This window comes from Musa acuminata, unplaced genomic scaffold (genome assembly GCF_036884655.1).
Source record: "Musa acuminata AAA Group cultivar baxijiao unplaced genomic scaffold, Cavendish_Baxijiao_AAA HiC_scaffold_117, whole genome shotgun sequence".
Lineage (NCBI taxonomy): Eukaryota > Viridiplantae > Streptophyta > Magnoliopsida > Zingiberales > Musaceae > Musa > Musa acuminata.
In genome coordinates, this window is record NW_027020396.1 from 1 (window position 1) to 65,000 (window position 65,000).

Sequence of the window (65,000 nt, forward strand, 5' to 3'; positions counted from 1 at the left end):
ATCAATTTATTTAACAACGTAAAAATATTTTGTGTTGCAGGTTTTTCTTTGATTTTAGCCTGACATATATTGGAGCTGGCATGATTTGTTCCCATATTGTGAATCTTTCTCTCCTTCTTGGAGCAGTGGTTTCATGGGGAATAATGTGGCCACTAATAAGTGAACTTAGAGGAGAGTGGTACTCTAGTAGCTTACCCGAAAGTAGTATGAGTGGTTTGCAAGGTTACAAGGTACATCACTAGAAAAAATTTTAATCATTGTGAATAAAAATAGAAGAAATCATTTGCTCATATATCTGCTCTTATGACAGGTCTTCCTTTCAATTGCACTAATTGTTGGAGATGGACTCTACAATTTCCTAAAAATTTTAGCTTTTACTGCCAGAAACATGCATGCTAGAGCAACACGCAGAATGATAAAAAATGGTAAATTTAATCAAATTTATTGTAGCAAAGATTTCTTTTTCCACCTCCTATCTTGCAATGTCAATTATTTTGCATTTTGTACAGAGGCAGATCAGGATAATCCAATCCTTAATGATCTCCAACGTAACGAGGTATATATAGAAGAGAGCATACCAGTGTGGTTAGCCTACTCTGGGTATGTACTGTTCACTGTGGTTTCCATTGTTGTTATTCCTTTCATGTTCCCTGAGGTGAAGTGGTACTATGTGGTCATAGCTTACATGCTTGCTCCAGCTCTTGGTTTCTGCAATGCTTATGGTGCTGGCCTAACAGACATGAATATGGCTTACAACTACGGAAAAGTGTCTCTCTTTATATTGGCAGCTTGGGCTGGGAAAGACTCCGGTGTAGTTGCTGGACTTGTGGGCTGTGGCCTAATTAAGTCCGTCGTTTCCATTTCTGCTGATCTGATGCACGACTTTAAGACGGGTCATCTCACTGTGACATCCCCAAGATCGATGCTTCTTAGTCAGGCCATTGGAACTGCCATGGGCTGCATTATTGCCCCTTTAACCTTCTTTCTCTTCTACAATATCTTCGATGTGGGGAATCCAAATGGAAATTGGAAGGCTCCATATGCTCTGATATATAGAAACATGGCAATTCTCAGTGTTGAGGGCTTCTCAGCACTCCCTCATCATTGTTTGCAGCTTTGTTATGGTTTCTTTGGGTTTGCAGTGGTCGCCAACATGATGAGGGATACTTTGCCAGCTAAGTACAGTGGTTGGGTTCCCCTACCAGTGGCCATGGCAGTGCCATTTCTAGTTGGAGCTAGCTTCACAATCGACATGTGTGTTGGGAGCTTGATAGTGTTTACCTGGCACAAGTTAAACAGAAAAAAAGCTGCTCTAATGGTGCCTGCTGTTGCCTCTGGTTTTATCTGTGGGGACGGGTTGTGGATGTTGCCTTCATCGTTGTTAGCCTTGGCTAAGGTCGATCCTCCTATCTGCGTGAAATTTGTGGCCATAGAATAGATATGCAAAAGAAAGATCATCTGATGGAGTTGAAAGATATTTCATGAGAGGATCTTTTAGTTTGATGTATCACGAACTTCAACAAGTAAATTATACAGGAAGAGAAACAAATACCAGCTTAGTTGCAGAGAGTCTGAGGATACTCCATTGATTTGGTTTTTGGAGGGTGGAAATCAGCAACACTCTTTGTAATAGATGAGATATTGCTCTTTACCCTTTCTCCCAGACAAAGGTACAGAAGAATGCATTGGTAAAGATCTTTCTATGTTGAAATTAGAGTTTCGATTCTCAAGTTATTCAAACAGTAAACAGGCTTACAGTACACATCTTTCCATTCCTTCACATTGTCATACTGATGCAAGCTGTTTATACTTGGCGCCCGGCAGCTCCGCAACCTTCTTATCGGAAGTTTCACTTGTGTCTTGGATCAGACTAGATAATGTGGCAAGTCTCAGCAGTACTAAACATGTACAGCTACACTGTGGATCTACTAATTTGAATCAGGAGACATCTTGAGTTACTATCTGCCTGTGCATTTCCCTTTCGCCAAAGCATGAGCTTGAGGTTGTAGAGAGCGATCGATACGGCAGAGAGGCTCCGAGAGCGTTATGATCGATCATACGATGGTTTCATGTTTTGGATGCTTTCGCCGAAAGGAATGAACACAGCCCGAAGTAATGCCATCTTGGGATGCTTTGTTATGTGTCCATTATTTGGTAAGCTTCTCTCACATGGTGAGGCCAACTCAGGAGGGGACAGCGAGGGAGAAGAACAGTTCGATGCCAAACCTAATAAACTAGCCATCATGTGGCCGACGCATTTGTTCCATCTCCTCCCACTGGTGGCTGTGCCATTGCATTGAGCCCCAAAGCAAGATTTCTCTTTTCCTGTTCCTTCTTTCCCATTCATTATACAGCATGTATTATGATCTCAATGTCGAGACTCGAAATAATATGGCACCCTCTCTCTCTCTCACAAGTACAATGGATGAGTCTTATTATGCCTCTCATGCCGGGCTGTGAATTATGATTGCAACAGTGGGGGCCTCCACTATTACTTAGACCGGTCCTCGGGTCCCACCCTAATAACTCAGTAGTCATCCTCCCATTTATAGCAAGCAAACAGGTCACATCCGACCAACATCCCAAACGTAACACGTCACAGTTTCAGCAACTTAAGAAAAACACTTTAATAATCTTTTCTCAGATCCAATCATGCCTTTTAATCGACACAAGAGTTTGGGGGTCTTAAAACATGGGATGCTGTGGGTATATTTGGAGGGTGGGTTTCGCCTTTTTTTCCGTGTGGGATCCGCAATAATCGCCACGCACGTTGTGACCAGCTGTTGCAACGTATTCTTGTCTCCCCTTCCGCTTTTCGTTTGCCCCTTTCCACCTCCCCACTTTTACACCCTTCTCTCTGCTTCGGCTTCCATGGGGGCATATTCTCGATAATTCTTTTCCCTTCCCAAGCTGGACCACCACCGCCCGCCAACCAACCATATTGCTTCTTCTTTGTTTATTAGGATTCCGGTACTGCACTGTGAGATGGATATTCCAATCCGACGGTGCATGATCACTGATCATTCTTTCTCTCTCTTCCTTCCACCCCCCTCGAACTCACCGTGTTCATCTCTTTCTCTGCGGCTCCCCATCTTCTTCAGCCCTCTCACCTTCACCCTGTCCTGTTGCGGTTCATATCTCAGGGAAAAATTCTTGTCTTTCTCTCTCCTGGTTTGTTGGTGCTCCCATCATTTTCACCCTTTCCATGTGCTGATTTGATACTTCTCCGGTCCTCGGCCAATCGCCACTCCTTGCTCTCTTTCTCCCCAACGAGGTGAGAGGAGAAGGCAAAGAAAGACATGCAGCTGCAGCGAGGAGGGGCGCAGCACGGGGTGCAGCTGCCCGAAATTCCCGGTCGCGAGGCGGAGGCAGCATCGCCAATTAGCGGCCGGCCGCCAGCGGGCGCCTGGCGTGCGAATTTTGACGAACTCGGTCCCGCCGTAGCAGGCAACTCTCCGGACGACGAGGTTCTTGCCACAGGTGAGGAGGCCGAGAGGGGCAGTGGTGGCGTCACCGGGAACCGGTGGCCGCTGCAGGAGACGCTCACCCTGTTGAAGATCCGGTCCGAGATGGACACCGCCTTCCGGGACGCCACACTCAAGGCTCCTCTTTGGGAGGAGGTCTCCAGGTAAATAGACTCCTTCGCAATTCCCACTTCTCCTGCTCGCCAACACCTCAAAATGTGGAGCCTTTGATCTCTCTTTAACGGTTTCCTTGGGTATTGACCTCACCACCAGCATCATAAAGAGAGAGAGAGAGACAGCCAAGTAACTATCTGGCGTTAAGTTCGTACCACGGACTCCTTGCTGCAGCAATGGTTGCAGCAGCTGAGCTACTTTTCTGGGGAAAGAAACCAGTCCTCTCCTCTCTCTCTCTCTCTCTCTCTCTCTCACTTCATTCCCTGCGTCAGTGTTGCATCAATCCCAATCAATTTGTATTCATCAGATTATATCTTTAGGTCGCGGTTGAAGACTACCCAATGCAAAAGCATGAAACGGGTGGGTGTTTAGGTTAATGTAGTGGGGTGATAATTGCTGTATAATGAAGATTAGATGCTGTGGGTGGGTGTTGCGTGGGATGTAATGGAATCATAGACCATCTCATCTTCCTTGCCTTCACCTGCGTTTTTGTTGTGCTCATTGTTTCCTCTTCGGCTCCTAATTGTTTTGAGCTCGTCTGCTGGGCTATTGCTCCCTTGCTGACAGAAAGCTAGCAGAGCTCGGTTACAAGAGGACCGCCAAGAAGTGCAAGGAGAAGTTCGAGAACGTGCACAAGTACTACAAGCGCACCAAAGAAGGCCGCGCCGGCCGCCAGGACGGCAAGGGCTACCGCTTCTTCAGCCAGCTCGAAGCCCTCCGTAGTGGCAGCAGCGCCGCCGTTACACCCGCCGCTCCTGTCCCTTCCACCCTCGTCGCCACCTCGTCCGCCTTCAGCGCCAGCTTGGTGGGCCCACCGCCCAGCAGAGCCCAGCCTCTCTCCGTCTTGGCCCCACCGACTCTTGCGATGCCAACTAGGGTCGTCGTTCCCGAGCTGACCCATCCCGGTGGCGCGCAGAGAATCTCCAGTTCCGCTGCCGTCGCCGTCTCCGCCGCTGCCGCCGGCATCGGCTTCTCGTCGAATTCTTCATCTTCTGAATGGTTCGAGTCCGATGACGAAGAGACTGACGGCGAGAGCCAGGAAGGGAGGAAGCGGAAGAGCAACGGCGGGTGCTCGGGACCTAGCAGGAAGATGATGCCTTTCTTCCATCGGCTGATGAAGCAGGTGATGGAGCGGCAGGAGGCCATGCAGCAGAGGTTCTTGGATGCCATGGAGAAGAGGGAGCAGGACAGGATGATCCGGGACGAGGCTTGGCGGCAGCAGGAGATGACGCGGCTCAACCGTGAGCAGGAGCTCTTAGAGCAGGAGTGGGCGATGGCCTCGTCCAGAGACACCGCCATTATCTCCTATCTTCAGAAGTTAACCGGCCGGACCATCCCCATGCCCACAATGTCTGCTATTCCTCTCTCCATCTCGCCATTCCCGCAGCAGCAGTCGCATACTCCGCCGCCACAACCAGCCGCTCCTCAGCTGCCGCTGCCACAGCAGCAGCAAAGACCACCTTCGCTGGTACAATCACCCTCGCAGCAGCACGTTGTTCAGCATCACCACCATAGAACCGAGATGGCACGGTATCAGCCGTCGTCGGCTATGGAGCTCGTCCCCAGCTCGGAGCCCATGTCGTCATCCTCGCGATGGCCAAAGGCGGAGGTGCATGCGTTGATCAAGCTCCGCAGCGAGCTTGAGTCGAAGTACCAGGAGACCGGGCCGAAGGGGCCACTGTGGGAGGAGATTTCAGCCGGAATGCAGCGGCTTGGCTACAAACGTAGCGCCAAGCGGTGCAAGGAGAAGTGGGAGAACATTAACAAGTACTTCAAGAAGGTAAAGGAGAGCAACAAGAAGCGGCCCGAGGACTCCAAGACCTGCTCTTACTTCCACCAATTGGACGCCCTCTACCGCAACAAGCTCCTCGGCACCTGCAACACCATGGGAAGTCCCGCTTCCAATCAACGGCAGAGTGACACACCAAGGAACATGTCGCAACAGCAAGCACCACCACCACCGCCACCGCCGCCTCAACCTGCCGCAGAGCCCGAAAGCAAGAATGCTACACGAACACAAACTACCAATGGATCACTTCATATGATCTTTTCTGACCAAGGATTGGAAAAGGGAAGCACTGTGATCAACGACTACGACAAGTTGGACCAAACTGACAGCGACAACATGAACCAAGACAACGACGACGACGAAGGGAAACTGCACTACAAGATACAGTTCCAGAGGCAGAGCATGAGCGCCGGCGGCGGAGGGAATCCATCGACGGCGGCCTCAGCAACCGCGAGTTCCTTCTTGGCTATAGCCCGATAGATTCAGTATACATCCCCGAAAGCTCTACTTAATTCCCTTCCCATATATGTAGCTACCATTACACATTACACCACTGCAGCACACACATTCGTGTTCCCTTCATCCCTTTCCTCTTCTCCTCATGCATGCATTCCCACCATCGATCGACATTATCCCAAGCATCATCGGTACTTCTTTAGTGTGGTGATCGCTTCAATCCACCCTTTGCTCTTTATTGATTTGTTTGTGGAATAAGAATCGTCTCCCACGTCAACGGCCAGAGAAGCTAATAAGCAGCACTATAACACAGCATTCACTAATGGAACGAGTCCAAAAGAGACAACAGAGAGATAGAAATGAGCAGAATTTTCTACAACCAATCGGAGAAGGTAAATTAAGTGGACAACAGCTCTAAAGAAGCTCACATTCTCTACATCTCAATATGTTTTTTCTTTGGTCATCATTACACAGTTTAGTTAAAACAAGAAGACAAAGAAAGGAAAATTTGTAAGATCATATCACAGGCCATATGGTGCAGGAATTTTCTTTTTCTTTTCATTTTTGTTTTCTTTTCTCCCTATCTTTAATTGCAATGAAACATTGTGAAGGTTTCCAGTGTCACAGTGCAAGTTCTCTATTCTTCTTGTCATCATTTGTCAGTGCTGATGGTTCTGTCACCATTTCCACCCTGTCATTTCTGCTGTTGCCGAAAAGTACTTCGTCATGTTAAGGATTTTACTTCAGGGGGATGAGGAGGAGATGCATGAGGGGAAGATGGAGCGAAGGAATGACACCAGCTTGTCCTGACCAAAACATTTAGAAACAGGTCAGTATCTGTGTGATGGACAGCCAGCTGATGCATCTCTCTCATCTCCTCTCTCTAGATCTACACCACAAATACAGATGTTGCCACCCCAAAATCTCCTTTTTCATTTCATTCTATTAAATATCATCCTTATTGAGACATTGTAGATTGATCAGTGTATTATTTCATAAGTGATTGATATCAGATTCGAGTGTCTCATACATTTTTTTTTCCACATAATAAAATTTTCTTCTGAATTGCCCATATTAGCTATAATTCCTTTAGTATAAGAATCTAAGTTATTTACTTTTTAAGGGTCAAAATGGATCCCTTATAGTAGTAGTTTATGTGCAAAAATCTTGAGGGTGTATCTAATTAATTTATCTCAAATTAAGGAATTCAAATTAATATTTAATTTTAAAATATATCAGAATAAATAGTTTACTCGTAGTGTAATTGATTAAGTTATTTGAAAAAAAAAATCAAACTTACATAATATAGACTTTGATTATTAATAACAAGTTTTCGATCAAATCTCGCGTTAATCATTAACTATTTTATATTTTTTTTATGAGTAGGCATTCATATTATTTGGTTATAATTTTTTTATTTTTCAAGCTTACTTTTTCTGAGCTAAGTGGAAGTATGAGATGAGCATGCAAAGATACAACAAAAGATGAGAAAATATTTTTTATTCACGTGCAATTATGTGTCAAAAAAAAATATTTAATATGATATAAATATGTGTGAAGGAGATTACAAATATAGTAGTTAGAAGATATAAAATGATTACTATTAATTATATATAGAAAGAATAAAAAATATATGAATTATAAATATATTTAAGTTAATTAAGGGCATCCGTTTAAGTTTATGGTAGATAGAGGAGTAATAGTCAATCCAAATATATTTCTATAAAATATTAATTATATTATTTTGCTGATTTGATTGCTATTTCAATAAATTGATCCAAGCAACCACTTATCTTCACCAATTAACACATTTATCTTCACATTCAAACTTATAATCAATGGATCAATATGGACACTAATCAGCAACACATGCCCATGAAGAAAACAACTCCTACTTTGTCACAAACACCAAATCTTAGTACCTTCCTCATGTGAGTAGCTGACAATTTAGCTAATGGCACTAAGCTTTACACCCTTGTGAGATATCTTTCCAAGTCAGAGACAATGGACTGGACACCATGCAAGTCTTGGTGATTCCCTAATGGATAAGATAAATCTCTCTACCTTTCTCACTCAGCAACATGGAACTAAGAAACCCACAACTGTCTTTAAAGCCATCTTCTCCTTTAGTAAAAGCAAAGGTGAGTCTAAAAGGTTGAGGAGAGTTAGCTAAAGGTGGAGAGGATACTACCTCATGTTCCCCACCTGCTCCCCTTGCACATGGCTTCCATCTCTCCTCTCCATCACCTACCTTGGCCCCTTCCTAACCCAACCCTATCTTCATCTTTACTGCTTATACTTTACTCCCATTCTCTTCCATATCCAGAACTGCAGTCCATTTCCCTCCTTCGGTATTTGCAAAAGGCAAAAAAGCTTAACAAGGTCATGGCTTGGCTTGCCTTGTGAGTTTCTTCTGTTTGTCTGATGCTTTTCAATCGCTGTTTAGGTGGAGGAGATGTCATCTCTGGAGCTCCAGGAGGGCTGCCTTTACCTATCACAACAGTTGTGACCACAGAGACATGCTTATCCCAAAAGAAGGTTTACCTCAGACATAGTATGCACATCTGATGAGAGCTCATAGTGTCAAATTTCTTTTCTTTCTGTAGGTGAGAGGGACACTTGAAGAAGAGAAAGTGTCACATAAGTTCGTTTCGAGCTTTCATGCCGGACTTAACATACAGGTACTGAAGTGACAGAAGCATAATGGCCTCACTGGCCATCCTTACTTTCATCAGGGGGGAGTCTTGCAGCCATTCTTTCCCAAATTTAGGCAGACAGATCATTCAATTTGCCTGAGATGAAACTAAGCATTCGATAAAAAAGATTTATGATCGAAGAGTACCAATCTAAAGTGACTTTGCTTTCAGCTAGTTTTGACCTTATTTGGTTCGAGTCAGAATCAAGTATGAGTCGAATCGAAACTGAAGCGGTCCGACGATTCATTGATTTTAAACCTAAGTGGTTCGGTTACAATCTATCTCTAGTTTTCGATAATCGAAACCGATAATTCTTGAACCATAATCGACGATATATAATTTTGTATATTAAATTTATTTTTAGTTTAAAAAATAAAAAATCGACGATTCGAACCGCAACCGAAACAGCTGATTCTGGTCTACTTTCGACTGCACCTTAGTGATGCCATTAACAGGAAGACTGTGACAAAGCCACTTTTTCTGATGAATTTTAGTTCAAGTTTGAGAGTACAACATTAAAAATTTTGCAGGTGATCATATCATTCATATCAATATCAAAATTCATGTATTAGTAGGAAAGTTTGATCTGAATTATACGTGAGTAATGTGAAACTATTCTTTTAATCCATCTGTACATGGATATTTCTGACAAATTTCCATGATGCATTAGCATGTTATAACATTTATGCACACACTTCACAGGGAAAACCAGGAATCCACCATCTTAGATGCCCAAGAACACACCTCCATGTTGCACAGAAAGCCTGAGCAAGCCACTGGATCAGTTGCTGTTCATTCCTTGTAGGTCTAACTTCAGCAAGGTGGGTGGGAGAAAGAAAGAATCAGAGGTACCAGCAATGGCAGAAACAACAGATCTTTAAGTACCTCTTAAAACTGTGGAAGAAGGACGGCCATCTTCCAAGCAATAACACAGTCTTCGATCCTTAAGCTTGTTTATGTAATTAGCATCAGCTTAACCTTGTTTACAAGGATTTCAAAGATGGTTTTTGACAATGCCTGAATCAAATTTGATGACCTTCTTAGGAATAAGAGAAATAAATATGAAGGTCAACCTGAGCCACCTTTGGTCTATGATCATTCGGGAGCAGCAGGGACTAGTCATAAAACCTTATCTGGTTCGATTAGATGAGTGTTGGAAAAGCCCAGTCTTCCACACCTGGAAGCTTGCAGTGAAGATAATACTAGATTGAACAGAGTAGAACAGGTCCTTTCTTCTTCGAATCATATATATACACCGCTGTCTCGGTGAGAGTTTGCATGATAAGTTCATGACAATTCTATATTAAGAAGCATGATATGTGATGTCATGGAAACGATTGTTATTGATGATTCCCTTCGAGCGTTTTCATGGGCAATTGATTTCATCATTATCCATGGCTCTGTTCTCTTCCAAATTCTGTGGTCACATTTCAGGAGTGGGGTTGGGTGCGTTTCCATTCATCCCGCTGTGTAAAGCGAGGTTGCTGTGGTGCTCGTGGTAGTGTGCCGCAACCTGAAGAATCCCCATCACGGGTGTCTCTATTCCCAGCCCACCGAGATCATTCGAGCTATGCCCGGCACACCTAAACACACAAACCAGAGTCAATGGAGCACTGAGATGGTGAAGGAAGCAACAGGGCAGGAGAAGAGCGTGAGATGGTAGGCACCAGCATCGAGTCTTTAGCTTCAATCATTGCCCTTTGTGAAGGTGAAGGCATGCCTTCCTACAACTCCACTCTTCTCTCGGCTGACGATTACTACCATGGAGGGTGCGGAGTCATCGGTAAAGGGTCATGTCATCTCTTTCTTTCAAGATGTTCGCATGATTACGATCCAAGATATGATTTTGCTTGCCATGATTTTTATAGTATTCTTTTTGACAATAGTAATTGGCGAGATCCATATCTTACTTGCCCATACTAACTTTTGGATCAAATCAAGTCCGTAACGTACAAGGAGTTGGAGATTTCCTTGGCACTCCATCTCCACGGATTTCTGCAAACAAGCAACACAGAAAAGATGGCGTTGGGAGGGGAAGGTCATGGAGTTGGCATGAGGGGGTTGGAGTGCGCAGACAAGGAGGTGGAAGGAGACCCCCTCTTTTTCTCGCCTCGCCATGGCGTTTGGTCCGGGTTGGTGAGGGTTGGAAGGACCGCGGTGTCATCGAGCGACGACATCCACGGGATATAACAGTAGACAACGAGACATGAGTTCTATCTGACCACAGAGTGAGCACCGCACATGTCGCATTTTCTTGTGTGCATTCATGAGGAGGAGGTATCAGCCAAAGATACACAGTGAAAACAACAAATGTAGCAGAGACTGCCACTGCATCCAAACAAGACGAAACCAGCAAGAAGCGGAGCAGAAACCAAGGGGAATATGCAACACGCTCGCTGCTGAACCCAATTCCACTTCCAGCATCCGCCCGAGTGTTGATGTATTTCTAGACTAACAAAGGCACTCAATGCCACAGCTTTATCTTCGTCTTCTTCCTACACTCTCTACAAATAATATGAAAGATTGCAACACCGCTATAGCCTAAGGGAAAGCAAGCTAAGGAGGGGAACAAGAAAAGCCGGTACAGAGAGGGAGACTAAATACTAAATGAACGGGGAGAGACAGAGACCAAAATGTACACCCGGACCGGGCTTGGACCGGCCGGGTTAGAAGGAGGCGACCGGCGCCGAGGCGGGGGAGAGGGGGAGCTGCGCCTCCTTCTTGCGGCGCATCTCGAGGACCTTGCGGTGGCTGTTGGAATGGATGTGGCTGACGAAGGTGGGGCTGCAGGCGGGGCGGTACTCGGGGAGGAGGCGACCGGACTTGAACCGGACGCCGCAGGCGTTGCAGAGCGTCTTGGCGCCGAGCGGGCCGGCCCGCCACTGCGGCGTCTTCTGGGCCCCGCAGTGGCTGCAGCGGCGATCGCCGGAGCCGGATGCGGTGGGGGACAGTTTGGGCTTGCGGCCGCGTTTCTTCGGACCGGGCTTCGTGGCGGACGCCAGGGGCGGCGGCGGGACCTCGTGGAGCAGGAAGCTTTGGTCGTCGCCGGCAACGGGGTGGTGGTCATATATAAGGCATGAGGTGGAGCTTGAGGAAGACGCCGAGCTGGAGGTGTTGGTGGGTGAGGACAGGGAGTCGGCGAATAGGACCGGAACGGACATGTACCGCGCGGGGGAGTGGGCAGGGCGCGGGCGGTGGCGCTTGCTGCGCTTGGCCTTCACCGATGACATGCCTTCTGTGGAGAGTCCACATACGGCAGAGTCCAAAGAGGAGGCAACTTGTGGCGCTGCAGCTGGGGGTTCCTCTGTTTTCTTGTGGGACTGAGGCGGCGAAGGGAAGTGGTCGCCGCCGACGGCGGGGCAATGCGGAAACTCCGAAAGGGAGTCGTCTATGATGTAAGATACCCATTCCAGCTCTTCAACATCGTGTGCCTGCACAAAGCGAAGCCATAGCACCAAAGAGAAGAAGGCAAAGCCGTCAAAATCCCCTCTTCCTTTTTTCTCATAGTCGTCAGTTCTGACGCTTAGAAGAACGGAGGCTTACTGGAAGACTGATATCAGAAAGCGGAGGTGGAGGCGGCAGTGGCTGAAAGGAAAGAGCCGAAGTGGAGGAACAAGGAGAAGAGGAGTTGGAGTCGCTTATTCCCCTGTGCTCTGCATCAGCAACTTCGGCTTTGGCTTCCACTTCTTCCCTCACCTCCGTCACCTCTGCTTCCTTGTCGTTCTCAGCGTAGTCACCAAGGTTGAGGAGGTCGTCCACCGAGAACCCCTCGCCACAAAGGTTTCCTCTTTCCGCAGACCAGCCTCCCTCCTCGCTCAACGTCCCCTTGTTCTGCTGCCGCTGATGCTGATGTTGTTGCTGTTGACCAGAGGACAAACCGCTCTCCGGCCTCAAGCTACTCTTCAGCGCTTCCTCCATCCTCGCCTCGTTTTCTACCTGTAAAAGCGCAGCAAAAAGCTCTCTTGAATCCACCCGCTGACAAGACGACATAAAAGATGACAACTTTCTCATGCGTTCCCCTTCCATTTCACCTCACCTGTGTGCAGCTGGAGTAGACCAGAGGAGGAACAAGAGAAGGCGGCTGAAGAGGGCCAAGAAGGACAGGGAAAGAGGCAGAAGAAGGGTTGAAGAAGAGAGAGGACAGAGTGGAGGAAGGCGACGAAGAGACAGAGGAGGGGATGAGGGTTTGGTGGAACATTGAATGGCTGTCGAATTCCGTGGGCACGACAACTATCGAAATGCCCCTCCTCCTCCACCACCTTCATATACCACTCACCACTACATCGCCTCTCCTCTCGTCACTGTTACTCTCTCCCCTCTGTCCCATTTTACCTTCTCCTCTCTCCTTACTTCCGCCTATTTCACACAGTCCAAAATCTTATTTGAGACATTATATAGTGAGTTACCAAAACGAGTACAAATAATAAATGAAAATTAAAAAATATATATATATATATAATATGAGTTCTATTAATTTCCACAACCAAATCCAATGGTGGGATAAGACTTTGTTACACGTTTCGAAGAGCAACACTTCCGTTCTCCAGAGAACGACTCACTCGCAAACCTACAAGCCTTGCGAATGGATCTACTAGCGGGGCCAACGTGGGACCCACGTGTGAGGCCTCGAGAGGAGCCACGGGTAGGGGACGAACGGGGACGTAAATATTCCCCGCGAAACGGAGTTCGCTTAGTGGGTTGGACTCTCACGGGAGTCCAACGAAACGGAACGGCCACCAATTCGGCGTCCGTGATACGGGGGTGGGACGGCGTGACTTTTCCGAAGCTGGCCTCGTTTTATTCCACGAATTACGGGACTGCCATCGCGGCGTGTGATGTAAAGGGTGGAAAAGGACCGGAAAGAAGCGTCGAGCACAGTGAGAGAGAGAGAGAGAGAGGGAGAGGAAGAGAGAGAGAGAAAGAGAGAGAGAGAGGGAGGCAGCTTTTTGGCCGGAGGCAGTCACGACAACGTGTTATCATGTCGTCTGCCACAGCGATGGACTCCGTCCGTGGTACTGCAGCTTCCAATTCCCTCATCATCCAGCTTTACCCAATAAATGTTAATTTAAACAGCAGACGAGGTCATAAAGGTAACTTTATCATATATCGGATCGGGTCGGATCGGATTGCGCGCTTTTGTTTAGAATCCGAAACCTGGCAGGACGGGACCCCTTTTTTCGACGTTCTATTGGTCTCAACGCATTCATATCGTATCGACAGCTAATTCTATGATCTGTCAACCGTCTGTCATAATTATAGCTTTTACGCATTAAGCCAATATATATATATATATATATATATATATATATATACGTTTAATTTGATTAATATATCTATCTGATTAGATATTAAAATAATAAAAAAATTATGTAATTAAATAATAAATATGTTAAGTTTCGATATAGACTCTTATCTACTAAGACTAGTCAAATCCTCTAAATATATTACTTATATAAGATTCGAAGAAAATTTATCGAAAATAGCTCGACATCAACTCGAAGTAAAAGAAAAGATATTAATTGATTCATAATAAAAATATGATTTAATATACCAGTGATGATAGAAAGAGAATATATTGTGGTTTGGTGACGATGTCCCACACGCCATTGCTTGTTTTATCTCTTATTTGTATGATATATGGTGAGTGTCCAATGTCAATAGCTAGGAAGATCCGATCCAATTCATGTACTCCTTTGAATTTGAATTTGTATGCCAAGGTTGTCATGTCATGTTATCTCATAAGAACTAAGTTTATGTCGGACTCGAATCTTATTTTAATGTGTGCCTCTTAATTTGATGTGCCAAATGACTTGATCACACGATATAGAGGAAAGTTACATACCAAACGATGACTTCGATCGTACACCCATCAAGTGCTGTTGAATGTTTCTTCATTTGCTTTTGGGGATTGAAATCGATGCTATTCGAGTTGTACAAATCCTCAATCGTAAAGAAAGGCTAATATCCTTTACGAGTTACTAATTGTGTTCGGAAGCTTTTTATTTTTGTAAACAAGATACGATGGATAATAATTAATATATATTTAGATAAACTAATCGGAGTGTAAGGAGGAAGAGTTCCTATCCCATGTTCAAATCGGTTCGAACCAAATTATTATGGATTGAATCGAACTGAATCGTGTTTTAGTTCAGCTCGGTTAAAGTAAGATATCCCAAATCAAAATCGATTTGGATCTATCTAATCGAATTAATTTAAATTAATTAATTTGATTTGGTTAATCGATTAACATATTTATAATTTTATATAATTTAAAAAATATATTTTTTAAATGAACCAGTTTAATTCAATTAAATCGAATTGAAACCCTAATCCATCGGGCATATGCAACAAAAATTATGAAATTAAATCACGACATAAGTCTTCTCTTCATTTATTATGACAAGAAAGTCAATCATAAACTTCCTTAGTATCTACGGTAAATGTAATAATAATATTTTTTTTCTCATCTTTTATGACAAGGAAGATAATCATAAGTTTCTTCTCATCCATTATGATGAGAAAGATAAGTACAAACTCCCTTTTTATTCTCTTAGATATAAAAAAAATCTTAAAACTAATATAAAGGACTCCTTTATAATTCATGGAACCCATATTTTGGAATATTATATTACTAAATTAAGCATTAAAAGGATTAGATTAGGAAACCCCTTCCCAATGTCGATCTTTGTGTAGGTAGTACCTTGAGAGCACATTATTTCCACCTCAAAGATATCTCAGACATTCATATGCATATTGATCTGGACCACGTTATGCTAACGAAGATGTCAATAATATTTTCTTTTAATATTTTAACATTAGAATAAGGGTCATATGTTACAAGAATGTTCAGTTGACAATCCTCTTAATAAATGCTCAAGTGAGGAGACCCTACCCCCAACCCATAATACTTTTGCTAGGGGGTCTAATAACTACCCTTTTTGCATATATATATATATATATATATATATATATATATATATATATATATATAAACCTTAGTGCAAACATCGATATGATATGTGTATTTGTTCAATGACCTAATCATCTCGCCCTGGGGGGGGACGATCCTAAGCCACCTACTCCTCCTTATTAAGGTAATCTTGAACCTTACTCAACAGGTGCAAACTCTAATGGGCATGATGTAGGCTGTGTTAACTATAGGTGCTCTATAAGTCAATCACATATATTATTATTATGATATTTTCCACTTTATATTGCATGATGTATATATTATGATATCATTTAATCTGTGTAATAAGAATTGGATCATAATGAGATCATGATAATGAGACTAATTCATCTCTAAATATTGACCATAAATATTTTCGGTTATAATTTACTCGATAGAGACATTGAAACAACCAGATAAATTGGTGTACTTTTTACCCATCTACATGATGGAAATAGTTGGTCTCATAGTTGTTTGTGTGGAGACACTATGGATATAGTGTATGTGCTCATTGAAGTATAAGTTTACTTAATGATCCATTTATGGAATGCTAGATGATTAATAATATCTCATCATTAGATAGTGATTCTATAGTCTCAATTATGTATCCGATCCTTAGATTTAAGACATTAAAGATGTCTTTTTTTATTACTTCATTCTTTGATACTGGACTTATAGGTTTAGAAGTTCTAAATCTAGCACAAACAGTCATTGAGAATGATAGATAACCTTACGAAGGTAATTAGGTGCTAATAGAAGATTATTCATTCTCCGCATCATGAGAGGAATATCACATATGCTCTCACTCAAGTAAATCCCTAACCATGGTTGATCGAATTGTGATAAATTTGAAAAGCATAAGATTCAAATTAAGAGGAAAGAAGTTCTCTGGGAGAATCCAATTAGAGTAAGACTCGGATAGATTTCGTATGAGCCTGATAGTACCATACCCAATATACGATCTCTGAGATATTAGGTGAGTGAGAGACCATAGATATATGATAACTAAGGGCAAACATGTCTAATAAATTAGATCTCATTGTATCATTTGGGGACTATGGTATAGTGGGGACTGTGGTGTAGTGACTTGGTATGTCCATAGTCGATGAGTTGAATGAATTATTATGATAATAATAATTCACTGAGTCAGAAGGAGTTTTGACATATGCAACTCATAGTCAAATTGATATTAGGTCTCGAGGGTCACACATATATGGTGGACAATGCGACGAATAAGGATTAGATATGAGATATCTGATAAGCCAATATTTTAATGGATTATTAGGTGAGACCCAATAGGGTTTAGAGTTGTTATTGGATGTGGATTCAATATTCATTAAGCTAGGATAATTAGATAAAGATCTAGTACCCGTTAAGATAAGATCCATTAGAGTAAGTAAAGAGGGCTCTCTATATATAAGAATTATGGCTTAAAGGATCATAGGCTAAACTTCTATTAACCCCCACCTCCTTTATTTCGTCTTTGTCTCTTCCTCCAATTGATTGCCCCCTCTCTAGTATAAGAGGATAACAAGAGGGATTGATCCCTCCTCGGTTGTTGTAGTGTGGTGATATGCGAATGCGAGAAAAAAAAATGTTGTGCGAGAAGGTGTGTCATTATCGTATCCACTATGTGGATCACAACTAGAGAGGAGTTTGTGAGAGCTCCTTTATTCATGGATTGGATTTATAGATTATGGGATATACGATCTCCCCTAGGTGAGAACGTCTTAGCTACTTTATGCGGTTACTTGATTTTATCGCTTTCGAGCTTTTTACTCTCGATTTTCGCATAATGATTCGATGATATTGATTTGGGAAATCAGTTTTTTATTTTTATTTTTCGCTGCATATGTGATACTCTATGCAGTTTCCCAATAGGTCGTTATTCCACTCTTGCCCCAACTAGCCCAACAGGTAACAATGCCACTATCTCAACTATAGTCAATATCTCAACTGCCTATTGGCATCGGTGCCACTAGTGCCCACCAACACCAACGTCCAACATAAGACACCAACAAGATAAAATAGGATAATGATAGAGGTTGAGGACATCGATTATGATGACTTGCTTTGCCATCACAACCCCCAAGCTAATACCAACTAAGACTTTGGAGGTGGCAACGGTAGCAAGTCCATCACTATCAGCTAGCTTTTCATCCCACAGCCCCTGAGCTGATGCCAAGACAACTCTAGAGGCAATGGTGGTGACAAGTTTATCACCCTCAGCTAGCTCTTCAAGTGCGTCATCGATGCACACAGTGGTGACATCACCGAGAGCAATGGCTATGACTCCTAGAGCACCATGCTCTCGAGCTTGATCACCCTCGAAGGTGGTGTTGGTGACCACTTAGCCTCCTGCCCTATCCCTTTTATTTTCGCCATCGACTCCGCCACTGTAGGCGATCTCTAGAACCAAAATGCTATTGAATTACATCTCTAGCGAGGTAAGGGAAGGGGAGACTCGTGCTAGGGGCAAGTGGCTTCGATAAGTCTGCCCTGATGGATACCCTTGCAAACCGCATCACGTGGGAGAGCCTACGAGGTTTCATCACTCTCAATAGCAATAAGCTCAAGGGGCAGCTCCACAAGGTGATCTCTACTTATGTCATGAAGACAACCTCCTATATCCCATGCTTATCATGGAAGAGACCTTGATGTTTCCTATGGAGTTTCGATTATCGCAATCATTATTTGCCTCAAATAAGAGTCGGTACAAGCACTCATCAATTAGCTCGACCTCTGGTCCACCACCAAGACCATCATAGGCGATGAGATCCATTGCAATGTCTCCGATGGAGAGCGTTGTTGTGTATCGATCAGAATCAACATCATCCGCAGTATAGGGAGAACTTGAAACTTGCCACGACAAGTGGATCAGAAATATGCTATGGTAGAGGGGAGGACCTTAAATCCACCATAACGAAGAGAAAAATTAAAGCCCACCACGATTAAGGGAGGACCTAAAATCTGCTATGATGGATGAAGGATTTAAAGCCTATCACGACAAGAGGACCCGAAATCCACCATGACAAGAGAGGACCTAAAATCTATCATGATAGAAAAAAGACTTAAAGTTTGCCATGGTGGGAGGACCCAAAATTCACCATGTCGAAGAGAAGACCTAAAATCCATCATGATAGAGGAAGAAATTAAAGCTCGCCATAGTAGGAAGATTCAAAATCTGGTATGGCAGAGGGAGGGCTTAAAGCTCGCCGTGGTGGGAGGACCTAAAATCCACCATGGTAAAGGAAGGACCTAAAATCTGTCACGATGAAAATAAGACTTAAAGCCTACCATGGTGGGAGGATATGAAATCTACCATGTCAAAGGGAAGACTAGAAATTCACTAAGATAGAGGGAGGATTTGAAGCTCGCCATGGTGAGAGGATCCGAAATCTTTCACAAGGGGGGGAGAAATTAAAGTCTGTTATGGTAGAATGATCAGAAATCTGTCACGATGGAGGGAGGACCTGAAATCTACTATGAGGAGGACTTAAAGCCCACCTTGATGAGAGGACCCAAAATCCGCCACGGTGGAGGGAGGACCTAAAATCTGTCATAGTAGAAAAATTATTTGAAGCATGCCATGGTACAAAGATCTGAGATCCGCTACAATGAAGAAGTGACATGAAATTTACTATGACAGAAAGAAGATTTAAAACTCACTATGGCGAGAAGACTTTTGATTTGCTACGATAGAGAAGGGATATGAAATCTATCATTGCAAAAAGAAGATTTAAAGCGTTATAGTGGGAAGACCTGAGATTCACTACGACGGAGAATGGATATGAAATTCACCATGATAGAAAGAAGACTTGAAGCATGTTATAGCCGGAAGACTTGAGTTCCACTACAATAGAGAAAGGACATGAAAATTGCTATAGCAGAAAGAAGATTTGAAGCCCATCACAATGGAAAGATCCGAGATCTACTACGATAAAGAAGGGACATAAAATTCACCATGGTAGAAAGAAGATTTGAAACTTGTCATTATATGTAGACTCGAGAACCGCTACGATAGAGAAGGGACATGAACTTTGCCATAGCAGAAAGAAAATTTAAAGCCTGCCACGGTGAAAAGAAGATTTGAAGCCTGCTTTGATGGAAAGACCCAAGATTTTCTATGGTAGATAAGGAACTTAAAATCCACCATGACGAAAGCGCAATGACAAATATGCCTGAGACACATAAGTTAGGAAAACCCGACTATGCCAAGAAACATCTATTACGGTGGAGGTGCAAAGCCAAATATGTCCGAGATACATAAGTTGAGAAAATATGACTCGTGCTAAGATAAATTCACTATGACGGAGGCATAAGGCTAAATGTACCCGAGATATATAAGTCGAGAAATTCTAACTCCAACTAAGATAAATCTATTACGACGGAGGTGCAAAATCATATGCACCTGAGATGCGTGAGTCGTGAAAACTCATTCAATGCTAAGATAAATCCACTATGACAGAGGTATAAGTTTAAATATGCTCGAGATGCATGAGTCGAGAAAACTCAACTTACACCAAGATAAATTTGTTATGACGGAAGCACATGGCAAAATACGCTTGAGACGCATGAGTCAAGAAAACCCAACCTGCGCCAAGATAAATATGTTATAACGAAGGCTTAAAACTAAATATGTCAGAAATGCATGAGTCGGGAAAACCTGACCTATGTCAAGATAAATATGTTATGATAGAGGTACAAAACCAAATATACCCAAGATACATAAGTCGGAAAAAATTAACTCGTGCTAAGATAAATCGCTATGATGAAGGCACAAGGCTAAATACACCCAAGATATATGAGTCAAGAAAACTTGACTCATGTAAGATAAATCCACTATGATGAAAGTATAAGGCAAAATGCGTCGAAAACATATGAGTTAGGAAAACTCGACCTGCACCAAGATAAATCCACTACGATAGAGGTACAAGGCAAAATGCACATAAGACATATGAGTCAAAAAAATTCGACCTGCACCAATATAAATATACTATGACAAAGACAATGTCAAATACGCCTAAGACAAGTGAGTCTGGAAAACCCAACTTGCACCAAGATAAATATACTATAATGGTGAAGGTATATAAAATCTACCTTAGCGGAAAGAAGATTGAAGCCCACCATAATGGGAAAACTCGAGATCTGATATGGTGGAGAAGGGACATAAAATTTATAATGGTAGAAAGAAAATTTGAAGCCCACTAGAATAGGAAAACCCAAGATCCACTATGATGGGGAAGAGACATAAAATCCATCATGACTGAAAGAAGATTTGAAGTCTACTACAATAGGAAGACCCGAGATCCACTATGATGGAGAAGGAACTTGAAAACTACTACGATGGAGGCACAAGGCTAAATGCACCGAAGACACATAAGTCTGAAAAATCTGACTTGTGCCAAGATAAATTTGTTACGGTGGAGGCACAAGATTAAATGTACCCAAAATGCATGAGTCAGAAAAACCCGACCCACATAAAGAGAATCCACCATGACAGATGCACAAGACTAAATATGCTCGAGACGCATGAGTTGGAAAAACCTAACCCACGCTATGAGAAATATAATATAGCAAAAATACTAGCCTAACATGCCTGAAACACATGAATAAGGAAAATCTAACTCATACATTAAGATCCTGAAGCACACCTTCAATGGGGGGCAAATGATAGAGAATTTTCTACTATCAGCTAACACATATTTGCCACATAAGATCCAAGTTACTCTCAACCCATCTGCCTACATAGATGAAGAATAAGGAAAATACAAGCCTCCTTCTCATTTATTATAACAAGGCAATCATAAACTTTCTTCTCATCCATTATAATGAGGAAGAAAATCATAAACTTTCTTCTCGTCATTTAGGATAAGGAAGATAATCACAAGCTTCCTACTCATCCACTATGATGAGGAAGTTAGTCACAAACTCCCTGCTCATTATTTTAAGGCACAAATAGACATATTAAACTCAATGCAAAGGATTCCTTTAGAACTTCTCAAACTCATATTTAAGGACCTTATATTACTATCTTGAGCGTTGGAGGGATCAGGTCGAGAAACTCCTTCTAACCTTAATCTTCATATAGGTGGCACCTCGGAAGCATGATATTTTCACCTTAGGAGCATAACATTTTCATCACGAAAGCACGATATTTTTATCTCAGAGACATCTCGAATGTTCCTACGCACATGAGTATAGACCATGTCGAGTTGAGTAAGACATCAATGATACTTTCCCTGATCAACTGATTTGATTAATCGATTTAAACCAATTAAAAAATTTTAATTTAATTAAATATTGTTTAAATTAAAATCGATTCGATTTGAACTGATTAACCGAACCAAAGATAAGTACTTGAATAAGAACCATTTATAACCTTTAAAACTGAGTCATCGGTAAACTGGACTAATTTTGAACATATGAAGTGTAACAAATGCATGTAGTGAGCTCCTGCATTTGGTCCGAAACATTAATTAGAAGGCTTTGTCTTGTGAAATTAATGTCATCAAATAAGCTTAGGCCAATTGCAACATATTTCCATATATAAAAGAAAGAGAGAGGCAAGCAATTCTATCCTCGTTTCCTATAACATGAATGAGACCGAATAACAATCTAATATAACTTAGTGGGAACATTCAACCCATTTTTCCCAAAAAAAAAAATAAATAATCCAAAGAACAAAGAAATGTGCAACATATCAGACGGTAATTAACCTTCTTTGACATCAGACACGCCGCTGTCGATGTTTCAGGTGGCGGCTTGAACGAGAGGCGAGTGGGGAGACATCAGATGTGGTGTCATGATGGTCGGATCCTCGAACCTCCGACGAGGCAAGCTCAGCCGCAGCGCTTCGTCCCACCTCCTCTTGTTCTTCGCCTGCACAGCGGCGTCGTTCTCCCGGTACACGAAACTCTCGATCCTCCTCAGCGCTATCTTCATGGCCGTGTCGTCCATGTTGGCGAAGCACACCCTGAACCACCCCGGCTCCGAGCAGTGGAAGGACGACCCCGGCGAGATGTTGAGCTTCACGTCGTTGATGATCACCCGCCACAGCCGGAGCTCCGCCTCCACCGTCGCTTCCTTCAGCAACGGCCTCAAGTCCATCCAGCAGAACAGCCCCGCGTTGCCGTCCAAGCAATGAATCCCGACTCGCTTGAGGCCGTCCGTAAAGACCCTGCGCCGCCCGCACAACCTCGTCCGGCTCGTCGCTAAGAAACTCGTGGTGAACTCCTCGTCTCCCAACATGGAAGCGAGCAGGTGCTGCGTCTGCGACGAGACCAGTCCAAAGCTCGACATCTTCCTCGCGCAGCTGACCACGGCGTCGTTGTAGGAGTATATGACGCCGACGCGGAAGCCAGGGACGCCCAGGTCCTTGGAGAGGCTGTAGGCGATGTGAATCAGATCCCTGTCGCAGTAGGGCTCGTCTTCGATCACCTCGGAGACGCTCACGTAACTCGGCTTGTCGAAGACGGTTCCGGAGAAGATCTCGTCGCACACCAAGTGCATCCTTTTCTCGTTGACGAAGCTGACTAGGGTTCTCAGCGTCTCTCTGTCCATGGTTGTGCCCAGAGGGTTCGATGGGTTGGTCACCAGTATTCCTTTGACTCTAATGTGTGAGTTTCGAGCCTTCCTGTAAGCAGTCTCCAGTGCGGCTTGGGTGATCTTGAACTTGTTGGAACTGTGGCAGTGAATGGGGAGGAGCTGAACTCCTGTCCTCCACCTGAAGTCTCGATCGAATCTGGAAACCATGCAGATGCCATTAGATCCTCTGCCGGATAAAGAACTCGGTAGATTAGTACACCTAAACACTTACCCCGGATAATATGGCGTTGGAATCAAGAAGGCCTCGCCAGGATCAGCCAGGCAAAAGGCGATGGTTTCCTGAGCGCCGGTGGCTCCACCGCTCATCACGATGCGGTCTGGGTCAAATCTGGCTCGTCCCCCTCTCACCTTCTCCATGAACTGGGCGATGGCCTGCGCGTGTCAGCAAATCACACCATCATTAGCTTATCCCTTATCCAGGGTGAGCAGGCAGGGCTCGGGCCGTAAGTGGCTGTCAGTCCCAGCTTTATCATATTGGACGTATGTAGCTACTTGGACAGTGAGGACAAGCAGCTGCAGCGCTGCGTTTTGGGTTGAAATCATTACCTTTCGGAAGGTTGGGAGGCCATGATAGTCCTGAAAGTTGGCAATTGCTTTGAACTCTGAGACCCCTTCTTCGGTGCAGATCGAAGCCTGTGGGTTCTTCTTCATCCAGTCTCGGATCAAGTCGAGGGAAAGCTGAGGAAAGAAAGACCCAAAACCCACATACAGATTAGATTAGCAACCGCAGGGAGTGGCAATTGACGGAAGGCATGTGCGATTAATCATCACCATGAAGGAACTCTAACCTGGTTTTCTGCGAGTCCCATTTGGATGACCCCCGTGGGGTTGTCGGTGAGGTGGAAAGGATCCTTCTCGTAGGCCTTCCAGCCATCGAAGTAGGAGGAGTTCTCGCCATGGCCGTCGTTGGTCGCGATCCGAGAGAGGATCTGCTGATTTGGGTGCTCCTCGCCGTAGATCCTCATGTGACCCGTTATCTCAGGTACGTACCGGAAAAGGCTGAAGCGAGCAGAGAAGAAGAAGGAGAAGCAGCTGCTGCAGTTTGCAAGAGTCGATTCCGATGACCATTAATAGGCAAATCCCGAGACCATTCAAACATCCAAAGAGGTCAACAAAGAGGACTTCAGGCTGGAAAAGAAGGACATGAAAACCGAGTCGATCCGGCAGCGTGTAAATCATGGACGTGATTGGCGATGGATGCGCCGTAACATCGACAGGTGACGCCAAATAGGAAGCTTCAGTGTTGGCGGCAACAATGACGTGTTCCGAACTCGGGAGTCGCTTTCGACTCGAACTCTTCTATATTGTAAGCACAGAATTATTTATCCCAAAACAAAATTGTGCGCCGCTCTTTGTAAACCTTAATCTCATCGATGACATGCTGTTTGCGAAAGAAGGAAAATTCAACAATGGTTTTCTTAATATTTAGATCCATTTAGGCTCAATGCAGTCTGATTTTGATTAGTGTCAAATTAGATTCAAGTTGTTTAACAGATGTTAAAGGAGTCTGACGGAGGTCCACTTTCGAGTTTCCGAGTTTGACTCAAGTTGAGGTGTTTAAGAGGTCAAAGATTTAATCACGTAGAAAAAATCTTGTCGAAGCATACTTATTTAGTCAATATTTAGGTTAGTAAAAGTTTGAAGAATTCAATCAAGCATTAAAATTAAATAATGTATTAAGTCAAAACTCCCACTAGAACACCTTTTATATTATAATATATGATAATTAAATTAAGACGATAATAAATGTCACGATGAGTCATGAAATCAAAACTATGGTTATAGAATAACTGACTTGTCATGTCAACTTTTCTAATTATATATTTCGATCTCGTGAGACAAATTAACATCTTCATCACTGACCTAACGATATTACGTATCGATCGGATGAGTATGATACGTCGGGAATTGCCTCCCATATCAATTAGCATGTATTCTTTATCAATCGTAAAAGAGAATATTAATCGGATCAGATAGAAACGTATCTGACTACTTCGATTTGCCTTTGCCTAATTGGATTTTATACATATGGATGTTAATTTAATTGGCTTATATGCATCCTCTTAAGGAAAATGTGGATCTCATTCACTCTTCTACCAAAAAAGAAACAATAAAAGCATGATCTTCATGTTTGAAATGACTGGCTATTTAAATGTGATTTGGAATTTGCTACTTCATTAACGTTAAGATCATGTGAATGATTAGGATTGGTGTTGTTTGTAGGCGCGAGATTCTGATAGAGGCATTCTACTTTGTTGGAAGGCAATTATAGTTGACCCAAAATCTAATATCTTTTAGGAAACTTACAAATTGTGTATATATATATAGAGATGAAAGAAATAACTTTAACTTTTATATATCGAGTCGTATACCAAATTTTTTGGTATGTCTTATTATTTCGAATTGTTCTATCATGATCTACGTACTATGTTGTCTACCGACCGACGTTATTTCCGTCTCAATCTAATATCGATGGGGTCTACGGGAAGTCGCAATCAAGACACGCATTACACAGCTCATCATGGTACACTAATCATCAAATTTTGAATGTAACGTGGCCTATTCATGGGTCCCACTTAAATAAATTATTAGGTGAGCATGTAAGCCATCCACCTACCTGAAATAAATTATGCTTCTACCATTATTTAGATTTAATTCTTAGGCTTCGAAGATCAAATTTATGGGGTGTAGTTTCCGAGAATCAAAAGTGAAATTAATATTTGAAGTAGAATGTTGTTCTTATATTCTCGTTCGCAATCCAAACAATCCATTTCCAGCAATCCATCAAAGAAAGTAAAGAGTAATTATTCCACTGAAAGCCAGAATAAATAACGTGTGTTTGTAGGTAATATATGATCTCAGGCACGATTAAGATGTCGGCAACGTTTTAGATTGGACATCCCCATTTCTTTCTTGGTTTTCGGTGCCATCGTCGGATCCGTGAAACCCATTCCTGCTAAACTACGGAGCTGTGGTTGTTCCTCACGGACGGTGACGCGACGTCCACAAGAAAGCTTTCATGGCCGTGTTCTTCGCAGAAAACATTCCTTCTTTCTTCCTCTCTCTTCCTTTTTCTCGATGTTGTACGCGCGAACACGGAGTCGCGTGATTTTGTTAAGCTGTGGAGATGTGGCTATTGCTGACAGAAGATACTATCATGTTGTATCTGCCGTGATTTGGATGAGAACCACCAGCGGTGGTGGGGGTTCACCAGATTGTGTACTGAGTTGTTAATGGATAGCAAGGAATCAAAGATCAAAGGCGTATCAAAATCAAACGCTTCCTGGCCGGGCCAGAGTGATTGCAGTTGCAGGGAGAATAGAACAAAGTGCTAATATTGTAGTGGGGAGGTCAAAGCTTTGACAGAGATAGAGAAGTTGTGATCAAACACTGAGACCTTCGTGGATCGGAGCCGCTCCTGCATTTGGTCCTCGTGCAAAATGTGAGGCCGTGCTTGCTGCAAGTGCGACTGGTCTCCTTGCGGCTGATACTGTGCTCGGGGAAGCAGCTTAGCCATGCCGTCATCTCCGAGCACAAAGCCAATGGCCGTGCCACCACCGTTTTTTTACTAGTTTTCTTTCGGGGATGGAGGAGCTCATCATCGTAGTCTCTTTCGGAGAATAAAAATTTGGTTCTTACTATTGGGAATTTGGTTCTTTCTATTGGGGATTTGTAGGGCTGATAGGTAGTTTACGTTTAGTATTTTGGTATTTATATTTTAAAAAATTATATTAAAATTTATATAGTTACAAAAGTAAAATATCTACGTCTATTTATTCTAATATAGATTTTACTGATGAAAACATAAAAATAAAGAGTACTAAGATAATTTTTAATATTTCAGTTGGTGATGACGGATAACATCGATGGAGGGGAATGACAATGCCGTTGGGGGTCGCAGGTGACTCTATGGACGAGGAGAGTGACGACGAGAGATGAGGGTCACTTTGTATTTGCGTCGATGCTGACGCAGTTGCCGAACAACCTTTTCGTCGTTCTTCATTTGCATCGGCGTTAATGTAGTTGCCAAGCGGCGTCGCTCTACATTTGCATTGGTATCGATGTAGTTGTCAAGTGACGAAGGGTCGTCGATGTAGATGTCGAGCAATGTCGCTTTGCATCCTCCTTAGTCTCGATGTAGTTGTCGAGCAGCACCGCTTAACATCTACATCGATGACCCTTTCGTCACTCGATAATTGTATTGATGTCGATACAAACGTAGAGCAACATTGCTCGACAACTACGTTAATATCGATGCATATGCAGAGTGATCCTCATCTCTCGCCATTGTTCTCTTTATCCACAATAGTCACTTGCGACTCGAGCGACATTGTCTGCTACTACTAACTAGAATGTTAAAATTATCTTTCTGTTTTTTGTTTTCATTGATAAAACTACTGACATTTTGATAAATAGACATAAATATTTTATTTTCGTAATTAAACAGATTCTAATATAATTTTTAAAGTGTAGGGACTAAAATAGGCAACTAACTATAGAGGTTATATGTAATTAGCCCGGATTTGTATTAGAAATATTAAATTATTAGACATGGATCTGATTCGGTGTAAGTCTCGGATCAATGGTTGGATTGTAGATTAGATATAAGATAGTTAAACAATAAATAATATTCATGTATTATATTAATAAAAAATATTTTTTTATAATAAAAAGATATTGTGTATGTGTGTTTTTTATTTTATAGAATCAAATATTGGTTAGCTAACAAAAAAATTGGTTAATGACATATAACGTGAGGCGATAAAAGAAGAAAAAAATAATTAGAAATAAAATGACTATTAAAATAATTATGGATAAAAAAGAAAGAATGATAATAAGAAAGTGGAATAAACGATGAACTATCCATACTTAAAAGTATCATAGTCAATAGATAAAAAGCCAATCGAAATAATGGACCGTATTGGTGAAGGGTAATTATAGTCTATCTAGTAATTATAGTCTCCAAAGCCGATCGCTAAGCCAAAGGTCAATGACATGCCACCAAGTCCAAATTCGACGTGAAAGTAATGCATCTCGATCGAGGTGCTGAGGACTCAAAACTCGAAGAAGGTCGTCGATGTGGAAATGAAGTACCGAGAGTGTTGAAGTGATGTTGAGTTGCTCTAAAAGCACTTGTAAGCGAAGACAAATGTCTGAGTGTTCATGACTCGATTCCTCTGATCTAAGTCAACGTGTAGTCTACCTATTTAAAGAGTAAAGAAAAAGATATGTAAACAGTTACGATAATTATGTATTATTCTTATAATTAATTATATTTAGTGTTTTGATCGTTGTACTATTAAAAGTTATATTGAGATATTTATACCTACGAGAGTGAAACATTTAATCTCATTTTTCCTCACGATATTAGTTCTATTAACGAAAATACCACACGTAGTAAATCTTATGATATTTTTATCAGTAAAATCGATGATATGAGGAGAAATATGATTAAATATTTAACTTTCATGAATATAAAGATCTCAATATAATTTTTAAAAATATAAGAATCAAAATATTAAAGATAATTAATTATAAAGAATAATATATAATTAACTTGTTAATCGCTTATGATTAGAACGATCGTTGATACGACTAAACTAACGACGACGATTGACATGATAAATCTGACACATCGATATATGATATGATTGGTTATCAATATGATATAACGATAGTTGTGACAATGGATTTTACTCGTTCTATGCCACGTGTGATTTTACCCTTATTAGTGACTATTTTTGACCAAATCTATGGTGACGAGAAAATCTACGATGACAAAAACAGTCTCTCCAAAATCGGTGCTTTCTTCGACACTATACCTTCCACTTAAAAGACCAAATCTATTGTGACGATGAAATCTACGATGACAAAAATCGAGTCTACAAAATTGACGAGTCTACAAAATTGATGCTTTCTTCAACACTATACCTTCCAATAAATCCCACTTAAAACGTGTTGCACGCCTACCTTCCAATAAATCCCACTTAAAACGTGTTGCACGCATCTTTGCTCCCAATTGATTGTTTGGTAACCATGAAAATAGAACAATAAACATGTAAACCAAGAACACATGACCTTAATTGTTTGAACTCTTCACCCACATGCGTTGAATTCGTCTCAGCATGCAACATTATGGCTTTAAAATGGCTTTATGTTCGCATTATTATCAACCACTTTCCCTCATAACTCCTCCGTTATTACATCTCTTCTTCTTTGGTCCAGAAGAAACAATCGCCGCCTTCCTCTGCCGCTCGGAGTGCAGAGAGTCGAAGTGTCAACAGGAGAGTAATTGCATATTATGATGATGAATAACGTGTGGCAAATAAACAACAAAAAAAATGAAAAGAAAACTATGCGGCAAATATTAATCCATCGTCAGGAAAATAAACAAAAAAGAAAAGAAGAAAAGGGACAGCATAAAAAAGAAAGCTTTTTCCAACCGGTGGAAATCAAACTTTTCATAGATGGATGCTTTTTGAGAAAATAATAAAAAGGGCTAATTTTGGAAGAAAATTAAAAATAACCGTAATATACTTGAGAAGAAAAATAAGAGCAAAGAAATTATTTTCGTGACTCAAATCTTGATCAACCATGTCGTGGAGCAGTAAACATACCTTTGGTCGACTCCATCCATCGTATACATGATATCAAATGAAGCACAAGTCATTTATAGAATGACAAACATCAATCCAGTGACGATCACAGAAAAATCCCTCATCCAGCTTTGCACAAGCTGTGAAATGCTGTGGTTTTTTTCGGATAAAAGAGTTAGGATCATATGTAAGTGACTGCCAGTTCTAGAGGAAATGATTTCCCACTTTGTGACGATGCTGTCCCAGCTGCATCTCAGTAGTTTTGATCCTGAATCCCAGACACAACTACTCGTCACCAATGACAGAAAGCACATTCATGGATGAGGCAGAATTTTGTGAGCTGTGCACCCCAAACCTAAGCACCTAAGAAGAGAAGGAATTGATATAGTCATCAGACAGAATATTATGTCAAAAGATACAATTTTACATGTTAATTAATGATTCAAAGAGGAAACCGTTGTATGATGAACGAAAAACAACAAATCCAATGATCCCTGCAAGGCAAGATCTTGAGCTAACTTTACGAAACTGAAAAATGAATTTTGTTATATGCCAAAAGAAAAGTGATAATATTGACCAAGAATTAAATGCTTCTGGAGAATACATACTGGACAATTGAGTGCTCCAGAATGTGCAAACCATAGGTCGAACAGTCCTTTTAGTTCATGTAAGAGATTTGCACATCATCTCCATTGCCCTAAATTTGAGATGATATCCAAGTTTAAACTAGTAATGGAAATCTTATGTGGATTTTTTTTATAAAAAAAATAGGTACTGACCTATTTGTTGAGCAGGATTCTCCCAAAAGAACATTCTAGCTTGATGGAGCCTACCTAGTTGTATTATTGACCAAGTTTATCCTAAACTCTTCAATTCTTATGAAGAACATGTAAAACTACTAACGCGTCATCCCATCTGGTCGACAAGTCACTTCCACCTACTCGACACATCACCTCCACCTGGCTAACACCCCGTTCCCACTAGGCCAACATGTCAGGCTGGACTCGACCTGATGAAGCTGGCAACGTGGCACCACTGATGAGGATGCCGACTCAACCCCACGAGGTTGACCACACAGCACTGGCAAGAAAGCTGGCTCGACAAACCATTACTTCGTAACTCATTGGTTCAATGCACGATTATATGACTCAATGATAGTCAGTTGATATGCATAATCGTCTCAATATTTACCATGGCCTCAGCCCAATGGTCATATATCTTACTATAAAAATGCCCTCAGGTGCATTCTCAAGGACTCTAGTATCCTATGACTGAATACACTTGTTTACTTCGACACTTCACTTAATCATCTGAACCCTTGTTGACTTAAGTGTGGGGACCTTATCGAGTACGTACCATATCGAAATTCGAAAGTGGACCTCGATTGGCTCGAAACCCCATCCACATATCAAACAACCAGAATCTAATTTAACAATAATAAATACTCAAAAGTTTAACTCTGCATGTAGAAGACCATAATGAATGTTTTAAAATAGACCTTATATAATAGAAATATGAGCCAATATAAGACTACAGCAGCCAATGTTTACATGACATAAAGATCATTTATATCATGTAAGCTGCCTATTCATGCTCGCAAAGGATGAATATTGCCATTAAATTTTCTACAAAATAGAAAGAGAACTTATGACATTTTTCATTCTTGTAGTCCAACCATGGAAGTTGCTACTAGCAGGCTATTTGCATCAATTATGTTGAAGTTTTCTAAGAAAAGAAAGGGGAACCATGTAATGTTTTAACTTTTTAAGTCTGCTGACAGATGCCAATGAAAATCACTTCTAAATTCAAGAACATATGTAGCATTGGACTGAAACTATTGGCTTAGCGATTTCACAGTTAGGCAGGGAGTTCTATACACAAAAATTAAGAAAAAAATGAACTAAGAAAATTGCACCAAGATTTGCAAGACAGCATAAGATGAAGCAAGAAATCCGGACCTCCAAATACAAATTATAAGAAATAGTACCAGCCAGAATATAGAATATATAAATAAAAAATCCCAATCTAAACAAATTCAAAAATTAAGTAAAATCACGAGCAAAGTTTTAATTCTTGATCCAATACCAGTTTCAACAACTGGTTGAACTGGCATGGCATTAAAAACTGGATAATACATCAACTTATACCGCTCGAGTGTCACCAGTAAAAACGAAAAGAAAATGATTAAATACTGATTGGTACTGACATATATGGCTTGGTACTAATCCTTAGTATGGATTGGTACTGACATAAAGGAGTAAATTCCAATTAGAATGTACCGATTGATACATACAGTCAGAGCGATATTTGATTCCATAAGTGCAAAAATGGTGCTTGGTGAAATTGTAGCAAGAAACAAGTTCAGATATCATGACAGTCTCACCCACCTTTCACCCTTTTGTTCCCAGAAGAGTGATCATTTTTGCCAAAAAATTGTTTCATATAAATCAGTTTCATTCATGAATTAGCATTAAATAGGTTTAACTTCCAACATGATGCAAACCAAAAAGAAAACACTATAATTATATCTGTTCATACAGTTGATTTATTAAGAATATACCATAATATTCAAAAATCACTACCCTTGTTAAAAGAAACAGGCTTCATGATTTCAATTGCAGAAAAACTACATGCAATTCATGGAAAACCTGTGGTTTCGAGTTTCAATGAATGCAGATTTACTATATTTTGCACATTGTAATTGAGCTTCAGTCAAAGGAAAAAAGGCCTAGGATAAAAAACAGAAGCTGATTCCTGATACTCTTCCAGGGTCATGTCAAGTTAGCTGGCCTTTGAAGAATCACCACGTAATTCATCAAGCTCCTTGACTTACAGTAAGTCAACCACATTAATGCCAAAATCAACAACTTGGTCACCAACATATGACTTTGCAATTTCCTTTTTATATATCTAAAGAGGTAGCAATGGATGCATGATTTCAATATAAAAATATGTAACTAGTTTTTGGTCATCAACTGCCTACTCTATGGTTTTGTCTTCCTCTAAACAAGCTTCCTGATTCCAAAGGCATCCTCAGTCATGATTGAATTGGCATCTTCCATATGTAAACCAACTCCGTCAGCTTCTCAATAGGTTTCATGACTTGAAGCAAACTCACCCAAAACTTCATTTTGTTTTTGCCTAGTATTTCCATATATGGCAGCTAAAACATGATATCAATATAACTTATATCTTATATCTATAGAAATATTATCCAAAAATTTGAAGTACCTGATAAAGTTCCATCTTTCACCAAATTCAGCAAGATCTTTATTTTCCTTCATAATTTGATGGTCGATTTTGAGACAATGATAATGTTCCTTATTTTGTAGTGAATTGCCTCTTTCATAAACTTTTTCCCGGTATTCACTTTAGAAATCCAAATAAAAATGACTTACATATATTAACTTGTAGATAAATGTAAGGATCTATTATCTTCAACTCTACTTAAAAGTGATCTTTGATTTTTTTTTTTTTTTTTTTATCATAGATGATAACATGCTCTTACTTGAACATGTAATCATAGATGATTTTCATGTTGTGATGTGCCTCTAATTCTATCCACAAGTAATCCTCTCTTACTCGAACCCTCATCATGCTCAATATTAATCAACGCTACCATTTATCATGATCCGATCTGATGGGATAAGTGACCCATTAACTTGATAGGCATTGAACCACATGGCGGAAAATACTTAGGCTCAAGTTTTCACACATCCTCAATTACTGTCATTTTCATCTAAATTATTATATGCTAGGCAGAAGTTGAATTTGATTTCTCCAGTAAAGCCACTGTCATTCGTTTCTGCTCCATCTGAATTCCCAAATGGCAAGAAAAAGTTTTCTTTTTCTCACAGTTCTGTTCACTTCTAAACCAAAAAAGCACTCAGAGGACGACTCAAATGTCTTGCCATCAAAGTGATACCAATTCAGTGGTTTACACACAACTATAGGAAAATCTAAGACATACTTATCTGATTCTCCTTTTCTTCCCTTGTCAAGCATAAGTGTACCCGTTATGATTGCTCACATACACCCATGCATTCAGCAAACCAATGGAACGATAATAAAGGGAAAATTCTTGATCAGCAAACACTGGACAACTATCCAGTATCCTCTGACGTCTGGATGAACGCCCACCACCCAAATCAAGAAGGGGATAAATGAATTCCCTGACCAGTGGAAACAGAATGTACGTGGTCTTCACTAAATTATAAGCTAAAGAGACAATTTTTTGGGGGATCAATCAAACACCGGGACATATAATAGTTTAGGATTGATCGTCAAACATACCTAGTAAGGGATCAGACCCTCAGCAGCTGCACCTTGTTGGCGAACGCAATCCCGATCCAATCGGGGTGTGCTGCAGACCACTGCAGTTGGTTGATCTCCGCGCCCGCCGTGTAGACCAACATAGGATCAATCCCTTCCGGCGATACCGTGCCTGCAGCTGCGGCTGCAGGCAATTCCCAGATAAGCGCCTGGCCGTCATCCCCGGCCGAGCAAATATGCCGCGCGGCCTTCGGCGACCACGCAATGGCATTGACGCTAGCGCAGTGCCGCTGCAGCTCAGCCACGGGGGTGGCAGGGGCGCGGATGTCGAGCACGACGACGCGGTTGCTGTCCATCATGGTGGTGGCCATGTAACGGAGGTTGGCCTTGTTCCAGGCGAGGCGGAGCAGGGGGGTATCGGGGCGGGGGCTCTCGTAGATGATGGTGGAGTGTTCCTTGTCGCGGAGGTCGAAGATGCGGACGGAGCCGTCCGCGGACACGGAGGCAAACACGGCGGGCTCCCCCCAGGCGATGTCGTAGACCTCCTTATCGTGGGCGATGAGCTGGGTCTCGACGGCACCGCGCTCTACGTCCCAGATGGTGCAGGTGGTGTCGATGGAGGAGGTACCGATGCGGCGGGGTTCTGTGTCGTTCCAGTCGAAGGAGGTGAGCGGGGCGCAGTAGCCACTGGACTTGCTGTTGTCAAGGACCGAGCGGATCTTGGCGCCGTCGGGGCCCAGGAGCCAGAGGCGGAGGCAATCGGAGGCGGAGGCGAGGAGCGGGCTGTTGGGATGCGGGTGGAACATGAGTTTGGTGGACGGGTAGGGGTGGTCGAAGGAGACCGCGGGTTCGGCGCGGAAGGAGAGCGCGTCCTCGTCGAAGGAGACGACATCGACGCGGTTGCCGTACTCCTCGATGAAGGATCCTAGGGCGAGGCGGGGGGAGGCGGCCGCGGCGGCGGCGGGGGAGGGGGAGAAGGCCATGGCGTAGACGGGGTGGGGGGAGTCGAAGGTGAAGGCGTTAGAGTTGAGAGGTGATTCCTGGGTGGAACTCTCCATTTCCCCTGCGCTCTCCTCCCTCTCCTGTCTCTCCTCTCCTCTCCCCATCTCTTCTTATGTGCTGTTCGGGAGCGGTGGAACAGATTCCTCCTCCTCTCTCTCTCTCTCTCTCTCGCTCGCCTAACGGTCAAAGCGGTGACTGGTCTCGGTCAACTCCGCTGTGCGCAAGAGAGTGGACCTTCGATCGGCTTGTGATCGCTGTCTCACTCCATTCAGTGCTCTGCTGACGGAATTTTACGAATCCATTTAAATCGATTTTTTTTTTAAATTAGATTTATAATACACTTCGATAATAAAGTTAGGCATATAAATTAAATTAATCAGGTTCGTCTTTTCTAACTGTTATTATCGACTTTACATTATATACAACATAATTATGAGAACGCATTATTCAATCCGATCCAATGTTAATGTTGAGGATTCTATCAGATGGGTTGCTCCGAGATTCGTGCGCATGATACTTAGATGGAGGAAGGCAGGTGTACTAGTCAGAGCCACGTGGGCTTTACAATTCCACGGATGTGCAAGAAGAAGTAAACAAAGAAGAAAGTGAACTGTCCAAGGAAAATGATTCTGTTGACTTTGACAAGAGCATGCATTCCTACAGGACTGATGAGCAATCACTAAATATGGTAGGGTAGGGCTTTCAATCGAAAGGCTGATTCCTCCATACCCCTGAATTCTATGGTCACTGAATATATATATATATATATATATATGTGTGTGTGTGTATATATATATATATATATATATATATATATGTATATATATGAATCTGAGTAATTATAGATTAGTAGGTGTATACTGAAATTTGAGCTATTATTTAGATCTTATGAGAGCAAGAACACTGCTTTGTTGTTTCAAACAAGTACTAATTTTCAATTAAATGAAAAGTATAACTTTTACTAACTCTTCACCATCATAGAAAAAAAAAATTATATGTTTAAAAAATAAAAAAAATCAATTACATTAAATGAACCCACTATCACTTCTACAATAATACACTACTCAATCAAATATCTCAACATAAATAATAATATATTAAATCAAGTCCACATGTGACTTTTTCTTTTCTGTCCATTTAACTGGCATTCGATTTTATTTCCCACACACGATAAAAAAATAAAAAGACAGATTTAAGAAATACATCTTATAAGAAATTGAAATTATGTTACAAAAGCTGCAAAACTAGGTGTACACTGATGAACCTAGCTATGTTACAGAAGCTGGAAAACTCAGTAATTCAAGATACCTACTACATGTTTAAGACTAAAATTTGGGTTGCAAGAACTGATTCTATTAGACAAACAAAAGTACCCATCTGAACAAAGGTATTAGGAGCTTAGGCACCAAAACAATCCAAGTAATGCTAGCAAAAGCATTGCTGACAAAAACAAAATGACTGTAAGTGGAGAGTGTGAAGCAGCTCCGGTTGACGTTGGATCCGAAGATTGGCCTGTGGTTTTGTCCGCGTTCTTATCAGTCTGTCTTGCTCTCGATCTCAACTTGGGTTTGGAATCATAGATCTCAGGAGAAGAGGACTTTATCTCGGAGGAGTTTGCATCATCTGCATGACAATCAACAGTGATCAATTTGTGCCACGAATTGGACAGCCCAGGTACCATGTTTACCATTGCCTTGACCAACCCAAAATGGGTTCTAGCCTAAAACATAGACCCTTGAACTAACTAATTTTTGAGAACGTCATTAGGGTCTTCTTTTGGGTTAAATCAAAGCTTAGAGAGGTGCACATTTCCTGAAATAATATTAGGAAAAAAATTTCATGTGCATCACTTGCAAAGCAGGCAATTTCAGAATTACCTCTTGAAATGTTGAGGTGAATCCTATGCTCCTCAAAAAACCCATTATCATGGAATATATGTTTTTAGTTCTGTGGGCCAATAAAGGAGACATAACAAGAGTTTCAAAATTTGCAGGCACATAAATGTAACTACCCATGAAATGTTAATCAACCTAATTGACAACCTTGGGGTCTGAGCAGGCGAGATTAATTTTATATTTCATAACAATCTTGACTGGAGAATTAGTCTCCATGGAACTTAAACCCATCCCATTAATAAAACTTAGGATAGCGCACACTGAAAAAGTCAGGTTAAAGTAAAATATAGTCATATCCATCTCAGATCAATTTAGTTAAGCTAGTAATGGTCAAAAAGTTTTAGCAATCAAAAAATTTCTAGTTGCAACATGGTTTGTTGTTTATTACCATGAGTGTCCTCGGCGGTAAGACCAGAAACTAATTTTTCTTCATCAAATTGGTGCTCCAAAACTTCACTAGCCTGTAAAAATTTTTCCATGGTACACATTTAGTATTAAGAAGTTTATTAGGTCAATATAACAAACAGAAACTGTTAACAATGTTGTCCTGATATATTCTATTATCTTAATATTAGGTAAATTTATCATTTCTGAGAATAACCAACTCAAACATCATACCTCAGTGACACCTGATTTGTCTGAATCATCATTATTACTGCTCAAGGCATGAACAGTTCTGGGGGCAGATCCATTGTGAATGAACTTCTGCAAACGTAACCGTCTCATTGCCGAGCCTTGCTGTTTAATCAAGTAATCTGAGTCTGTCAAATTTTTGCGAACTCTGATCTGGATTTCAGCCCTGTCAAAGTTGTCCGTATTGGTTGATTCTTGATGCAAAGAACCTGCAGAAGAGTCCATCGAGGAGATATTTCGGCTAAACTTCTGATTAGGAAACACAGAGATCTGCCATGTATCTTGTTCCGTAGGAACATTATAACTATTCTCCTGTGATAAGTGGCTTGAACCAACTGGCAGCCTGCAGATTTCTTCATAAAAACCTATGCCATCCTGAGGTAATCAACACAGAAGAAAAATTAGAATTTTACAAGTTCATTAACTGTAATTGCTTTACCATATGTTTTCACTCAAATCAACACAGTTTGCGAACTTGTGGAAGTAAAAAACAAAAAGGAGAAAAGTTACAGAACTAGTGTCCCTAAAATATTATCTAAATAAAATTCACCTCAAAAGTAGTAACTTCAGTATCTTCATCACTGCCTGTCCTGCTATCCTTGCCTGATAGCGTGTCCCAGTGGGAATCATCCATGATCAAACAATTCCGATCTTCTGCCTCAAACTCCATAATTAGACCTCTACAGGCACTTGATGCCTCATGGGAACATTCCTCTTGATTAAAAAGAACTGCATCTAAGAATTCAGTGACAGAGTCCTGCTCAATGTTGTCAAATTGATTAAGCTCCTGCAGAAGTCCCTGGTTTACTCCATCATAAAATGAGTGGCCCTTAGGAGACACTATCGGGGAACTTATATGGTAATCATCAGGACCAAGCTTGTCACATTCTTGGCCCAGGTATTGTGCGAAATCATCCAACAGAGAATCAACCTGAATTTTATATCCAAGAAAACAGAACCGTAAGTCAATAAGCGCCATCAAATTTGAGCTTATAGAAAATGGTTAACTAAGTCTAGTAAATTTCTTGTCTGAAGCCACAACAAAGACATAAATAAGCAATGTAATGAAAAATAGCTTAATTTTTAGTGAATAAAATAGCATGTATTGTTATTGTCCATGATATCTTACTTCAGTAGCCACATCGGTCCCCTGATCAGCAACATCTGAAGCAATATTAGCATTGCAATAGCTCTCTTCTGGTTTCAACAAACAGCTGTTTGCAAAAGCCATTTTATCTGCTACTAATTCATTAATAGCTGATGGTGGCATCTCAAAGATACGAGGCAAAGGTTGCAGATTTTCTTGCAAATCCAACCCTGGAAGGTTTTGGTTCAATGATGTCAGAACTTCCTCTGCAGCCTCTGATCCATGCTGCGTCTCACCTGGTGAAACAATGGTTGGAGAAGGAGATAAGCCAGTACTTTCCATCTCATCAACATTTTTCTCCATGCAATCATTGATCTCAGAAACTAAGGTCTGTTCTTCAGGCTTCCTGAATAAACGACAAAGAACATAGCCACCCTGCACAAGATTAAAAATATATGAAACAAATTCCATGTACCTCCAGTTGGTTTCGATGCATGTAGATCAATTAGTAAACAAAATCAGAAGAAAAAAAATCATAAGTACTGAACAGATTTAGTTAGTGTGCTGATAATTAAATGAGAAGAAGAAGCGACTCACCTGCTCACCCGACTCATATTCGGGCTCAGTGGTTCGATACTCATGCATAATCCAATTAGTGCGGACGCCCCTGGGAGCCCGGCCGCGGTGGAAGACAAGGGTCTTTTTCATGCCTACAATCATCGAACCTGGTGATCTGGACTTGATCGTCCGATCCTTCCCTGTGGCCTTCCAGTACCCAGCCTCCGTAGCCCGGTTGGAACGGTTGCCGCTGGGATACTTCCGGTCCTTTGGTGAGAAGAAGAACCACTCCGGATCAATTGATTTGATCAATGATTTGTCTGCTGACCAACACAGAAACCATTACAGCAGTTAGAAATAGAATCTTCACAAACAAAAGCAGTGTTGGAAAGCAAAGGATTGAACGCAATGCCAGATCCGAAATTGAATGTTCCGGACAAAACCGCGAGGAGATATCAGTGCATGCACAAAAAATCTTTTTTTTCGTAAACGAAAAAAGAGGGGAAACAAACATTTAGGGCCGATGCAAACAAAAGGCAAGATTTGACAACAAGAACGAGAAGGAAGAAGCAGGAATTGAGATCGGAAAGGGGAATGATCACCGGGGACGTCCCACGGCTCGCACTTGCAGACGTCTATCTCGGGGATGACCTCGATCTCCGACTTGATACGGCCGGTGATCTTGCCCTTAAGGTAGTGATTCACCAACTCCGCATCCGTCGGACGGAATCGGAACCCCAAGGGCAGCGATTCAACGGAGACAGCATCCATTTCCACCGCTCACTCCTCTCCCGTCACTATTCGCCAACCCACTACTGCCTCTGCTCGTCAATACACCAAATCGGGTTGTACAGACAAGAAGAACAAGAGAAATAGGATCGCCAAAAACTACAGAACATCAAGGCAACGACGATCCGCGGAAGGCATACCGGACCTACTGGTCTTGCTCCGCCTTTTTTCATATTTATAGTCGGTCTCATTCGCACTCTTACTGTTGCATGATCGATGATAAGACTATGATGCCCCTGTCCAAAGGTGAACAAGATCCGGTCAATCGGGGGCGAACATGGGGACTGTTTAGTAATTTGATTGACAGTTTTGAGGAGGCTTCTTCGAAGGGACGGCAGGGCCGACGAAACTCCCAGTGTAGACGCGTGGTTGAGGCCTTAGCAACCGTTGGATGGAGATCGGACGGATTCCTTTCTCTTCTCGGCTTTGCTTCGGCACGAAGCATTAGGGTGGTGGGCTCGCCATGTTGACCGCGGGCCGTGTCTGGGAGTCCGTGTCAGGTAGGAGCAATCCTCTTATGATTGACGTCAGTTACAATTTTTCTTACCTGCCTCATGATTGGTTTCATTCGGCTCTTCTTCCAAAAGTATGGTGGGTCCGTCACGAGTATATAGAAAACTACGCGACAAGTAATAGCGAAAGTTTTCCTACCTGTTTTATCGTCACCCAGACACCTACTTGCTTGTAATCGGTCCTCAAGCTCAGGCCCACAAGGCGTCCAACGAGATGAACGGGTAAACCACGCATCGTTGGACGAGCAATGAAGGGCATTCGAGGAGCATTAAGCCAATGTGTACGTATCCTTTACTCCGAACTCTGAAAGGTTCGGATCACGATAAGTTCAGCTGAGATTGAGATTTCTTGAAGGATATGAGCTTTGTTTGCACGGAATCCGTCGTGTGTGCTGTATCATATACATTTTCTTCGCGTTGTTATTAAGCAACATGATTTTTGTAGAAAAATTTGAAAACGACATCATATACGTAATAGAAAAATATAAATAAAATTTTTAAATTTCTCGAACAGTGTTCGTCGTCGAAAATTTATGCGTAAAATCTTACTGAAAAATATGTGTGAGATAATTATGTTACATAGAAAGATTATATAGTCTACATAAAGATTTAAATTTTATATGTGATAATATTTATAAAAATTAGATGATATGGAGTAGAATATCATATATTTACATTTTCGATCGATTAAGTTTAGATAATTAATCAAAAAATATATAATACTTATCATAAATGCTTGATGTGGTGGACACACTGATGGTTACATCAGTGTATATAAGAAATCTGATGTAAGCAAAAAGAATATTTTGATATTCATACGATGATTAATGAGTATTCAAACACTTGATTCATGAATGATCTATATAAATATCGAAATTGGATGAGTTTATTAATATGATCCTACTAGTCGAATCGAAAAAAGAATTTTTTTATCAAAATAATAATTAACTTCGATTACATATCCTTATGATTTTTTATAATTAATTTAATCAAACAATATTATGTTTTTTTAATAATAAATTAAATCAAAAGTATATTATATGATATGGATGAAATATACTCTTGACCTTCGACTATGCAATATGGGTAGAATATTACATCCTTCTATTTTGTACTAATATCCTCTTATTATGCTTTGAGTAATAATTTTTTTTTATCAATACTTAAAATATATATATCCAATTTGGATATTAAGATTCTATCCATTTAAACAAGATACAAAAAGCTTATGTTAATCATTTATACCGCTAACTAGTATTAGTTAATTTAAATTTAAAAATATAATATATAAAATGGCTAAGGTCCTTGGTAATTAGATTCGTTGATATTAATATTAATTAGAATAATATGTTAGAAAACTTGCTGCGAATAGTTGAACTTACATGTATACCATGTTATATATGCAAAATTATAGTTTTCATAGGGTGACGATATATGTTAAACTTCAATATATATATATATATATATATATAAATATATATATAAAATAAATAATAATAATAATAATAATAACATTTACTTGCAGGAGCAAATATTATATTTCGGAACTTTGGCAAGGATAGATATGTAAAAATACCCATCGCACCATGTCGCGCCCGCAACATAACCGTCACAAACGCCGTTAAACCGAAACATCATTGCAAACCCTAACGTGCCTTCCGACCAATATTTATATCGTCTGCCACGCGGTCTTCAACATATCGAAGAAGCGGCGACCTTTAACCCTAGTTTCTCGGCTCCCTACCAGAGAAGAAGCGACCGCCGCCTCAGCCGAGATGGGCCGTGTCCGGACGAAGACCGTGAAGAAGTCCTCCCGCCAGGTGATCGAGAGGTACTACTCGCGCATGACCCTCGACTTCCATACGAACAAGAAGATCCTCGAGGAGGTGGCCATCATCCCATCGAAGCGGCTCCGCAACAAGATCGCTGGGTTCAGCACCCACCTCATGCGCCGGATCCAGCGGGGTCCCGTCCGCGGGATCTCCCTCAAGCTCCAGGAGGAGGAGCGCGAGCGCCGTATGGACTTCGTCCCCGACGAGTCCGCCATCAAGGTTGACCACATAGAGATCGACGGTCAGACCTTCGACATGCTTGCTGCCCTTGGCATGGCTGACCTCCCCGGTGTCGAGAAGCAGGCCGTTGCCTCCGCTCCGCCCGCCTACTCGTCCCGCCCCGTCGGCGGCTACGGCCGCAGACTGTGAGATTGCTTCATCTCAAGCTCATTCGTCCTTTTATATTACTTAAATCTGGAGTATTCATAAGTTTGTCAATTGAAACGTTTTGAATTATTTACTCGGACTAGTTTAAATGTAGCTTTATTGGTTCTACTTTGATCTCGAACTTGACTTGGATGTTGGAACTGCAGTATCAATTAATTTGAAGTTTCATATAATTGGTAGTGGTTGGAATTTTACATTTTGATGAGTATTTTTCATAATTTTCCTTTATTCAGCGTGCTTATTATGTTGTTCATGTTAATCATGCATACTGCAACAAAATGATTTCTTCTTTTAGCTGAGACATCGTAGAAGAATCTCAAATATTCAACAGGTGAGAAGGATTTTATTGGAAATTGTCGGTCGTTTTATATGTTAATTTATTGTAAAAGTTATATTTTGCAGATCTCACTGCTATCATGTTTTGTCATGTACTTAATGATTTGTTCTTAAAGTTTATCTCTGGTTTTTCTGGAACTTACATGCTAGAATTTTGAAACATTTATGGTAAGTAGGACTACCATGTAATTTGATTGAACTTGTAAAAACTATTAGTGGATATTGAACCTGGGAAGCCCAAAATTGTAATCAAATTACATTCTTTAAACTAATCACATTTAAGGTAGAAAAAGGGTTGGATACTTCTTTTTTTTCCTCGATCAGCTCATTCGCAAATTGCTCTGCTCAGCTTTTCTTTTCCATACCTTGGTTTCTGCCAGAAATTCTCATCTCCAACATGAACAGCTAAGTTGAGAAGCGACAGTGCCTAATCTATTTTATCTGTTATCCCTATGTTAGATTGCCAGTAATGCAACAAAGAATGTGGTGTTGCTAACGTTCACATTGTCTTGTTGATACATTCTGCACAGCACTGACCTCACTAATATAGTGGTCTTATTTAATTTCCGTATGTCAGTATGATCAGTTGCTCTAATTTCTAAATATGTAGGACAGTGGTTTATCCATGTTTTTTCTGTTAATCGAGTTCATTTAGAGAACTGCCCTTTACAACTCCCCTACGAAATGTGTCTCTCTGTCATAAAGAGATTTATTGGTCTGACTGATTAGATTATTTTTCTTCTGCATGCTTATGAAGTAATTCTATATCTGAGATGATTGGATTTTTCTAAACTTCATAAGCATGCAGAAGAAAAATAAGGGAGAGACTTTTTGGCTAGACAAATTTACCTTTCACTTAAATTCTTTTATTTTTATCTGTATGTTTTGATTTGCTTTTTGTTGCTTATTGTTTTGTTCTTGTTTTATCTTTTGGTTCTGAATCCTCTCTATCATGAATTACTGAACTTTAGCAGTCTTCTGTGGCGTGCTTGTCTCATTATACTCATCAAACACCAGAGTGTAGGCTGTCAATTGCACCTACTGTTTGATGCAATACCTTACTGTTGCATATCAACAAAATAATTTGGATTTAGTTTCTTCTTCATGTCATGCTGCGGTTATTTAGTTTTTGTGCCATTCTTTCCCCTGATTCTTCCCAGGAAACATGAAATAGCAGGATTGAGTTGAATCTAGTACATTTATAAACTGGCATAAAGCTAATATTAGGGCTGGCAACATTTGATTAGGATAAAATATTAGGGGCTGCAGGATTCAAACCATTTTATAAAAGAAAATAAAAAGTCACATACTGATGAGGAGTAAGCACTCACAAAATAAGAAGCATGTTAACCATATAGTATATTTTGTCTATCCGACATCTGATGATATACATTGCAACAGAACTGTTCCATTGGCTAATATTAAGATTCGATGTGCTTCTGAATTGGAATTTGTCATGATCAGAATGTATTTCAGCTGCATAATGTGGTCTAACAGATTTTGGAATAGTATTGACTTTTCATCTACCAAATTTCTGCAAGTCTTTAATACTTTTTGTTACCTTGGGAATAAAAGAGTCAACTCTCTGGTTGACTAATTGATTCAATTTAGCACCATTTGAAATTGACTGTTGACGCTGCCATCAAATGTCTTCTGGAGAAATCTCCTGTATTTCTTTTTGAATGACGATACGGGAAAAGTCCACCGTCTACGATACGGTGTAGTGAATGATCTCACGAGATTGAAGATAGAAACAATACAAGAGTAGGACAGAGAAAACCTATATATATATATATATATATATGTATGAAGGGATTCTAATTAAGAATAAAGTTGAGAAATGCCTTGATTCTGAGCCAATTCAGATATCTAATTGATTGGATCCAATCATGACGTGATCCGTTCATGATGGATCCGATGTGCCTGGTGGTATGATCCATCAGTCGATTGCAACTTCAGGGAGGGTAATATTGTCAATTTATGTGGACACGAGGGAGAGGGCCGTCGCTTAAATTGCACCAGCACGCAAAGCAGGTTTCCCCCACCCCGCGTCACCTGTCTCATCGGGTTGGGTAGTGGTGATCATGACCTTACACGTGTCTCTACGAGGAGTGCTGATCTTCCGGTATATAATCATCACTATATTTACTTTTTTGGCATCATGTATTTTCCCTTTCACGTTCCCCATCTGTCGTTTCCGTCTTAATTATTTTCCCCCTTTCTCACGGGCTGCCTTTACTTCCCGACTCACCACCGAATTTATCATTTCGGTGAGATCGTCGATGTCTGGCCCGTAATTTTGTCAAATGTCAGGGGCATTCTCGGTTCTGTCGCGGGTCTATATATTCGTCGATCTCTAGGGGTTCTCTTCCTCTCAAATCCTCCTCTTCCTCTCTAATCTTGCATTTCCTCCTCCTCTCACGCTTCCTTTGTCCCCTTCTGTAACGGACAAACTTCTAAACAAGATGTTGGATGTAATGCTTATGTCTGTCCGTTGTCTTTTGGCATGTTCATGCCTTGTACAGCAGATAGAGGGGCGGTCGAAGGCTAAATAGTCCCATGTTAGTTGGGTTGGTGGCCTTTTTAGGCTTGTAAATAAAGGTTGTGTCAAGTGGACACGAGCGAGAGCTTTTCGGTCTGTAATGGACCATTTTACCCTTTGTTGTGCAACTATTCAGAGCTTGTAAAGTCTGTTTGTAATTTGCATTGTCTATGAAGTGTTTTTCGGACATGTTTGCTTGTGGATCCCGATTGAGGCGTTCTCTTTAACCCGTTCTATCTTTTGTTGGTCCTAAGGGACAATGGGAGGCTTCGGGGAGGCTGACCTTTGCGGACGGACGCGCGAGGGTGCCGCACGCCTTAGGCAAAACCAGCTAAGGTCGTGACATTATGGTATCAGAGCGGGACAAGCACTCATAGAAACACTTGACATGCAAACGTGGGGGACCTAGCGGGGCTGCGTTGAGGGCAGTCAGCACACGCGCGATCGTTTGAGGGAAAACGGGCATGGAGATGTAGGGAAAAGAGTCGCTCAGAGGAGCGGGCATCTAACATTGGCATTTTGAGGAATGGCCAACCCTTCGCGCAAGAGGCACCACGAGAACAGGCAAGCTTGGAAGAATGCGGAGCGCACAAAGGCTAGGATGGCTGAGTTTGAGCTACGGCTCAACGTTGACAACTATACTTGATGGTGCTCTAGGCAAGCGAGGCGCTTGGCAAGAATGAGACCATCCAAGGTGGAATGAGTTGTTCAACGACCAAAAGAGTTATGCAAAGCTCACAGAGGTGAGGGGAATTGCTAACTCGAAGAATTTGGTACTCATGCATGGGCTTGTATGCGGACGATGGAATGTTCGTGGCCATCCCAAGGCGACCGAGACTCGGCGCCATGGAGCATTGAAACTTTCTCTTCGTCATGTGAAGGATACGTCCGGAGGAGGCTGAAGTGTGCAACGAGTTTAGCATGTTGCTAGGCCTTGAGGGGTGCGGCGGTGGCTGTATTGACGTGGAGGCACAATCTAGCAAGTGCGTTTGCAAGAGGTAGAACAATGCACAGTTTGTTCAGCAGATCGGAGTAGTCCAAGGGGATGGGGGTCTCCGAAATGAAGAGAGATGTTGCTCCAACGGGACAGTTATCTAGGAGGGATAAGTCTCGGCACTCTAGAGGGAGAATCATGTGAGACGGACTTCACATGTTGAGGAGGAGTACCTCACAAACAACAACTTCACGAAGCTCGATGGACTGAGCAAGCGGCGAGGAGTTGTCGCATGATCTCGCTCGAGAGAATGCATTGGTGGATGCATTGCGAGATCAAGTGGGGGAGCGACCTGAAGCAACTTAAATGAAGGCACACTTAGAGTTGATATGGAGATCGGACTCAAGGGAGGGCTGACCCGTGGAATGGAGGGCGCGAGGGCCACCATCGACTCAATGCAAAAACGAGGAGCGGAGCAACTTGGGTGTAACTTGGCGAAGTACCCAAGCCGCATGAAGGGAGCCAGCAGAGAAGTTAGAACATGGAGCAGAAGCACAGTGCTTTCCTTAGACAGAGGTCAAAGACATGAACTCTTGCAGAGGCAAGGGTAGGATCATGTTGTTCCATGGGTCCTTCATTCTGACGGAGCGGACCCATCTTGCATGGTGCCAAAGACGAAGGGAGCTTCTGGGCACATGCACCTTATCTCGGAGGAGCATTTGATGGAGGAACTAAGGCGACTCAATTTGCAAAGGCGAAGTTGGGTTCAGAAGGTCTTAGCACGGGGCAAGAGGACGCAGAGGCGGGTACTCTTGAAGAATATGCCACAGTGTTGCCATTCAAGTTGCCATGAAGGAAGCAGTGCGCAGCGGAGATTGTGCTGGTAGGGGCAGAGGCCCAGGATCCAGACAATGGTGCACAAACTACAGTGAAGTCGGTGGACTTTGGGAGCTACTAGGCGACGAACTGCCCTAGAGTGGTGCTTCATCTAGGTGTGACCCAAGAGTGGGTGGATGAAGGTCGATTGCCAAAGGAGTGAACAAAATCGAAGGTGGAGGAGACCCTGCGATGTATTGGCAGAGGCCACACATGGAGGGTTCACAATTCGAGTTTATTCCAAAAAGATCAAAATGCAATGGAGATGTCACCAGGAGGCGACATGGTGCAGCGGATCGTGGTGGAACAGTTCGTGGCAATGCGACACACACGACATTGTCCCGTGAGGGATGAGATCATATGGAGGTATGATCGGGAGTTACTGGAAGCTCCACTTCGATGAACAACACGACGGCAAGAAGGGCTATGGATTCAAGGAGTGAAGGCCATGGTACCGCAGAGGCGGGTCTTCCGGGCGTGCATCGAATTTTGCATCGGATGAAAGCCTTGGTCATCAGCATATGGGGGCTGTGTTCCACCAAGGGAAAAGTTCGAATGCAAGTACCAGTGAGTTCCATGGGAGGGACTTGATCATACAGAGGTATAATCGAAGCAACTGGAGAGTTGGACTGCTCCAGAGCTCATATTCGCTTAAGGGAGCCCGACAAGTCAGAGGACAAGGTCGAGTAAGCGAACGTTGCTACCAAGGAAGCTAAGGAGAACAGAATCGGTGCAAACTCTACAACGTGATGGCAGAGGCCATGCATGAGAGTTACAGTCTGTCTTTCCATCGACCAAACGGACTGTTTAGAGAACACAGAGGTGTTGAAGCAGGGGGGGTCGAAAGGGGGCGAGGAAGCGACGACGAGTCCAGAGGGACTTAGCTACCCGAAATCAAGCATCAGTTAGAATGGAGGTGAACTCAGAGGAGTGCCACAGAGACATTTCTACTGATCATGCAGAAAAGGGATACAGAGGCGAGGCGACGGATAGTAGGGCCATGGGCATGGCAGCGCCATGGTACCGCAGAGGCGGGACTTCCGTGCAAGTCATTGATCCCTTGCTCTCATGGAGGGAGAGCGCTTGGTCGTGAAAGGGGCCGAGGAGGTGGAGCATGCAGAGGCAATCTCCAAGTACCGGGAAAAGGCTGAAGGGCAGAGGCCAAGAAACTTCGTAAGACCGGTGTCAACAAGTTTCTCATCAAGATAGCCGTAAGTGAAGGACTTCGGGTCATGCAAGAGTGCACGACCAAGGAACGAAGCAGGCAGTACGCGGTGCTGTACCTTTGCTACTCAGTGGAGTAGGTGGCAGGGTTGATGGAGAAGACGGTACAATCCCAGAGGCGACCTCATCTATCAGAGAATTACTCCAAGTTGGGGTGAAAACTTCCTGCATTCCAGAAGTTCAATGGCATTGAGAAGGTGAATCACAGTAGCTAACTCAATGCAAGGAGTGCAAACACTTCAAGTGCTTCAGAAGTGTGAGCAAAGAGCAGGCTAAGGCCAGTAACCAGCTTGATGCATGAAGTACAACCTCGAGGAGGCGAGCGAAGTCAAGTAACCTTTGCCTTCTCAATTCTTAAGAGAATGGGCGAAACCGAGTACCCCAGTTCTCTTATCTATCCAGCAGAGGAGCTCTGCACAAGTTCAAAGACCCTTCGAAGATAATGGAAGACAATAGTTGTCAAATCCTCACCAACGGTGATCAGTGCTACTGAGAGTAGATTGTCCGCTTCATTTCCCAACGAAATGCCAATCGAAAGCGGAAGTGATGCGAACCTACTTGGATGTGACAACTAACTAAAAGAAGAGTCAATGAGCAGATTTTGTGGAGGAAGGACCCAAAGCTTCAGAAGTTTGCGAGACGATGCTCGTTAAAGCTCCAACAAGCATCCACCCAGTTCAAGCAGCATTAGGAATTTTTAAGAGACTAGCGTAGTAAGGATGGTCTTTTCCTTCATTTGGCGGATCCGCAGGAATCAACAAGGATCAACACAACTCAGCCAACCCCACACCAGAGTCAGAGTCATTGGTGAGTTGAAGCAGCATGGCAGATCAAAGGTTCGACTACTCAGAAACAGCAGCGGAGAGCAACTGGGAGCCAGGAGGCGCATTGCAGCTGGAGCAGAAGATTGAAGACTCAGCAAAGGCGAAGAGTTGCAGTGTTCACAAAGGCTTCGACGAGGACGTCGAAGGGATAAGTGGGGGAGAATGTAACGGACAAACTTCTAAACAAGATGTTGGATGTAATGCTTATGTCTGTCCGTTGTCTTTTGGCATGTTCATGCCTTGTACAGCAGATAGAGGGGCGACCGAAGGCTAAATAGTCTCATGTTAGTTGGGTTGGTGGCCTTTTTAGGCTTGTAAATAAAGGTTGTGTCAAGTGGACACGAGCGAGAGCTTTTCGATCTGTAATGGACCATTTTACCCTTTGTTGTGCAACTATTCAGAGCTTGTAAAGTCTGTTTGTAATTTGCATTGTCTATGAAGTGTTTTTCGGACATGTTTGCTTGTGGATCCCGATTGAGGCGTTCTCTTTAACCCGTTCTCTCTTTTGTTGGTCCTAAGGGACAATGGGAGGCTTCGGGGAGGCTGACCTTTGCGGACGGACGCGCGAGGGTGCCGCACGCCTTAGGCAAAACCAGCTAAGGTCGTGACACTTCGGCGGCTGCCTCCGCCTGCTCGTCGTCATAACGGCGGGTTTTGCCAGATTCTTGGTGGTCACGCGCCCTCTCCTTCTTACCCTTTTGCACCTGTTGATCTCTTCTATTTCCCCTTTTTTGTCCCTCGATTACTTTTGCGTGCCGAGACGTCGCCGTCATGTCGAGCCACGTCCGGGCCGCAGATGCGACAATTGGCGCGGGGAGGAAGCGGAAGGACATGACCAGTCCGACTTCCCTCGCGCCGAATCTCCTGCTTGGTCCGAGCGTTCTCGGCCGGCGCCGGCTCGCGACAACCGGCTCCTTGCTGGGTGCCTGTCGCACGAGTTTCTCACGAGGGGGACCCTCTTGGGGAAGCGGTGGGACGCCAACGGGTCCGAGCCCAGTAACAAATTCGCGGGCCTGATTCTGTCGGGTTCGGGCGCGGAGCCGCCGAGCTCGTACGCCGAGGTGTCCTATTTGCTTAAAGCGGAGGGGGCTCGTATTCCTGGCGTGGTCAATCCCTCCCAACTCGCTCGTTGGCTTCGGATGTGAGGCCGCGTTAACCCAATGGGAGGGCAGCACGCGAGGCTGGCGACGTGCGTTGACGGTCAAACTGGATTCTAAGAGCTTGCCGTATGGACGAGAGACCGGAGAGATGGCTCGGCTCAGTAAGATGAATCTCATCAGGAAAGCAAGGCACGCAAACTTCTCATCTTCTCTATGGGTTCGTCCTTTCACCGAGTCGTTGATGGAAGTTTTCTGGGTCAGAACTCAGAGTTTTGATGTGGCTTTTGCTTTACAATGGTGAAAAGTGTAGCTTTTACTCATTGCGCTGCTGTTCTTCATGCCGTCGTGCTTCTTTTTCGTTGAAGAATGTGCTGTCGAGTGACGGATAGATGTATGATGTTATGCCACAGAGTGAGCGGGTGTGTGCTTCTCGTCACGCGATTGCTCTCACTTGTGCTGCTAAGATCTGATAAAGCTACATCAGATTTATGCTTGACTAAGCCGTTTGATGCTCAAGTTATTATAGATTCTGGGAGTTCGATCAAATATCGAGTTCAAGAAAGGATAATTAGCTAGAGAGAGATTTAAGAATATAGCCGATGAGGATAGTAATTATGATAAGACTCGGCTTACGTCAGCCGACGCCTCACGCCTCGATCGACGCTACGACACCCGATCAAACGGATCGGAACACAGGCCGAGGCGCATTAACACCTACTCAGGCTCGGTTCTTCACGCCAAGCCAACGCACATGTCAGACGCTATCAGCTTGCCTCTTGCGGGCGGGCACATCAAACAATAGTAAGCTTCTCTATAAATACCCTCTCGTTCATCAGAGAATGGGGGGAGAGGAAGGGAGACACACACTAAAACACTTCTTCTCTTGAAACCCCCTCCACATCTTCATTCTAACTCGATCGTCAGAGGGGTCGGGTCGAGCACCCCGACCCGACCTTTGTGCAGGTACGAGGCCGAAGGTCCCCGTCGGGCCTGCAGGCAGAGACGACTACATCGTCTCGATCGGACATCGCCCCCGACCTCCTCAGCGGGCTCGAGGAGCGCCCCCAGGGAGATCCTCGTCTTCCGGACCCGAATCGAGCCGCGTCGGCCCCGAGGCCACGGCTCAAAGTTGTTTACACCAACATTTTGGCGCTAGAAGGAGGTCCCGGAATGTCGGGTGATCACCCGAACGACTCAGACTACCGAGTCCACCTCAGCGCGGCCTGCCCGCTTGAGTTGAGTCCCCCGGCCTTTGCCATATCCCTCGGTCGCAGCCTGCCTACGCCGAGCCCCTCGGCCATAAACTGCTGAGATCCACCTCAACGCGGCCTGCCCGTCCGTGTCGTGCTACTCGCCTGCATGGTGCCCGAGACCACGCTTGCGTGTCTTGCCTGCTTGCGCCGAGCTTCTCGGCCTTACACTGCCGAGTCCACCTTAGTGCGGCCCGCCCGCCTGAGTTGTCGCTCGCCCGAGCCACTTCCCTCGGCCATGCGCTGCTTGACTCCACCTCACGCGGCATGCCCGTCTGCATCATGCTACTCGGCCGCATGACCCTCGCGACCACGCCTGCGTTGTGATCCTCTGTCGCATGATGCCCGAGACCACACCTGCGCGGCCTGCTCGCCTGCGTCGTGCTCCTCGGCTCCATGCTCCCCGAGAAACACCTACGTGGCCAGCCCGCCTGCGTCGTGCTCCTCGGCCCCATGCTCCCCGAGACACACCTGCGCGGCCAGCCCACTTGCGTCATGCTCCTTGGCTCCATGTTCCCGAGACACACCTGCACAGCCAGCTCGCCTGCGTCGTGCTCCTTGGCTCCATGTTCCCGAGACACACCTGCGCGGCCAGCCCGCCTGCGTCGTGCTCCTTGGCCCTATGCTCCCGGAGACACACCTGCGCGGCCTGCCCGCCTGCGTCGTGCTCCTCGGCCCCATCATCCCCGAGACACACCTACGCGGCCATCCCGCCTGCTTCGTGCTCCTTGGCTCTATGTTCCCGAGACACACCTGCGCGGCCAGCCCGCCTGCGTCGTGCCCCTCGGCTCCATACTCTCCAAGACACACCTGCGCGGCCAGCCTTCTTGCGCCAAGCCCCTCGGCCATACCCTGCCGAGTCCACCTCAGGGCGGCTTGCCCACCTGGGTCACGTCCCTCGGTCGCAGCCTGCTCGCGCCGAGCTTCTCGGCTATACACTGCCGAGTTCACCTCAGAGCGGCCTGCCCGCCTGAGCGGGGTCCCTCGGTCGCAACCTACCTGCGCCGAGCTTCTCGGCCTTACACTGCCGAGTCCACCTCAGTGCAGCCCACCCGCCTGAGTTGTCTCTCGCCCGAGCTACTTCCCTCGACCATGCGCTGCTCGACTCCACCTCACATGGCCTGCCCGCCTGCGTCGTGCTACTCGGCCGCATGACCCTCGCGACCACGCCTGCGTTGTGATCCTCGGCCGCATGATGCCCGAGATCACACCTGCGCGGCCTGCCCCCCTGCGTCGTGCTCATCGGCCCCATGCTCCCTGAGACACACCTGCGCGGCCAGCCCGCCTGCGTCGTGCTCCTTGGCTCCATGTTCCCGAGACACACCTGTGCGGCCAGCCCGCCTGCGTCGTGCTCCTCGGCTCCATGCTCCCTGAGACACACCTGCGCGGCCAGCCCGACTGAGTCGTGCTCCTCGGCTCCATGCTTCCCGAGACCGTGCTTGCGCGGCCATAAAAGCTAAAGTCATGTCTCGGACTCCCGTTATAACGACCGACACATAGCTTCTTTCCGGGGGGGAATATGATGAGGATAGTAATTATGATAAGACTCAACCGACGTCAGTCGACGCCTCACGCCTCGATCGACGCTACGGCACCCGATCAAACGGACCGGAACACAGGCCGAGGCGCATTAACACCTACTAAGGCTCGGTTCTTCACGCCAAGCCAACGCACATGTCAGACGCTATCAGCCTGCCTCCTGCAGGCGGGCACATCAAACAACAGTAAGCTTCTCTATAAATACCCTCTCGTTCATCAGAGAATGGGGGGAGAGGAAGGGAGACACACACTGAAACATTTCTTCTCTTGAAATCCCCTCCACATCTTCATTCTAACTCGATCGTCGGAAGGGTCGGGTCGAGCACCCCGACCCGACCTTTGTGCAGGTATGAAGCCGAAGGTCCCCGTCGGGCCTGCAGGCAGAGACGACTACACCGTCTCGATCGGACACCGCCCCCGACCTCCTCAGCGGGCTCGAGGAGCGCCCCTAGGGAGATCCTCGTCTTCCGGACCTGAACCGAGCCGCGTCGGCCCGAAGTCACGGCTCAAAGTTGTTTACACCAACAATAGTGAAGGGCTTTTTATAGGATTAATGTCGAAAACGATTATACTTATCGTCTAACCATTAATGTAATCATAAAATTGTTCATCAAATATAGAAATATGGGATAACACTTTGTTATATTGGTGGCACATTATCAACCTCCATGTGGTGTGTCGATATAATAAGATTGAAGATTGAAGTATCGATCATGTGGAGATGATGTTTTGGATAAATAGGTAGATAGTTGATTAGATGGATTCTAATTCCACGTGGTGTGTCGGTCATATGGAAATGATGCATTGGTAGATGTTGATTAGATGGAGATAATCCGTCGGTTCGATTTCCACCTATCAAATCTCTTTGCCAATTTTTAATTTTTTTTACGACTTTTAAATATTATGATTCTTGTCTTTTGAACTTATCAGTAGGGAAGATAGAGTTTCACTTTAAATAGAATGTTATATCAAATAATGAATTCCTATAAACGCCAAGCCATTGTCTCAACATAGTGTTTTAGCCATTAATCAATTGTATTTCATTTTATGGAAGGATTTGAATTTTATTTGAGGGAGGTAAAATGAGATAAAAAAATATTTTTATTCCTCAAAATATATGTATAAAGTATATGTTATCGAGAAAAAAGTATTGAGATGAATATGTGGAGATACTAAGAAAAAAATATTTTTATTCGTGAATAAATTAGGTATCATTTTGATTGATAATAAGATGAGAAAAAATCGTAAGAAAATATCTGGATAGAAGAGATGAAATAATTAATTTTAGAATAAGTAACGAAATACGTAAAATGATTTTAATAGAAATCATAAATTAAAATTTAAGTACTAAACATTGAATATATAATTTGCTATAAATAATATCCAAAATAATTAAGATTTACGACTTTATTTTTATAATAATAATAATAATAATAATACTAATAATATATCTCTCTGATTAATATCCATCCAAAAAAAAACTCGAATCAACCGCTACTCATAGTAATTATTAGTATTTACAATAATAATAAAATAATAAAATCTCAATTATTAATAATTAATTTAAATAAGAAATAAAATATAATTTACCCAAAATAAAGACATTTGTTGTCCAAACTGATAAATCTAGAAGACACCTAAAAGTTTCCTCGAGTTCTTATCATCAAATTAGTTTGAAATAATAGTCAGTGGGCACATAAAAAGAGGGACATAAATGTAATTGTATGTAAAGGAAACTGCACTGAAACATGTAGCCAGCTCGATGGCACATCTCACCCTCTCATGCTCCTCCATTTCCGCTGCCTTTCTTAGTTCGTCTCCCCCACCTTCTCATTCCCATCACAAAAATTCCAACAATAAACATATAAATTAATACAAAACTGCAAATAAATCTAAAGTCCAGGCGACTACCTATCCTTTCTTCTCTCCTCTCTCTCTCTCTCTCTCTCTCTCCACGCCTTCCAATTGCTCCCATGCAGGTATAGCCTTCCATGTCGTCGTCGTCTCCTTCTTCTTCTTTCTCCCTGCGCGCCGTAGCCTGACCTACCGCAGCATGGGGCGCCAGCACTCCCACTCCTCCATCTCACGCTCGGACACCGACCCCAGCCTCGAGCTCGAGTGCCCCTTCGGAAGGATCGACCCCCTCACGCGGACCGACCTCCGCGAGGCGGTGTACGAGCTCTTCTTCATGACGTGCCGCTCCTCCCCCGGCTTCGGCGGCAGCCGGGGCTCCCTGAACTACTACCCGTCGTCGCCGGCCAGCACCGGCGCCGGCGGGGAGGGGTCTCCCAAGTGGGGGTCGTCTGGGATGACGGTGGCCAGGAGCCGCATCAAGAAGGCGCTGGGGCTGAATGCGAGGCGGTCGTCGCCGATGACGACGGGGATGTCCAGCGGGTCCAACTCGCCCGGAAAGGCGAGGCGGCCGATGACCTCCGCGGAGATCATGCGGCTGCAGATGCGCGTCACGGAGCAGAGCGATCGCCGGCTAAGGAAGACCCTCATGAGGACCCTCGTCGGACAGGTGACTCGTGCATGCATGCATCCATCCATCTCAGCCTTACCACATAACCTCTAGATTTGCTCCCTTGTACATTTGCGTTGATCCATTAAGGCTTAATGAACAAAAAGATATGTATTCATTCCATTTGCTTCACAAATCGATCTTCAATATACAGGAAGGGTTTGGATTGCTCCTCCCTCGCACCTCCATGATGACATTTTTCTTGCTGATGATAACAGGTGGGAAGAAAAGCAGAGACGATCATCCTTCCATTGGAGCTCCTTCGCCAGCTAAAGCCCTCTGAATTCAACGACGCACAAGAATACCACCAATGGCAACGGCGGCAGCTCAAGATCCTCGAAGCAGGCCTTATCTTATACCCGTCTGTCCCTGTAGACCGCCACAGCCCCGCAGCCGCCCGTCTGCTAGAGATCATCCGAGCGAGCGAGCTGAAGCCCATCGACACCAGCAAGAACTCGGAAACCATGCGTAACCTTTGCAACGCCGTCGTCGCCTTGGTTTGGCGGAGCTCCAGTGGCGCCTCCACTGAAGTATGCCACTGGGCCGACGGCTACCCGCTCAACGTTCATCTCTACCTCGCTCTCCTGCACTCCATCTTCGACCTGCGCGAAGACACCGTGGTGTTGGATGAGGTCGACGAGCTCATCGAGCTGATGAAGAAGACATGGTCCACCTTGGGCATCAACAAGATGATCCACAATGTCTGCTTCGCGTGGTTGTTCTTCCAACGATATCTGGAGACGGGGCAAATCGAGCCCGACCTGTTGTGCGCCACGCTAGCAACACTGGTCGAGGTCGCCAGCAACGCCAAGAAGGCCGATCGCGATGCTAACTACGTTAATCTCTTGTCCGGCGCACTGACTGTGATGCAGAGTTGGGCAGAGGCGAAGGTGTTGGACTACCATGAGTGCTTCGACAAGGAAACCATCGCAAGCATGGAGAACATAGTCTCCTTGGCACTCTCCACGACGAACATCATCGGCGAGGATCCTTTGGACAACGGGGCGAGTCTTGTCGACGATGACGGTCAGGCGGCGATAGATCCATCCGTCAACCGGGTAGATTACTACATAAGGTCGTCGATGAGGAGTGCATTCGCCAAGGTGCCAATTCTAGCAGTCAATCCATGCATCCCGATTTCCGATTCATATGTTGATGGTCCTCTGGTATGCTTGCGTGTGACAGATACTGGAGAATGGAGCGTCCCACGGCGATAGCGTGATCGTGGGAATAAACGACGATCCAAGCAACATCCTTCTCCAGCTTGCAGAAGAAACAGAGGAATTGGCGCTGGTCGAGAAGGATTTGTTTAGCCCTGTCCTGAGGAAATGGCATCAGGTTCCGACTGCGGCCGCGGTGGTGACGATCCACAGCTGCTTCGGGATCGTGCTGAAGCAGTACTTGTCCAAGGTCACGTGCCTGACCAACGAGCTGGTGCGGGTGCTGCAATCCGCCGGCAAGTTGGAGAAGCTGCTGGTCCAGATGGTCGTCGAGGACTCCGCCGACTGCGAAGACGGAGGGAAGGGGGTGGTGAGGGAGATGGTCCCGTATGATGTGGATTCCATTGTCGCAGGCCTCCTCAAGACTTGGATCGACGAAAGGTTGAGGATCGGAAAGGAATGCCTAAGCAGAGCAAAAGAAACAGAGGTAAGTTTTTTGTGCTACCTGAGACCGACAGCAAGCATCGTGTGATGTTGATTGCTTGAGGGATACGTTGTTGCTTGCAGAGCTGGATGCCGAGGTCGAAGAACGAGCCCTACGCTCAGTCTTCCATGGATTTGATGAAGTTGGCCAAGGTGACCGTGGATGAGTTCTTTGAGATCCCTGTGGGAGCCAGAGATGACATGGTTCAAGACCTCGCCGATGGCTTGGAAACAATCTTCCAGGAGTACACTACCTTCGTTGCTGCGTGTGGTACGTACGGTGGCCTCTTTCCCTTTGCTAAGACCTGCGTTGAGTGAGCTCAATCGTTTCGTTGTTACTCGCAGGGAACAAGCAAAGCTACGTGCCCAGCCTCCCGCCACTGACGAGGTGCAACCAGGACTCCAACTTGGTCAGGCTATGGAAGAGGGCGGCGGTGCGCTGCAGCGTCGGTATTGGCCGCTCGAACGGGAAGGACGGCATCACCAACATGAACCACCCGCGGCCGTCCACCAGCCGGGGCACGCAGCGGCTCTACATCCGCCTCAACACCCTTCACTACGTCCTCGCCCACCTCCACGCCCTCGACAAGTCGCTCTCCTTCTTCTCCCGCAGCGGGCCGTCCCCCACGGGCCGCCACACCGCTGCCAACCGCCGCCTCGCCCCGTCCCACCACTTCGGTCTCGCCCGCTCCTCGGTGCAATCCGCCATCCAGTACGTGTCGGAGGTGGCCGCCTACCGCCTCATCTTCCTCGACTCGCGCCACTCGTTTTACGACGGTCTCTACGTGGAGAGCGTCACGGACGCGAGGATCCAACCCGGGCTCCGCATCCTGAAGCAGAACCTGACACTTCTGGTGTCGATCCTCACCGACCGGGCGCAGCCGCTGACGGTGAAGGAGGTGATGAAGGCGTCGTTCGAGGCGTTCCTGATGGTGCTACTGGCCGGGGGAAGCGAGCGGGCGTTCGCGCGGGCGGACTACGAGTCGGTGGTCGACGATTTCCGCAGCCTGAAGCGGGTGTTCTGCACCTGCGGGGAAGGGCTGGTGGCGGAGGAGGTGGTGAACCGGGACGCGGAGGTGGTGGAGGGAATCGTGGCGCTCATGGCCCTGCCCACGGAGAGGCTGATCGAGGACTTCAGCATCGCGGCGTGCGAGGCGAGCGGGCTGGTGGGGTTCGGCTTCTGCAGCGGCGGCAGCACCGACACGGCGGAGGGGCCGAAGGTGCCGATGCCCCCGACGACGGGGAGGTGGAACCGGGCCGATCCCAACACGGTGTTGAGGGTGCTGTGCCACCGGGACGACGAGATGGCCAACGAGTTCCTGAAGCGAACGTTTCAGCTGGCCAAGCGGCGGTGAAAGAACATCACAGGTGATGGCCTGCGCAGTTTGTATCATACGTTAACAGTGGCTGCTATGGTTTCTGTGAGCATGTCTTTTTCCTTTTTCTTCTTTTCTATGTTTGAATGAACTAAACAGTACTCATTTACAAAGTTAATACTAGAAATCAAAAGTATAAAAAGCGTAGTGATTCATGGCAACCTAACCATCTTCAGTCTTTCATGTTTCTTTAGGTAGATCTTTCAGCTCTTAAAACTTCTCCCAGCTTTCAGGTCTACATATCTTTGTCTTTCATGTTTCTTTTGGTTTTGGCTTCAGTAATCTTATTTCTTAGAGATGTCTTGTGGATTTGATGTCCTAATCTAAATCTGCATCCAACCTTTTAGGTCTACATATCTTTAGTCTTTCATCAGTCAGCTGATACTAATAATTTGTGCCAATTCTTCTGTTACCCCAAAACATAATGCAAGTCAGCTTATATTTTAGTGCTCGAGCTTTGCATGAGCCAATGAACAAAAAAGATTACCAAACAAGTAATGTTGATGGTCATAAACCAGCAAATCTATATTCCAGTGAGATGCCTGCTTGATGAGTGGAAAGAACTGCAGATAACACTACAAAACAAGCATCTGAAGTGAGGACAGCAATGTAGTATAGAAAAAGAACTATAACCCACTTAGCATGATTGATTGACACATAATTACATCTCAAGCAATTGTGTGGAAGGAAATACTTCAATAAAATGACTGCAAAGACCCTACTAGGTTTTGTTCATTTTTCCATAGCCAAGTATTTCATACTTAATAATGTTTGATAATGTGTATCACATTTTCTCATCATGGTCATGGTTCGTAACAAGGTTCCGAAAAGGGTTGACAGCGGGTTCAAGATGACTATCAATAGAAAGTTCAACAGCAAGTTCAAGCTATCAACAACAAGTTCCTCTCTCTCTTTTCTTTGTCAACAGCAAGTTCTTCTTGTCCTCCTCTTTTCCTTCTCTCCCTCGTTCTCTTTGGTTCTTGCCGGGCGTATGTTCTTCAGGCCGTTGACAGCAGGTTCTTATCTCCCTCTCCTCTATCAACAGCAGCTCCTCCTCCACTCTTCTCTCCTTCTCTTTGGTCCATGCCAGCCGACATGCCTCGCAAACTGAGACTCATACGGGTTCGGCCAGGGATTGGAATGGTTTCTGGACCGGCATAAGTTGTTTACATTATTTGAAGGACAAGAAAGAAATTAAGATTAGTTGCTCATGGCTACAAAGAGAAACATGACCACATGATTACTATCGAACTTTGTATGAGGTCAATGCATAACACCTCATGAACAGATCAGACAATTTAGGTGAATGCATGATCTGAGAAGGTTAAGGTAATCGGACATAACAGGTGGACAATGATGGAGAACCAAACAAGAAGAATTCCAAACCATGGATCCCAACTAATTAGGGTTGTCTGATGAATGGACTATTTCAGCCATTGACCTCAATGCTAGGCAAAATCACTAGTCAAACTACCGAGCAGTATAATTTTGTTGTCTGATAAATTCTTAGATCTTCTTCGTTGCACCGGCAATTTCATCAGACTTCGCTTGCCTAGCTGGTACATTTAGGTATGGATGATTTGATTTCAAATACTTCTTTCCAAGACTACAAATTTTCATCTTGAAGTGAAGTGTCCATCTACAGTTGTAAAATCAATATCTCCAGATTGCGCCAATCGAGAAGCAGAGTTAGAATATTTACCAATCAAGAAGCATAATTAGATCTACTTAATGTACACAAGTATTCTATGAAAAGTATTGAGGTGGACCAGAGCACAAAAAGGGTAGCTTCAGTGGAAACCTAAGGGAGTCCAGCAAAATTCATCTTTTTCTCATGCAATCGATTTCCTCCAACCAAGACATTGATTCTTCCAATTTCAAAGGTTTTCAGTAGCATAAAGGATCTTCCATACCCTTTTTCTTGTAACTATCATCACAACCGTGTGGATTAGCATCAGCCACCAAAAACCCCAACCCTAAACTGAAGTGGGATTTTTAGTCCTTAGCTGAAGGAGGAGGAGTTCATATCCACATCCCACTTCTTCGGAAACACCCTAAGATCCTCAATCCATCGTTCCACATCTTTGCTACGCAAAAGCCTGAGAAAATTACTAATCAAGAACCGTAACTTCCCAACCCTAATGCCAGAATCAATCACGAGACAGACAAAGATAGAATTTCTAGAACTTTATCCGTCCAAATTAGGAGAGAAGAATAGTATGACAATCAAGATGGAAATAAAGTAACCATGAAAGATCCATTGTAACCAACCAATGCCAATCAAATGGAACCAAAACGAGAGAAAACTCCGTAGTTTCACTATTCTCGACCGAAGAGGTAAGAAATTGGAAAAGGTTTTCAAATCGCTAGCGAAACAATCAAATGAAGAATGAAAAAACAACGCAAAGAACGAATCGAACGATCAAATTGGATCGGTTTCTCAAAATTCTTACCGGGACGATTGAGGGCCAACGTCAATCACAGGCGACGGACGATACGAAGAAGGCCAGTTCAGTGCATGCATCCTTCTCTTTCCCCTGGTGCTTAGGAGAATCATCTTTAGCCTCCTCTCTCGAATCATCGGATCACGCTCGTCTATGTTGCACACTGCAATCTGATGCTTGTTTATACTGCTAATTCCAGAGCGCGTTGGAGACCAGACAGATGCACAAGAGGCATCCGCAACGGTGAGTGGACCACATTGGTCCTGTGTCCGTGTCCTCTCAACATCAATCCAAGTTAAGTGGTTTAATTATATATTATTTTTTTAATTAATTAATTTTAATATCTTGATTCTTATATTTTTTTTAAACTATATTATGAATTTTATATTTACGAAAATAAAATATTAAAATCCTTATACATAATAAAAAATTAAAAAAAAAATTAAAATAACGAGATTATAAGAATTTTAATGTAACTTTTAAAAATATAAAGATCAGGATACTAATTATGAATATAAAGATCTTTTGTACGATAAGGATTTTTTTTTCCACTTTTTATGATAATTTGTTGTTAATTCAACTTAAAATTTTTAATTATGAATCAAAATCAACATATATAATCGGACTCTTTCAATCCTTGATAATATGAGATTATTTTACTTTCGGTTCCGTTTCATACATAAATATTCTCTTAATGAATAAGCCATAAAATTCTCTTAAACAACAAGCTGGAATTTTAGTGATTGCAACTATGACATTTAGCTATTTCTTGCAACAAACAAGCATCAAGATGTTATATAGTTCATCAAAATAAAACATGATATGAGAAGCATAATGTGTTCCTTCGAAATGCTTACGATTTCTTGAATATCTTTACTAGCTTGTTTGGCAAAAACCAAGCATAAGATGACATATAGTACAGAAAACTAGACAGCATGATAGAGAAAGATAATGTGCAACATTTGTTTTGAAATGATAAAAAACCACTACTATGTGTTCTTTAAAATGCTTACAATTTCTTGAATATCCTCAAGACTTGAAGAAATCCCTGCAAAAATATGTAAATCAATGTCTTTCAACCTTTTTGTCCTTGAATAATTTGTTTAAGATAGAAGAAATTACCTGTGTCGGGAACCATCTGTTTGCCACTGCTCAAACAGTGCTTCTTGCAAACCCCATCTTGTTTCATATCTCCCAACCTCTTGCTCTTTAGTTCAGCAGCTACTTTCTGATGCAGTTTGGATGCTGATTCTACTAACTCTGAAACAACAGCAGATACAGTAACAACATATAAAATAATAAAAAGGCAGATGGAACAGACCATATAAATAAGCTGTCATGCAGAGTGTTCCATCATTTTGCACTGTATGCTAATTTGTTTGAATTAGTTGAAACAATACGATAACATATATTCGTTTTTTGGAGTGCATCCATTAGTTCACTTTTTCACCAGGCAATCATAAATGCATTTGGTCAAAATTAAGCAATTTATATCTGTGTCCAACTTGATAACTTGTGAATTCTTAATACCCAGTAATTTTAAGTTTGACAGTTTAAACATAAACAGCGAAAAAAAAGTCCATTTAATATTCTTATTTCAATATGCTGAGCTCAGACACTCTTGAGATGCAAACACTCTTCTGCCTACTCTCCATTTCACAAGATGTGCTCATACAACACTAAGTTTCTTTTCTCAGTTCAGACATGTAAACATGATGTATTTTCAAGAGCTCCAAGTCACAGAAAATAGAGATTTAGATTCTACGAACAAGTAATACAAGTGTTACTGTGTGTATGACATAAATAAAACACATTGAAAACCATCTCCTGCACAATGGAAGAATGTTTTCAATTAAATGTCTAGCATGTAAGGTCAAAAATCCAAAACATTTCCCATCCATTTTTTAAAACGATAAAAATGGCATAAGTAAACGAAAGAAGACACTGGGCAAGGTCAAGAATGTTGACACAATAGAAAGAATGATGATAAACATGTAGAAGCTACAAGTCTGATAAGCAAATTGGAGAACAGTGAAGGATCAAGATGACAATAAAGAAACCTTGAAACATCAGATGCACCGAGTGTTCCTTAAATAGTTGTTGCACCTCAGCAACAGAAGCATTGTATTTGTTGTCAGCAGTTGACTGCATCTCCAACAAATTGATCTCCCTATGTAGCGCTTGAGATTCCATCCCCGCCTGAGGAAGTCAACTTAGTTCCATGCAAGAAACAATTTTTAAAAAAGAACTAAAATATTGATAATACCACAAAGATAGTGAGTTTCTTACAGCTGCAAGTTTTTCTCTCAAAGAGTCCAAATGAGAATCGAGTTCTTGATCTGACAAGACTTCTTGAAGCACTGAAATGGAATATTCTTTCTGAAAATAACATCAACCGGTACATTTAGGTGAAGTTCTACAGAGAAATAACACCAGATTGACTTGGCAATCGTAGAAGAAATTCCAAGAGTAAGCACAATAGCCATTTTCCATTCAATACAAAATCGTGAGTACTGAAACTGAAGAGACACGAGGCCAGACCAATATATCTGAACCATAACTCAAATCAGTTTGTTTGATGCATCATGTCAGAAAACCAGGTCCAGGTCTAGGAGTTCTACAATTGTTTGAATTTTGCCTGACTAAGAAGAGATTGATGATGAAGAAGGTTAGGATAAGCTTAACATCGAATTAGAGGTACTCTTAGGGAAAAAGAAAACCACGGGTCTGTGCATTGTCATAACAAGTCATAATCAGCAAAAAAGAAAAAAAATTTGAATATATTTCAGGCAAAGATTGGATGCAAGATACTTGTCATAATATAGGTTTGTGCTCCAATTTTGATAGAAAAACCTACAGTTTTGGGCAACACAAATCCATCTGGAATGGAAAAACAATGCCGAAGGCAGTACTTCTCCCACATGCTCATTCTCTTATCCAAAACTGCTTGAGTCAAGTGACGAAGGGAAGATACACCCTACCAAAAAAAAGACAACAATAATCATTGGTAGGAAAACAATCTTTCCCACAATATAGAGATGTTATCCAGAGTCATCATTCCATCCGTTAAATTTATGAGTCCTAGAGATATGTAATTAGTAACATATTTATATTAGTTATCAGTTAATAAAATAATGTCAATAAACAAGCTTCCATGATAATGTATTTGATGTGCCAACAGCAGAAACAAACTTATGAAGATTATAATGTAGATGAGTGAGAGGTATAAACCAACAGCAATCAACTCACTAAAAAACATATTGATACCATGGTGTAGTAATCTATAGGTATTAGGTTGCCAAGCGTGTTCTGCCCATCACATTGTTTTGTGCTGTGCACATGTACATCTATGCCCCCAAATTTATACAGCAGTATTGTCACACATCCATGCTCAATGCTGCTACTCAACTAGCTTGGTTACTCTAAATATGGCACAAGGCCACACATCCAACATGTGCCATTCAATAATATGGCAATGATGTTTTAATTTTTTAGATCTCAATGATTATACTGTGTTGCTCAAGAGAGGAAATTCCTATTCATTTAAAGGTATAATAATTTGATAATGTAGTTCACACTCACTTGTTGAAATACACCATTTTTGGGTGCCAATTCAGTAGAAAATGTCATTTTAGTTTGCAGACTATCTTACCGTTCCAATTTTCTGAACACCCTATGTCAAATATAAATCT

At 43.2% G+C, this 65,000-nt stretch overlaps 9 protein-coding genes across 11 annotated transcripts in view; 4 read left to right on the forward strand and 5 right to left on the reverse strand.

Annotated features, from left to right (window-relative positions):
* Positions 1-46: 46 nt before the first annotated feature.
* On the forward strand, positions 47-2,416 carry LOC135655598 (probable metal-nicotianamine transporter YSL9). The gene is made up of 3 exons (XM_065175748.1): positions 47-230; positions 311-425; positions 510-2,416. The coding sequence occupies exons 1-3, from the start codon at positions 81-83 to the stop codon at positions 1,436-1,438; spliced, it is 1,194 nt and encodes a 397-aa protein (XP_065031820.1). The 5' UTR covers positions 47-80; the 3' UTR covers positions 1,439-2,416.
* Positions 2,417-2,687: 271 nt separating this feature from the next.
* LOC135655597 (trihelix transcription factor GTL1-like) lies at positions 2,688-5,992 on the forward strand. The gene is made up of 2 exons (XM_065175747.1): positions 2,688-3,628; positions 4,206-5,992. Exons 1-2 carry the CDS (start codon positions 3,300-3,302, stop codon positions 5,905-5,907), a joined length of 2,031 nt encoding a protein of 676 aa, XP_065031819.1. The 5' UTR covers positions 2,688-3,299; the 3' UTR covers positions 5,908-5,992.
* A 4,987-nt stretch (positions 5,993-10,979) lies between these two features.
* On the reverse strand, positions 10,980-12,906 carry LOC135655615 (GATA transcription factor 5-like). Its single transcript, XM_065175770.1, has 3 exons — positions 12,616-12,906; positions 12,123-12,515; positions 10,980-12,010 (listed from the first exon to the last, which is right to left on the reverse strand). The coding sequence occupies exons 1-3, from the start codon at positions 12,775-12,777 to the stop codon at positions 11,246-11,248; spliced, it is 1,320 nt and encodes a 439-aa protein (XP_065031842.1). The 5' UTR covers positions 12,778-12,906; the 3' UTR covers positions 10,980-11,245.
* Positions 12,907-22,049: 9,143 nt separating this feature from the next.
* Positions 22,050-24,186, reverse strand: LOC103982436 (1-aminocyclopropane-1-carboxylate synthase). Its single transcript, XM_009399358.3, has 4 exons — positions 23,925-24,186; positions 23,683-23,814; positions 23,348-23,508; positions 22,050-23,272 (listed from the first exon to the last, which is right to left on the reverse strand). The coding sequence occupies exons 1-4, from the start codon at positions 24,099-24,101 to the stop codon at positions 22,282-22,284; spliced, it is 1,461 nt and encodes a 486-aa protein (XP_009397633.2). The 5' UTR covers positions 24,102-24,186; the 3' UTR covers positions 22,050-22,281.
* A 5,600-nt stretch (positions 24,187-29,786) lies between these two features.
* LOC135655614 (protein TRANSPARENT TESTA GLABRA 1-like) lies at positions 29,787-35,177 on the reverse strand. The gene is made up of 2 exons (XM_065175769.1): positions 34,026-35,177; positions 29,787-30,095 (listed from the first exon to the last, which is right to left on the reverse strand). The coding sequence occupies exon 1, from the start codon at positions 35,108-35,110 to the stop codon at positions 34,037-34,039; it is 1,074 nt and encodes a 357-aa protein (XP_065031841.1). The 5' UTR covers positions 35,111-35,177; the 3' UTR covers positions 29,787-30,095; positions 34,026-34,036.
* A 1,020-nt stretch (positions 35,178-36,197) lies between these two features.
* On the reverse strand, positions 36,198-40,108 carry LOC135655607 (NAC domain-containing protein 14-like). 2 transcript variants are annotated; one of them, XM_065175760.1, is made up of 7 exons: positions 39,782-40,108; positions 39,219-39,499; positions 38,664-39,056; positions 38,085-38,465; positions 37,520-37,909; positions 37,290-37,362; positions 36,198-36,629 (listed from the first exon to the last, which is right to left on the reverse strand). In XM_065175760.1, the coding sequence occupies exons 1-7, from the start codon at positions 39,948-39,950 to the stop codon at positions 36,397-36,399; spliced, it is 1,920 nt and encodes a 639-aa protein (XP_065031832.1). In that variant the 5' UTR covers positions 39,951-40,108; the 3' UTR covers positions 36,198-36,396. The 2 variants fall into 2 exon arrangements, with proteins under 2 accessions (XP_065031832.1, XP_065031831.1); XM_065175759.1 differs by having other exon boundaries at positions 39,219-39,502; positions 39,782-40,094.
* A 2,014-nt stretch (positions 40,109-42,122) lies between these two features.
* Positions 42,123-42,872, forward strand: LOC135655593 (small ribosomal subunit protein eS17-like). The gene has a single exon (XM_065175744.1). The coding sequence runs from the start codon at positions 42,256-42,258 to the stop codon at positions 42,679-42,681; it is 426 nt and encodes a 141-aa protein (XP_065031816.1). The 5' UTR covers positions 42,123-42,255; the 3' UTR covers positions 42,682-42,872.
* Positions 42,873-55,033: 12,161 nt separating this feature from the next.
* LOC135655610 (protein unc-13 homolog) lies at positions 55,034-59,006 on the forward strand. Its single transcript, XM_065175764.1, has 5 exons — positions 55,034-55,845; positions 56,064-56,948; positions 57,031-57,492; positions 57,573-57,759; positions 57,834-59,006. Exons 1-5 carry the CDS (start codon positions 55,378-55,380, stop codon positions 58,841-58,843), a joined length of 3,012 nt encoding a protein of 1,003 aa, XP_065031836.1. The 5' UTR covers positions 55,034-55,377; the 3' UTR covers positions 58,844-59,006.
* Positions 59,007-59,479: 473 nt separating this feature from the next.
* LOC135655611 (protein MIS12 homolog) overlaps positions 59,480-65,000 on the reverse strand; it is a 6,901-nt gene continuing 1,380 nt past the window's right edge. The window contains exons 3-8 of one of the 2 annotated variants that reach the window (XM_065175765.1): positions 64,166-64,285; positions 63,598-63,687; positions 63,369-63,507; positions 62,431-62,568; positions 61,318-62,356; positions 59,480-60,011 (exon numbers count right to left, since the gene is read on the reverse strand). In XM_065175765.1, coding sequence (XP_065031837.1) covers positions 62,298-62,356; positions 62,431-62,568; positions 63,369-63,507; positions 63,598-63,687; positions 64,166-64,285 — 546 coding nt within the window. In that variant the 3' untranslated portion in view covers positions 59,480-60,011; positions 61,318-62,297. The remainder of the gene's footprint in view (positions 60,012-61,317; positions 62,357-62,430; positions 62,569-63,368; positions 63,508-63,597; positions 63,688-64,165; positions 64,286-65,000) is intronic. The other variant, XM_065175766.1, reaches the window with a different exon arrangement.

Bases quoted from the DNA above. Each gene is read 5' to 3' on its own strand.
- LOC135655598 (XM_065175748.1), top strand. From the start codon at position 81: ATGATTTGTTCCCATATTGTGAATCTTTCTCTCCTTCTTGGAGCAGTG. The intron at 231-310 runs GTACATCACTAG...CTCTTATGACAG, and splicing joins GTGGTTTGCAAGGTTACAAG to GTCTTCCTTTCAATTGCACT. The intron at 426-509 runs GTAAATTTAATC...CATTTTGTACAG, and splicing joins ACGCAGAATGATAAAAAATG to AGGCAGATCAGGATAATCCA.
- LOC135655597 (XM_065175747.1), top strand. From the start codon at position 3,300: ATGCAGCTGCAGCGAGGAGGGGCGCAGCACGGGGTGCAGCTGCCCGAA. The intron at 3,629-4,205 runs GTAAATAGACTC...CCTTGCTGACAG, and splicing joins CTTTGGGAGGAGGTCTCCAG to AAAGCTAGCAGAGCTCGGTT.
- LOC135655615 (XM_065175770.1), bottom strand. From the start codon at position 12,777: ATGTTCCACCAAACCCTCATCCCCTCCTCTGTCTCTTCGTCGCCTTCC. The intron at 12,516-12,615 runs GTGAGGTGAAAT...GCGCTTTTACAG, and splicing joins TCTACTCCAGCTGCACACAG to GTAGAAAACGAGGCGAGGAT. The intron at 12,011-12,122 runs GTAAGCCTCCGT...CGCTTTGTGCAG, and splicing joins TTTCTGATATCAGTCTTCCA to GCACACGATGTTGAAGAGCT.
- LOC103982436 (XM_009399358.3), bottom strand. From the start codon at position 24,101: ATGAGGATCTACGGCGAGGAGCACCCAAATCAGCAGATCCTCTCTCGG. The intron at 23,509-23,682 runs GTAATGATTTCA...TGACACGCGCAG, and splicing joins GCCTCCCAACCTTCCGAAAG to GCCATCGCCCAGTTCATGGA. The intron at 23,273-23,347 runs GTAAGTGTTTAG...CATGGTTTCCAG, and splicing joins CCAACGCCATATTATCCGGG to ATTCGATCGAGACTTCAGGT.
- LOC135655614 (XM_065175769.1), bottom strand. From the start codon at position 35,110: ATGGGGAGAGGAGAGGAGAGACAGGAGAGGGAGGAGAGCGCAGGGGAA.
- LOC135655607 (XM_065175759.1), bottom strand. From the start codon at position 39,950: ATGGATGCTGTCTCCGTTGAATCGCTGCCCTTGGGGTTCCGATTCCGT. The intron at 39,503-39,781 runs GTGATCATTCCC...TGTGTTGGTCAG, and splicing joins CGAGCCGTGGGACGTCCCCG to CAGACAAATCATTGATCAAA. The intron at 37,910-38,084 runs GTGAATTTTATT...TGATTACCTCAG, and splicing joins CTGAAGTTACTACTTTTGAG to GATGGCATAGGTTTTTATGA.
- LOC135655593 (XM_065175744.1), top strand. From the start codon at position 42,256: ATGGGCCGTGTCCGGACGAAGACCGTGAAGAAGTCCTCCCGCCAGGTG.
- LOC135655610 (XM_065175764.1), top strand. From the start codon at position 55,378: ATGGGGCGCCAGCACTCCCACTCCTCCATCTCACGCTCGGACACCGAC. The intron at 55,846-56,063 runs GTGACTCGTGCA...TGATGATAACAG, and splicing joins TGAGGACCCTCGTCGGACAG to GTGGGAAGAAAAGCAGAGAC. The intron at 57,493-57,572 runs GTAAGTTTTTTG...TGTTGCTTGCAG, and splicing joins GCAGAGCAAAAGAAACAGAG to AGCTGGATGCCGAGGTCGAA.